General features: G+C 44.9%; 3 protein-coding genes and 1 long non-coding RNA gene across 16 annotated transcripts in view; 2 read left to right on the top strand and 2 right to left on the bottom strand.

Annotated features, from left to right (window-relative positions):
- The window catches only part of FAM107A (family with sequence similarity 107 member A), a 20,030-nt gene extending 13,841 nt beyond the window's left edge, over positions 1-6,189 (top strand). For all 5 annotated transcript variants that reach the window (XM_012789375.3, XM_012789376.3, XM_012789379.3 and 2 more), the window contains 3 exons: positions 981-1,155; positions 2,872-3,028; positions 3,512-6,189. In XM_012789375.3, coding sequence (XP_012644829.2) covers positions 981-1,155; positions 2,872-3,028; positions 3,512-3,619 — 440 coding nt within the window. In that variant the 3' untranslated portion in view covers positions 3,620-6,189. The remainder of the gene's footprint in view (positions 1-980; positions 1,156-2,871; positions 3,029-3,511) is intronic.
- A 16,516-nt stretch (positions 6,190-22,705) lies between these two features.
- Positions 22,706-55,138, top strand: ACOX2 (acyl-CoA oxidase 2). 6 transcript variants are annotated; one of them, XM_020280405.2, is made up of 15 exons: positions 22,708-22,780; positions 24,536-24,718; positions 25,139-25,295; positions 25,516-25,667; positions 26,074-26,181; positions 27,470-27,589; positions 27,911-28,026; positions 28,698-28,870; positions 30,833-30,995; positions 33,431-33,621; positions 35,258-35,437; positions 37,396-37,501; positions 41,967-42,184; positions 50,727-50,859; positions 54,982-55,138. In XM_020280405.2, the coding sequence occupies exons 2-15, from the start codon at positions 24,559-24,561 to the stop codon at positions 55,042-55,044; spliced, it is 2,040 nt and encodes a 679-aa protein (XP_020135994.2). In that variant the 5' UTR covers positions 22,708-22,780; positions 24,536-24,558; the 3' UTR covers positions 55,045-55,138. The 6 variants fall into 6 exon arrangements, with proteins under 6 accessions (XP_075865236.1, XP_075865237.1, XP_020135996.2 ...); XM_012789365.3 differs by having other exon boundaries at positions 22,719-22,780; positions 24,540-24,718; XM_076009121.1 differs by lacking the exon at positions 50,727-50,859 and having other exon boundaries at positions 22,706-22,780.
- LOC105884924 (uncharacterized) lies at positions 46,550-50,795 on the bottom strand. The gene is made up of 3 exons (XR_001160420.3): positions 50,705-50,795; positions 50,367-50,418; positions 46,550-47,682 (listed from the first exon to the last, which is right to left on the bottom strand). It is a non-coding gene; the product is annotated as an uncharacterized LOC105884924 (long non-coding RNA).
- A 1,888-nt stretch (positions 55,139-57,026) lies between the features above and the next one.
- On the bottom strand, positions 57,027-67,567 carry KCTD6 (potassium channel tetramerization domain containing 6). 4 transcript variants are annotated; one of them, XM_012789368.3, is made up of 4 exons: positions 63,666-64,964; positions 63,302-63,352; positions 60,325-60,395; positions 57,027-58,331 (listed from the first exon to the last, which is right to left on the bottom strand). In XM_012789368.3, exons 3-4 carry the CDS (start codon positions 60,349-60,351, stop codon positions 57,645-57,647), a joined length of 714 nt encoding a protein of 237 aa, XP_012644822.1. In that variant the 5' UTR covers positions 60,352-60,395; positions 63,302-63,352; positions 63,666-64,964; the 3' UTR covers positions 57,027-57,644. The 4 variants fall into 4 exon arrangements, with proteins under 4 accessions (XP_012644822.1, XP_012644825.1, XP_075865241.1 ...); XM_012789371.2 differs by lacking the exons at positions 63,302-63,352; positions 63,666-64,964 and adding an exon at positions 67,455-67,567; XM_076009126.1 differs by having other exon boundaries at positions 60,325-63,352.
- Between the last annotated feature and the right edge of the window lie 3,041 nt (positions 67,568-70,608).

Genomic DNA, 70,608 nt, shown 5'->3' with positions numbered 1-70,608 from the left:
CCAAAACCTCAAAATCAATTACCAACAAATATGTATCAAGTGCCTGCTACATACCAGGCCAGACACTGCCAGTGCCTGGCATATAGTAGGGGTGTACTTCCGAAAAGCTGGACTCATGAGCAGTCCGAGCTAGTGTCTAAATTTTCACTGTAATTACTATAAACAGCTAAAAGCCAGGCAGTATCTATCCCCTTGAGACTTTTTTTCAAGAAGTCTTCTCTCTCTCTCTCTCTCTCTCTCTCTCTCCCCCCCCCTCGGGCATTTCAAGGATAAGAAAGCAGTCTGTAGAGGAGGAAGCCCTTCTGCCTGAATTTTAAGTAAAATGACAAATTTCAAACTGCCAGATTAGAAATGAGGCCATTGAGTTGCCACACACTGGCACAGAAGATGACAACCATCCCTTTGTAATGAGGGATGCAGCAGTCTCTAGATTGCACACTCTCCCCTTTGACGTGGAGAAAGTGCAAAGCTGGACGCTTCCACGAGAGGATATGGGAGCATGGACAGGGAATTAGACAATAAAGGGTGATGTTTCTTTTATCAGTGCGTGTATCCAAATTATCTTTAACAAGTGCATAGTACTCTTTTTAAGTATTTTTTCTTTTTCTGGTACAAGCTCACTGAAAAACAGAAACTCAAACACAATTCCTTTTATGGTGGGAGAAATTAGTTTTTGCAAAGTCAAGCCAAAAATGTACACATATGTCCACCCATATTCAGTGACCCAGTAGCACTTCTATGCCCCAGACACTTTACAAACACCATCTCTAATCCTTACAACCCTGTACATACATTTGATTATTGTCTCCATTTTACAGATGAAGAAACTATGCTGGGAAAGTCATGCAGCTTGCCCAGGGCTGCACAGTAGCAGGTGCCATGGGCCATCTGACATGAAAAGCCCTGCCCTCCAACTGTGCCCTGGGGATGGGTGGGACTGTAGGCCCAGCTCTGACCAACGCCTCTGCCCCCCTCTACAGCCGCCATGTACTCAGAAATCCAGAGGGAGCGGGCGGACATCGGGGGGCTGATGGCCCGGCCAGAATACAGAGAGTGGAACCCGGAGCTCATCAAGCCCAAGAAGCTGCTGAACCCTGTGAAGGCCTCCCGGAGCCACCAGGAGCTGCACCGGGAGCTGCTCATGAACCACAGAAGGTGGGGACACGGCCTGCTGGCACGCGGGGAGGCGGCCCTGCTGGAAAGCCTGGCTGTTCTCCTGGGCTCCTGGAGGCTGAAGAGGGCTGAGGGTGCCCCACATGGTCACCAGCAAAAAGTGTGAAGGTCCAGTCCCCAGCAGGCCCTAAAAAGCCCCATTCTCCCACTCAGACACCCACTCCATGCCTTGTGCTGGGCACCGTGCCAGACCAGGGGGTAAAAGTAGGAATGGAACTCAGTTCCTGTCCTCATGGAGAGGGTCGGACACATAATGAGGTAGTAAGATTGGTGCTTTGATGGCGATATAAATGGGCCTGAGACCCCACAGGAGAAAGCTGGGAGCCACCCAAACTGACTTCACAGGAGAGGTGACACTTCAGCCAAGACCTGGAGGGGGACAGGCCAGGAAGTGGGTGTCAGGTTGCAGAGGGAACAGCACGTGCAAAAGGACCAGAAACACAAGTTGCTCAGTGTGGCTGGGGTGGAGATGTGAGGTGCAGGCGGGGGGAGAAGCACGCACTGCGGACGGGCCAAAGCAGGGGAGGCACAAGTCCGCTCAGTGCTGCAGAAAGGCCCCTCTGGCTGAGGAAGGGCTCACAACGGGCAGCAGGAGGTGAGAATGTTGCAGATGCCTGGGATGGTTGTTGGCTCTTCCGTGGCAGTGACCTGGGTATGCAATGAGAGATAAACTGGTGGGGCATCTAGAAGGTGGCAGGGGTGGGACCCGGCAACTGATGGGATGTGAAGCAGGGGAGAGGAAGGCTGAGCCTCCCCACCATGCACCTGGTTACACAGCCCTGCTAACCAGTACCAGGGTGAAGGCGGCCTGGCTCCCTCTGCTGGCCGGTTCTGGTATTAAAACCGGGTGCGATTTCCCTTCTTGTTTTCAGTTGTGTGACCAAAGCAGGTACCCTTTTGTACACAGGGTTGTTTTTGGTTTTGTTTTCACTTAGTATTATAATAGCTTTTTGTCTGATTGCCTTTTAGAATCATGCCTTTTAATATCAAAAAAATCACCACAATAAAACAAAACTTAAAGACAAACCAGGGGAAATATTTGCAATATAAATTATATTTTTAAAATATATATATTCAGAAAAAATTGAGATATTCAGATCTCTTAAAAATCCACAAGGAAAAGATATATAAAAAGTAGGTACTGTTAATTCACAAAAGAAGAAATGCAAATGGCTGGCAAACATATCAAAAGTTGTTCCATGTGACTGATAATCAAACAAATAGAAACCAGATATTATTTCTTGCCTACCAGATTCTCAAATATAAAAAGATTGGCTGGTGATGGGGGAGAAATAGATGCTCTTGTGCTCATTGACGGAAGTATAAGTCGGATAACCTTTCTAAGAAGCAGATAGATATATGCACCCAAAATTTTTTTAAAGAGCCTAACCCAGCAATTCTACATTTAGAAACTTATCCTAAGAAAATAACCAGAAATAACATATTTAATAAAACCCGGTCTCTGCAGTCAGGTAGCCCTGGGCTCACATCCTCATTGGACCGCTTTGTGGCTATGTGGCTCTGACTTAGACTGGGAGCCTCAGTTCCCATCTCTGTAGAGTGGGACCACAATAGTCCCAGCTCCAGGGCTGCTGGCAGGACTGCTAGAGATAACGGTGGAGGCTGGTGTCACCACAGGGTGCAGCTGGGACTGGGGGGCGGGGCGGCGAGGGTCTCCTGACAGCCCCCCCACCCCAGGGGCCTGGGTGTGGACAGCAAGCCGGAGCTGCAGCGTGTCCTGGAGCACCGTCGGCGGAACCAGCTCCTCAAGAAGAAAAAGGAAGAGATGGAGGCCAAGAGGCTGCAGTGCCCCTTCGAGCAGGAGCTGCTGAGGCGACAGCAGCGGCTGAATCAGGTGGGTGAAAGGCATCCAGCCCAGGCTGAGTCTCCTCCACGGCTGTATCGTGGCCCAGAGGTTTTGTTTTCTGCATGTGGCTGCAGCCACAAGAGGGAGGAGGGTCAGCAGAAGGAGCATTGGACCAAGGGTCCACCACTGCCCTGCTCTGCCATTCACTCTGCTGTGTGACTTTGGACAAGTGGCTTCCCCTCTCTGAACCTCAGCTTCTTCATTGGCCCAGCATGCAGCATGCTGATCTTGATTCCATCATAACTGCCTGCGAGTCAGGTGGCACTCCCATTTCAGAGGGGAGCCAGTGGCACCAGGCTTCACAAGGAGAACTCAGTCTCATATTGTGTGCCCCAGCTGCCAGGTTGGTGGCAAAGCCCATCCCCAGGGGCGTTCTTTCCCCACTAAGAGAATCCTTGGTCCAAACCCCGTGGTCCTGAGAATGGGAATCGCCCAGCCCACCGACTTCACACCTCTGCTTCTCTCCTTCAGCTGGAAAAGCCACCGGAAAAGGAAGAGGACCACACCCCTGAGTTTATCAAAGTCAGGGAAAACCTGCGGAGGACCGCCACGCCGACCAGCCAAGAGAGGGCGCTGTAGGGGTAGGGCTGGCCGCTGGGCCTCGCTGCGCCCGCCCAGCCCGCCCTCCTCCAGCCCCTCCGCACCAGGCAGCCCTGGGCCCGGCCTGGGGGCACCTGTCACATTCCCACCCACTCCCATAACAACGTGCCGCCCCAAAGGCCCCGCTTCTGTAAGTGCCGAGGCTTTTCCTTCCAGCACCCAGCCCTCCTGCTCCGCGAGGAAGCCGCCGCAGAAAAGCCGTCCCAGGGCGCCCCTCCCAAGGGGGTTCTGAGCCCGGCAGGGGAGGGTTTTCTGGCAGAATTGGGAAGGAGGGACAGGTGGCCCTCTGGCTTGACAGACCCTCCATCCTGCCCAGGCCCCCCCACCAGGAACCTCCCAGGCCCCCCAGGGTCCTGCTTCTCAGAGCAGCAGGGCTCCTGGGTCTCAGAGAAGTCTCTCCCTCCCTCCCCCATCTGTGGTGTCACCTGCAGCCAGCAGAGCTTAACTTCAAGGACACCTGCCCCAAAAGCCCCTGAGGGTCAGTTGGGCGGGCAGCCCCCAGGCATGAGAGGTGGGAAGGGTGCTGACAGGCGTATTAGGGTTTGCCAGACTTTCCCCCACACTCCTGCTTTGCTTTTCTCCCCTGCACAGCCCTCCCTGTCCAGGCCTTGTAACACTTGTAGCCAGGGCTGCAGCATTCCTGTGTCCAGAAGTCTGCAGCAGTGCTTTGCAAACTATTTTTCATACAAATCCCTGGGGATCCAGTTAAAACTCAACTTCTAATTCAGTAGATTTGGGGTGAGGGCTGAGAGTCTGCATTTCTGACAAGCTGAGGCCCGCGCTGTGAGCAGCAGGGCTGGAGCAGGCAGGGATAGTGCATATCCCTGGTATTTCAGGGAAATACCATCCCTGAAGCCATCACTGTCCCCAACTCCTGTGATCTCTGCCCTGGAAGTTCCCACCGCAGACACCTGGTCCCCGCCCTCCTCTGTAGCCCCAAGCACCCTTCATTCATTTTCCACCCCACCCGCGAGGACTCCCATCCAGGAAGACTTCAGCCTAACAAATCCTGTTGGTTGTGTGATAGTCATTTCTACCAGAGATGTATAGAATTGCCAATCTGCATTTCTTACCAGTGTCACCACACTGTTAATGATGCAATTCTAGCCAAAAAAAGAAAAAACAATGTAACCTTTTCCTACAGCCTTAGAGAACACAAATATACAATGATTTCCAGTAGATTTCTGGAAATATAAATAGTGGTTAGAAAACCCCATTACCACCTTTAAGGACTGGCCCCTTTGAGTCACTGTTTCAAGCCTCTGTTACCTGAGGCCTGCCCCCTCCCTGGCCGAGGCCTGCCCTCTCCCTGGCTGAGGCCTGCCCTCTCCCTGGCTGAGGCCTGCCCCCTCCCTGGCTGAGGCCTGCCCCCTCCCTGGCTGAGGCCTGCCCTCTCCCTGGCTGAGGCCTGCCCCCTCCCTGGCTGAGGCCTGCCCTCTCCCTGGCCCAGCTTTGATGAATTCACCCATCTTTCTTCCTCAAAAAGTCCTTCCTTTTGAGGGTCAAATATTTTAAACTTTTGCTCCTATCCCATTTTTAAAGATTTAGAGAATAAACCCAGCCTGTTTCTTTCCCCCTGAAGACTAAAAGCATTACCTCTGGCTTCATAAGCCCATCATGCAGGTGACAGCAGTGCTATAAAACCATCTTCTTTCACTCCCCCAAAACTGCCGGAAAGAGCTGCCACCGCGCTGCTCTTTGATTTCCTGGGAGCAAAGGTGGGACCCACAGAAGAAAGGGCTCTTCCTGGTCTGACTCCTAACTGGGTGGTTTGGGTGACTGAAGATGTCCTTGTGTTGTGTGTGGTGCCAGTACAGGGTGTGAATGCAGCCCGTCAGCCTGTGTGTGTGTGTGTGAGCATCGACCGAGCTCTCAGTGGCTCCTGGCCATCCTGACTGGTGCCGTCTTGGCAAGAACGTGGTAGTGCTGTGTTAGGTGCCTGCCAGGTGTGGGCTATGCGAAAGGTGCACAACAGAGAAGCAGGACAGAGGCCTCAGGTGGAGGAGGACTCTCCAAGGGCACGTTGGGGTCTCACCCAGTGGTCCCCAGAGGTTCTCCATGGAGACAACAAGTCATGGAGAAGAAGCCCCAGTAGTAGGAACTTCAAATACCATTCCACCCAGGGGGACCATGGCAGATGCCCTTGGTTCACTCTCCAGTGGTCAGTCCCAGCTCCATCTCTCTAGCTGCCTCCCACTGTGGAGGCCATCTGTCCAGATTCTTTCTGTTCTGCCTCCTCTCTAGCTTGGGATGACCATGTGACCAGGTATGGCCAATGAAATTGAAGAGGAAGTCTACAGGGGCTTCTAGGAAAGCTTATGCTTTTCTGATAAAAGACATCAACATGGCTAAGACCTCTCTGCCCCTCCTTTCTTCCTGCCTCGATTGAGGATGTGATGCCTGGAGCTATTGCAGCCATCTTACGATTTTGAGAAAAAGGCCAAGAGAGTCACAGTGACATTGACCCTATCGTTATTGGACCAAGCCCATGCCAGCAGCCATCCTTCTCCAGAATTCCTGTAAATAAAAATAAATCCCTCTTTGTTTAAGCCATTGTTGGTCTCTGTTACTTGTACCCAAAAGCATTCCTAACTAACACAGAAGGCCAGCCCAGCCTGCCCAGAAGTGTCTGCAGGCCATGCTAAAAATGCAGATTCCTCTTTCTCATCAGAAACCCATTGGATCAGTGCATAGCAACAGAGAAAGCCTTACTTGCCTCTTCCTCCTCAGCGTCCACCCTGACCCAGAGGTGTCAGTTTGGTCAGAGCCTCCTGGGCCTCACTGGCCCTGTGCCCGCAGGGCCCGCTGGAGCGCTCTGGCTCTGCCGCACACACCACGGTGGTGTCAGGAGAGTCAGGGCGTCCCTGGAGGCCAACGGTCAGGCCATCACCCAGTCCTAGAGGCCTTGGAGAGAGACCTGAGCAGGGAGCCCAGACCGCAAGTGTGGCTTTCTCTGAGGCCACACCCTCTGACACGCTGCCGGCGGCAAGTCCTGGTTTGGGTTTGGAGAACATCCTCTTCAACAGCAAACCAGCGCTGACCTGGGAAAGAGGGATGGAACATCCTTCTTCCTCCCTCTTTTAATAACATCTTGACAGGTGGCCCAGCATGGCTGTTAAGAGTTAAGGCTACAAAGGCAGAGAGACTTCAGATTCCGGCGGCAGATGGGAGGATTCAGCTCTGCCACCTCCCAGCTGGGTGACCCTGATGTTAAGACAAGATACTTAACATCTCTGAGTTCCTCATCTTTCAAATGGAGGTTCCAATAGTGCCAGGCTCACAGGTTGTTGAGAGTACTGAGTTAACAAGTGTTTGGTGCAGGCACATGGCCAGCACTCAGTAAAAGTTACTCATTATTGTCTTCCCTTTCCTTGGTGGTTTCACTCCTCATCTCTCTCAGTGACCTGACCCTTCCAAGTCCTATCCCACTCATTTATTTCTCTCAGTCCCTAGGCTGGTCTGACATCCATCCCTCCCCATGGCTGGCCCACCTCAAGACCCCCTACTCTTCTCTTAGTCCTTTTTTTGGGGGAAGTGCCACTGCACACCTTCTTACACCAGCTCTGCCCCCACGTTATCTAATCATTTTACTGCTATTTTAAAACGACTCATGAGAAGGTCTCTTCTGCTTTTCTCTATTGACCCAAGACCCAGGGAAGCCAAGAGTGTGGGTGTGGCAAGTCTTCATCGTCTGGTTCTCCTCTCCCCTGCGTGTGACAGTGGGAATGGCCTGAAGAAGGGTAAAATGTTTTACAAGTTGTCTCTTTAAAACTCACCCCCACTCTTTTTGGGAATTAAAACCTACATCCCTGCCAGAGGCCAAAGGGCAGGGAGTGTCCTTTTTATTCATACCACGGGAGATGGCTCAACAGAATCACCTGGGCAGAGGTCATGCGATCGTCTTCACTGGAGATGGGATGGCCCAGAGCCATCAGTCACAGTTGAACAGCAATAGCCTGGAGCTGAGAACGCTCCCTTTAAAGGCCTGTGTTTCTGCTTATAGGGAAGACGAGGGCACCTTAAGATGAGAGTCTCCTCCTCATTTTCCAGCAAGTGAATAAACCTCTCTTTCCTTTTCCTCAAACCACTTTTCCTTGTTCTTCTGATGTAGCCTCAGGAACAAATGCCAAACTTTCGGTGACAGAATTTGGCATTCCTCGGTGGGCCCAGGTGGCATTCCTCAGCGCCCCAGCGGAATGGCACCCTGCAACTGCTGGAGGCAGCAGGAAGCAGCCCCAGGTCAAGCCACGGGTAGGAGCATTGCCTTTTCAGATAAGAGAGTGAGGGACCATCAGCTGCCAAAGCCTGATTAGCTCCAGGAAATGCCTGGGTCTCTCTTCTCCAGATTAGACGCAGCTCCAACCAGCTTTAACTTTGTTCAGGAAAAGAAAATGGATTTGGGAAGTGTCTGGATGCCTTGGCCATTTGTTTAAGTTCCTTGGCATGTGCGCTGAGACCCTTGATTCCACCCATTTGGGAGGTTTCTGGACCTGCCTGCTTTGTGGCAGGACATTTTGTTTGGATTTGTTGGAGGCACCATTTGGGGGTGGAAGTCATAGTTGAGTGGAACTAGGGAACCTGGTTTGGAATTGGAGCTCATTTGTATGGTTCCCAGGGAACCTGGGGAATTCATTGGATTAGGAGATGTTGGTTCTCATTTGAGAATTTGGTTCCCATTGTTTGGAAGGCCTTGGCATTTGAGATTGTATTGGGGATCCCCTATATTGTCTTTGCTTGTTATTTGTGAGTTTGTTTCAACTGGGGAACCTGGAGATTCATTCCTCATTGGATTGGGATATGGTTCTCGTTTGAGAGAATTTGGTTCTCGTTTGTCAGTTTCCCATTTGTTTGATAAGGCCTTGGCATTAAGCTGACTTGCGTTGGGGACACCTGTGTTGTCTACTTGTCATGTTGTGCTCATTACTGATTCTCAACATGGGAGGCTCCGCTTCTATTCCATCTGGAAGCCCCTTGGGGAGAATCCTGGCTGAATGGCCAACTTACAGCTGTAAATCTATGTCTAAAGAGAATGGTGTTATTATAATCCAATGTATGTGCTAGAGATTGAGGAGAAGTGGCTGTTGAATGAAACCTTAAATTATTATACTACCTTAAAATTGGAATTATTTTGTCAAAGGTCAGGTAAATGGGACAAGATCTCATGCCTACAATCTTTCATGCAATTGGATAATAAAGAGGCTGAAAGGCCAGGTGATAGCATTGGAGAGGGATTAACCTAGTTGGATCTCATAAGCCCTTTACCCACTGCCCAGTCCACCACAGGCCTTTGTGATAAATTGTTTTAATTAAATTGTCGGATTTGCCTGAACACCAGTTATGGGTCAGCTGCTAGGCACTGGCCAAGGTGAGGCACTGCAAGGAACTGCAGCCCGGGGACAGGCCCTGTGCAAGGGGGAACATCTGCAACCTGCCTGCCTCCAGCACATGCACACGCAATACAGCAGGGAGGTGCCCGTGCTTGCCGAGCTCCCGGGGATGGCCACAAGCCTGCTGCAGCCGGGGTGATCCACAGGAAAGCACTGCAGGTCCACCCATGCTCATGCTTGCGCTGATGGAGCCCCTGCAGCCTGCAGCTGGCCTGGGAAGCAGGCCCTGCATGGAGCCCACCCAGAGCAACTGCCACTGCCACCATCTTGGCACCATGAGAGAGGCTGGGGCGGGTGGCACTGGAACTAATTCTTCAGTCTTATGCCCACTAAGTATGACTTGGGAGTGGAATGGTCCTTCCTTCTAAGACCTGTCAGGGAACTCAATTTGGCCAGAGGGCTCCTAGCTGGGGCAGGGCAACATTGGCAATATCAGACAGGGGGCTTGAATGTGCAAGGACAGCTGACAGGATCCATTGCTACAGTTAAAAAGAAAAGGGTGGGAAAAGTCACCCTATGTTGATGTACAGTGTGCTTTTTGTAAAAAGGAAGGACATTGGAAAGAGTACTGCCAAAGATTGCAAAGGGCTCCAGGTAATAATAAACACCCAGGATAGCAAATGGTTTTTTCAAGGACAGGACTTAGATAACCAAGGAGGGTCCTGGGCCCCCTGCCCAGTGGCTCCAATTCAAATACCCCCATAGGATCCCTGGGCGAAATTAACAGTGGGGACAGTTAATGCTGGTGAAGGACACAGGAGACTGCCATTGTATGCATTTGAATGGCAGGATCCTGGGACTAGAGTGGTCTCACAGCACAGCTGGACTGTGCTGCCTCATGAGTTTAAAAGGGCTCTCCTGCCCTATTGATGGAAGCTTAGTGGGGACTTGTGGAACCTGCAATTGGACAGATTTGCAAACAGCAGGACACTTATCTGGGATTCCAAATTAGCAAGGGAAACTGCAGCAACTGCATAGGTTCCTAGGAATGGCAGGGTTCTGTCACATCTGGATCCCAAAATTTGGACTAACAGCGAAGCTTTCATATGGGGCCCTTAAAGGGGCAGATGTGCAGCCTCTGCTCTGGGCCACAGACTGTAAAAATGCCTTTGAAAACCTAAAGCAGAGTCTGTGACTGTCCCAACTTTGGGGTTGCTTGACTTGCCAAAATAATTTAATTATATATTCATGAAAGACAAGGAATGAGTACAGGTGCTGGGAGACACCCCACCGCCAGAGGCGTACTAGTCAACGCCCCTGAACGTATTGTGAGGGGTGGCCTCCTTGCCTCTGGGCAGTAGCAGCCACTTGTGAGCTGTTACTAAAGACTGTGTCTACTCTGAATCCTGCCACCCTGCTACCAGCCAAGCCTTTGCAGCATGACTGTTTAGAAGTTCTGGTTGCTGTCTATTCTCACAGGATGAATCTGTCAGATCGGCTGATGCCATAGCAAAATCGGATCTTTTCACCACAAGGAACAAAAAGAAATCAGGCCACTGAAGGTGATCTGTTCCTCAGGGCCTTGATACCCTGGCTAGATTTAGAGCCTCTTTAAAACTGAAGACTGGGATGGCACAGCTAAATGGAGACAGAATTCTCATGGACTTGTTCTCCTATCCGAAGCTTTGGTTTGACCTCTGATGAGGCACCTACATGAATGCATTAGGGGCATGATGCCTTAATGGATTTGACGGGAACTCATTTAAGAGGACCCTGTTTCAATTATTGGCAATTTCACTCAAATGCCTAAACTTGTATTAGTAGACACCTTTTTCAGGGAGTGTAGAGACTTATCCTAACCAAACAGAGAGAGCATCTGAAGTTACCAGAATTCTTCTGAAGGAACTCTCTCCAAGATGGGTTCCTACCAAGAACTGTTCACCTGGGACAGGGACTCTGCTGAGTTCCTGCACATGTATACCAGCATAGAACAGGAATAGGCTTTGGAGGATGAAGGGATGATGGGCATCAGCAGTCCAGGGAGAGATGCCAAGCCGGTGGAGAATGTCATGCTGGTCATGGACGCTGTAGGCAGGCAGCTACAGAGGCAGCTCAGCAGCTCCTTCTCCTACAGTGAAGATGTCAGCAGGCACCACAGCAGCATGGCAAAGCTGCAGAAAGCCAGGGCCAACAAGGAGGAGAGCTGGAAGCTGATGGAGGCAGACAAGGCTCAGACAAGAAAGGTCAAGCTGTTCATGTCCTGGGACTACATGAAGGCCATCAGACTGTTTGTTTCCCTCCTGAGCATCTTCCTCTTCTTGTGTTAACATGTTGCTACCCTGGCTTCTAACTATTGGCTCAGTCTCTGGACCAATGGCCCCATTGGCAACATGGAGGAGCACACTAAAGTCCAGGAGCACACTAAAGTCCATCTGAGCATCCACGGAGCCCTGGGCATTTTGAAAAGTATCACCATGTTTGACACCATGGCAGTGTCCATTGGGGGTGGCTGTTTATTTCCCACTCTCTGTACCTGGATCTGCTGCACAGTGTCCTCCAGTCACCCACAAGCTTCTTTGAGCAGACCCCCCCAGTGGGAACCTGGTAAACCACTTTTCCAAGGAACAAGACACAGTGAACTAAATGATGCCCAGGTCATCAAGATGTTCATAGACTTTTTTCCTCCCTACAGAGTGATAATGGACCCTTCTTTGTAGCAGAGGTAACCCAGCAAGTAAGCAAAGCCCTACATCTAGAATGGAAATTGCATGAAACCCATCTAAAGTGGGAAAAGGTGTTGCTGATTGCCCTCTTCTGGATAAGGGTAACCCCTAGAAGCAGGCTTAAGTTAAGCCCCTAAGAAATAGCTTATGGGAGACCTTTCCTAGCACCCCGAGGTAAGCATGGTAATATAACCATGAGTAAAGAAAGCACAGTAAATCAATATATCAAATGAGTGAATCAGATTCTAACCACCATGCATGAGTTTGCCTCTTTCAGGTCCCCACCCCACTTGTAAGCAGAGAAGTGGAAGGGACTCTATGAAGTGATTCTAATAACTCACACCTCCTTGAAATTGTCAGGAGTGAAACCTTGGGTCCATCATAACAGAGTAATGAGATGTCCTGTGGAAGAAAAAGTCCCAAGACCCCAGTGGATGGGCCAGCCTTTAGGCAATCTAAATATCTGTTTAACCAGGAGAAAAAATGAAAATGTTGATATTTTTACTAGACTTTCCTTGGTTATTTTATCTGTCTATAGTATGGAGGGACAACTTCTTAGTAAGGATTTCTCAGGCTATCACCACTTCTACTGATTTGTCTCACTTCTGAGTTTGTCATCCTACACCATGTTCAATGCAAGTATTCCTGCATATGATCTCTCAATTTGCAGAAGCCAACCTCTCAGATCACCAACAGATGTGACCAATAGCTCCATACTCAGAGATTCCATGGTTCTTTCTTGCCCAGCTCTGTATCAGACATTATGTCCGAGGCAACAGTAAGGACCCACAGTCCTACTGGTGTCTTAGATACTAAGTGGGGTAAAATCTCTTTTATCAGGTATCCTCCTCCATTTCACCTTATCAATCCTTACAGCTGTAATTATTGCTTATGACTTTTTTCACCTGGTAATCTGTTGCATTCTCTGTTTTTATAATCTGCCAATGTTTTGCAATGGCATAAATAAGCATAAAACTTCCATCTAAAACATCACCCCAATTCAGCGGGAAGTATATCCCTATGTCACCACTCCCCCATAGATTTTAAAGTGTAAAATCTATAGTGGGAAATATGTAACAGAAGGTACAGCTTGAAAAAGGGTAAAATGTTTTACGAGTTTGTCTCTTTACAACTCATCTCCTACATTTTTTTGAGAATTAAAACCTACATCCCTGCCACAGGCCAGTAATCAGAAGGGCAAGGGAGTGTCCTTTGTTCTTTATACCATAAGAGATGGCTCAACAGAATTGTGTGGGTGGAGGTCACGAGATAGTCTTTGCTGGAGATGGGATGGATCAGAACCATTACTGTAGTTAAACAGCAATAGCCTGAAGCTGAAAACCTTCCCTTTAAAAGCTCTGTATTTCTGTTTATAGGGAGGATGATGGCACTTTAAGATGAGAGTCTTCATCCTCCTCATTTGTCAGCAAATTAATAAACATTCCTTTCCTTCTCCTCAAACCACTTGTCCTTGTTCTTCTGATGCAGCCTTGGGGACAGGTGCTGAACTTTTGGTAACATGAGGAGTTGGAACAATCCACTTCCAAGTCCCCTTGCCCTTAGACAGAGTCCAGTGACTAGTTTTGGTCAATTAAATAGGAGAAGTGTGATGAGGGTCTCTTCTGTACTGAGGCAATGAGAAGCTTCAGGGGATCCTCAAATCTCTCTTGTCCCCTTAGCAGCAAGTGCAGAGGCTTAGAGTTAAGATGGATAAGGCACAAAATCAAAGCTGTCTGGCTCATTAAGTCACCACATAGAGGACAGTTGTCCTGGATTGTTATTATGCAAGCAGTAGAATTGGCATAAGGGAGAAATAAATTTGTGTTTAGCCACTCAGGTTTGGAGGTGCTTCATTACTTCAGCACAGTCTAGCTCATTCTGCCTCATGAAGTAATATAAGCTAAAGTGACAAAAGTCTATGGAATTTCAATCTTGTAGTGACATAGCTAGAAAAAAGGATAATATTAAACAAAATGTTTTAAACAATAAATGACATGAATGTTAATGTAACTCAAAATGTGGTATATTTAAAGAAAATTAAGAAAAAATTAATAGGAATAAAAAACACTGTAGGGGGGAAACGGAAACAAATGTGTTCCTCTAGACTGGAAAGATGAATGGATATTGTGGAATCTGTCTATTAGTCCAGGGAAATTTTAGTCTTCACTAGATTTTAAGGCCCCAAGAAATATCCATAGACTTTGACAGACAGTGAAATTGTATTAGTCAAGACTCTTTGGGTGTCAAATGACAGAAATACAACTCAAACTGATTTTAAGAAAAAAATGGAATTTATATGTATAAAATCAAGCCTCAGGTGTGGCTGCATCCAGAGTCTCATGGCATTGGTTCTCATTTATTCTTTCTCTCTGTCTCTCTGTCTCTCCCCCACTGTCTCTCCATGTAGGGGGTGAGATGACTCCCAGTAGTCCCTGATGCATCCAACTGAGCAAGCACAGCAGAAAGAGTTTATCCCAACTAGGAACCATTTGGGGGTGGGCAGTCAGAGAGGAGGGTCTCTCTTATTGGCTCAACTTGGATCATGTGTTTATTCCTGAACCAATCACTTCGGACCAAGGAGTTGAGATACTATGAATGGCCATGCTTGGGCCATATGTCCATCCATCTGTCCCTAGGGAGGTAGAAAGAAATGTCACCCAAAGCATGTGGCATCTTCACAAGAAAAAAGGATTTGCTTACCAGAATAAGGGAGTATAATTGATGAGCAGGTAAAAATAGTAGATGTCCACTACAGAAATTCATCTGGAAGAGTGAGCAGGTAATGATGCCAAAAGATAAAAAATTTTAGAAATTACAGTGAGAGAAAGAGACAGATAGGTATGTGCACATAAATTATGGGCTCAACTCTATGAAATTTTAAAATTTCAAACCATATAACAATAGAATATCTATAAAACCACATGATATCAAGGCAGAAATAATGAACCACTGGCACAGAATTGATATTTCCAAAACAGAATCAAGCAAATGTAAGGAGTTAATATATGAAATGCTAAGAGCAAGATAATACTCTTCAATATTTATTCATTTATTCAGCAAATGAATTTGTTCTACAAAAAAATTAAATGTTTCTTTAAAAGAATAACAATATTAAGAAAGAACTAATTTAGACCTATACTTTACACTATACACAGAAAACATTCCAAGCGAAAATGAAATATGGGCCACCATCAAGTGAACCATTATACATGTATTATAGGTTCCCAGAGGAGCAAAGGAAAGGAAAAGAGAATAAAGCTTGGTTTTAAAAAATAATGACACAAAACTTTCCAAATCTGGGGAAAGATATAAATATCAGGTATGGGAAGCTCAAAGTTCTTCAATTGGGTTTAATTCAAATAAGATATACCAAGACACATTATAATCAAACTGTTAAAAATCAAAGACAGGGCTAGGTGTGGTGGCTCACACCTGTAATCCTAGCACTCTGGGAGGCCAAGGCAGGTGGATCATTTGAGCTCAGGAGTTTGAGACCAGCCTGAGCAAGAGTGAGACCTCATCTCTACTGAAAATAGAAAAGAAATTAGATGGACAACTAAAATATATATATATATATAAAATGAGCCGAGCATGGTGGCACATGCCTGTAATCCCAGCTACTTGGGAGGCTGAGGCAGAAGGATTGCTTGAGCCTAGGAGTTTGAGGTTGCCGTGAGCTAGGCTGATGCCACGGCACTCTAGCCTGGGCAACAGAGTGAGTCTCAAAAAAAAAAAAAAAAAAAAATCAAAGGACAAAAAGAAGATCCTGAAAACAGCTAGAGAATAAGAGCATATCACATATAAGGGAACTCCAATACAACTATCAGTAGATTTCTCAGCAAAAACAAGAAAAGAGTGGGATGATATATTCAAAGTGCTGAAGGAAAAAAAACTGCCAACCAAGAATACAAAAAGCTGCCCTTCAGAAATGAAGGTGAGATAAAGACTTTCCCAGACAAACAAAAGCTGAAGGGGTCCATCACCACTAGATCTGCCCTAAAACAAATGAAGAGAGTTCTTCAACCTGAAAGAAAAAGACTTTCATATGTTTTCACATTAGTAACATGAAAATATATGAAAGTATAAAACTCACTGCTAAAAGTAAGTACATAGTCCGAATTCAGAATACTCCAATACCGTAATGGTGGTGTCTAAGTCACTTATATCTTTAGTATGAAGGTTAAAAGACAAAATTATTAAAAAATAATTATAACTACTATAACATGTTAAGGGATACACAATATAAAAAGATGCAAGTCATGACATCAAAAACATAAAATAGAGTGATGTCACTAAAATGGTGGAGTAGAACCAATCTGACTTTACTCTCCTCCACAGAAAACCAAAAACAGATGTCCAGCATCAAGATTATAATCAGCAACAACCCAGAACTCAAATCTGAGGCTGAGACAATCCCTGCGACCATAGAGAAGTGAAAAACTCCGAGCAGATGGTAAGAAAAATGGACTTCTTTATCCAAAATGCACTTCCCTAAATCTTCCAGGAACTGCATGTGCAAAATTCCTCCCTGATTCATGGTTTCTACACTGGAAAAAGTGAGACCAAGGAGGCTTCCCATCATCCTGGGTTCCCTTCCAAGAAAATCATTCCTGCCTCAACCAACAGGAAGCAGTGCAAGTCCCTATAGGAAGAAAAACCCTGAGGCAGCTAAAGACAAAGAGGAGAAGTGGGACTAAAAACCCCAGGTCAGGAAACTCTGTTCTTTATCTCAGCCAAAGGAGATACCAAATTAGAGTGGCTGCTGAGCAACACCACACTATAGGAGACATGCTTCATGGGCCTCTAGGCACAAACCCCTAGCCAGCCTTCCCTCACAGTCAGGGTATCCCCTTTGGACACCTCCATCCAGGATGAGCAGTGCTCTGAACATTTGTGAGAGCTGAGGCAAACCTGGGTTTAAGGCACCATCTAATGCTGAAAAAAGGCAGGGATCTAGGATTAGGGGACACACAGTAACTGCAAAGAACTTATAAGCAAATATAGTCTAGAAAGACCAAAACAATAGAGACAGAGAAAACTGTAACAAATAACTGTTCCTTCAGTTTGGGTCCATAGACATATGTTCACAAGAAAAAACAACAAATGGAAAAATGACCTCCCAAATGTAGACGGCAATATGTGAGTGCTCAGATCAAGAATTAAAAAAAACCAATTCTAAGAAAACTCAACAGACTATAAAATAACACAGAGAAGCAATTAAGAAATTTAACATAGAAGTTTAACAAAGAGATTGAAATGTGGACGGAAAAAATACAAGCCCTGAAATATTTGAAAAAAGTTTATTCTGAGCCAAATTTGAGGACCATGACCCAGAGCCACTCTCAAGAAGCCTTGAGCAAGTGAGCTCCCTGTGGCTGGGTTACAGTTCAGTTTTATACATTTTCAGAGAGACAAAGATTACAGGCAAAGTCACAAATCAATACATGAGAGGCATACATTGGTTTGGCCCCAAAAGGCGGGACATCTCAAAGGGGGGGGGGGCTTACAGGTTATAGGTGGGTTTAAAGATGGCAATTGGCTGAGAGAGTTAGATTTTATCTAGAAAACCAGAACGGATATGCTTACTTTAAGATAAGGGTGTGAGCACTCTGGGAGGTCCAGAAAGGAGGACATTTTAAATTTACAATAGGCGCCTGCTAGGATGCTTTAAGATGTTTTAAATTTATGAATAGGCATCTGCTAGGATGCTTGAGTTAAGACAGGGGCTTCTTATCTTTTAGGTGATGTTAATGCCATACCAGAATCAGGTTGGGAAGTAATCCACCGCTTCATTTGATTAACAAAAGCCGCTTAGTGGGAATTTACCATTTGTCAGCCGTACCCAGCTGGCCTCCTTAGGAAAGAGTTTTTAGCAAAAGAAAAAGATCAGAGTTCAGTCCTCAGAAATAATCATTTTTTAAAAATCACAGAAATCCTGGAACTGAGAAATACATTTGCTGAACTGAAAAATGCATTAGAGGTTCTCTGAACCAAGCAGAAGACAGAATCAGTAAACTCAAAAACAGTCTATTGGAAATACACAGAAGAGAAAAAAGAAAAAAAAAACTTCTGTATAGTAAAGAAAACAATCATCAAAGTGAAGATACAACCTACGGAATGGGAGAAAAGTTTTGCAAACTACCCATCTGACAATGGATTAACAACCAGAATACAGAAGGAACTCAAACAACTCAATAATAATAAAATAAATAATCTGATTTTTAAATGGGCAAGAAATCTTGATAGACATTCCTCAAGAGAAGACATACAAATGGCCAACAGGTATATGAAAAAATGTCCAACATCACTAATCATCAGGGAAATGCAAATCAAAACCACAATAAGATATCATCTCACCTCAGTTAATGGCTTTCAACAAAAAAGACAAAAAATAATAAATGTGAGCAAGAATGTGGTGAAAGAAGAATGCTTATAGATTGTTGGTGGGAATGTAAATTAGTACAGCTACTATGGAAAACAGTATGGAATTTCCTCAAAAAACTAAAAGTAGAACTTCCATATGATTCAGGAATCTCACTGTTTGATGTATATCCAAAAGAAAGGAAATTAGTCTATTGAAGAAATGTTGGCACTGCCACGTTCATTGCAGCACTATTCACAATAGTGAATAGAATAGACATGGAATCAACATAAATGTCCATCAATGGATGAATGGATAAAGAAAATGTGGTTCATATACACAATGGAGTAATATTCAGACACAAAAGGAATGAAATCCTGTCATTTGCAGCAACATGGATGCAAATAGAGGTCATTATATTAAATGAAATAAACCAGGCACAGAAAGACAAACACAGCATATTCTCACTCATTTGTGGAGCTAAAACAATGGATTTCATGGGGATAGAGAGGTGATTTGTGGTTAACAGAGGCTGGGAAGGTGGGGATGAAGAGATGTTGGTTAATGGGTACAAAAATACAGTTAGAAGAAATGAGATCTAGTACAGTCGGGAGACTATAGGTAAGCAATAATGTATTGTATAGTTCAAAATAGCTAGAAAAGGAGAATTGGAATGTTCCCAACATTAAGAAAAGATAAATATTTGAGGTGATGGACATCCCAATTACCTTGATTTGAGTGTTATACACATTGTATGCATGTATCAAAATATCACATGAATCCCCCAAAATATGTGCAAATATTATGTATCAATAAACATTTCTTAAATAAAAATAATTTTTTAAAAAACAAAATGTTGAGGGAGTAGTAAAAGTGCAGAGTTCTTTTCTGTGATTGAAGTTAAACCATCAGCTTAAAATAGCTGGTTACAAGATATTTTATGTAAGCCTTAGGTACGGAATTGGGAGAGACACACGAAGCCTCATGTGTAGCAAAATGCTGTTTATTTTGAGCCTCCAGGTGCAGATGGGTGGAGGCGAAAAAGCATCCACATGGAGGGAGAGGAAAGCCTTGGGTTTTATAGAGGGTTTTTGGGGTAAGTGGGCCAGAACAGCTGCTTGTAATAAATTCTTTTTCAAACAACTGGCTCCTAGAACCCCTGCCCCGGAAGCCTTGTGATGACCACAAACAAAAACCTATAGTAAATACACAGAAGATGAAAAGAAATCAAAGCACATCACTACAGAAAATTATCTAATCACAAAGGAAGACAGCAAGAGAGGAAGAAAGAAACAAAGGATCTGCAAAACAACCATATAACAAAACTCAGCAGTGTTTTAAACCCTGCCTATTCCAAAGAAAGGACTGGCCCTTGACAGCTCCCAGGAGATAACCTCTGAGCTCTTGAAACATCTCGCCTGAAAAGAATGTCTTTGTATACGCAGAGCCTTGGGCCATGCCAGGCAGTTTACCAATAATGTGATTTATAGTAGGTCCTTGGGCTGGGCTGTGTCAGTTTGCCCTCTGGAGGGGCTGGAGACTGAATAACTAAGGTCACTACACCAGCATCCCATGCCTCTAAGACAAACTACAACAACTCTGGAGCTTCCCTAGTTGTCAGTACTTCATACGCATTGTGACACATCATTGCTGGGAGAATTAAACGCTGCCTGTACAACAACTGGGAGAAGACAAATGGAAGCTCAGCGTGCTGTCTTCTGGACACCACACTAAGCACCTTTGTCTTTGGTTGATTGATAGGTATCCTTTCACTGTATAATAAACTGTAAGCATGAGTATAACTGTAGGGAAGTAGTTGAGGCAGGCCCATGAGGAGATCAGCTGCTTCTCCCTGTGGAGCCAAGTCCCTAAGATAGGGGTTGCCACAGAGAATAAGGAAATTGATAGGAAATAGAACAAAAGAATACACAGAGACTAAGGTACAGTTTATAGTTTTATATAAAAAGTTCAGATATAGCAGCAGGGTTACTCAAGAGACTGGGCATATCCCCATGAACGACCAGCAATACAGTTAGATTATACAGGTTTTTATAATCACAGACATCAATTACCAGTTGTCAGGGTGACAGATTTGCATATCAGGGAATGCAGTTGCTAGCGGATACAGATAGTGGGTTGGGGTCAAAAGTCCTCTCAAAGGGCTTCTATTCTATCTAGGTGAACAAACAGGTACAAAGTCTTTCAGGGGCTGACTTCTAAGTTCTAATAGGTAGTTGTCAATTAGCAAAGGTATAACAAAAGAGGTATAGTGTCTCTATATTTCTTTGATTAGTTATGGGGGACTTAAAGGTAGACAGACAGGAGAGAGCAGGAAGCCCATCTCTATAAAACAGGTTGTTTATAACCACCGGGGCGCTTCTCTGGGCAAAGTGCACTCAATGTCTCCGGCTCCCATCCTGTGGGCCATATTTGCCTTGTCTTGTCTTTCAAGACACAGGGAAGCTCACAGATTTTGAGATACTGGAAAGCCTTTCTGGAAAACATCCCCACTGGAGATTTGAGAGCTCTCCCATGATAGCAGCCTCTAATAAGTGAACCATTGAATTCACACATTCCTTCAGGGCAAACCCCTGCAAACTCCTGTTTCTGCCTTTAATATAGCAATATAGAGCAATACAATAAAATAATGGTCTTATGAGCCACATCTCATTAATTCCTCAATCATATTTTCCTGACATATGACAGTTCCTGCATTCTGTGAGTCTTTCTAGCAAATCATTGACCCTGAAATTGATCTTGGGTAACCTCTGACACATTAGGAAATAGTATTGTATCAATGTTAATTTCTTGGTTTCAAAGTTGTACCATATAAGATATTAACATCAGAGGAAGCTGAGTGAAGGGTATACAAGAACTTTGCAACTTTTTGAAAGTTGAAAGTTATTTCAAAATAAGAAGTTAAAAAAACAAGGAGATGTGATGATAATTGTTAAAGCAAGGTGTTAGGTACATGTGGGTTCATTATATTTTTTTTCTCTACTTTTGTACAGGTTTGAAATTTTGCATAATTAAAAAAAACCTTTTTAAGCTATAGGATTCAATAGTTCAGTGCAACAAATCAAAATCATCACATCCAAAACACATAGAGCAGGGTCAGGCCCAAAGTTGGTGAAGAAACATTTTTTTTTTTTTTTTTTTGAGACAGAGTCTCGCTTTGTTGCCCAGGCTAGAGTGAGTGCCGTGGCGTCAGCCTAGCTCACAGCAACCTCAAACTCCTGGGCTCAAGCAATCCTCCTGCCTCAGCCTCCCAGGTAGCTGGGACTACAGGCATTCGCCACCATGCCCGGCTAATTTTTTGTATATATATTAGTTGGCCAATTAATTTCTTTCTATTTATAGTAGAGACGGGGTCTCGCTGTTGCTCAGGCTGGTTTCGAACTCCTGACCTCGAGCAATCCGCCCGCCTCGGCCTCCCAGAGAGCTAGGATTACAGGCGTGAGCCACCGCGCCCGGCCGGTGAAGAAACATTTTAAACATGGAGAATTTATTAAGATGTGGAAACTCGGGCAGAGAGAAAGTAAATAATTGCCCATGGTTAGTGAGAACAAAACTCCTTGGCAGAGGCCAGATTGGAAGCCAGAACTTTCAGTTCCAAACAGTGGGGTCAAGGCCACCTTGCTTGAAACCACCACCCTGCGTAGCCACTGTCCACAGCAACGGGGACTGCCAGGGTCCAGCCCCCCCCCATCTGAGCAGGACCTGCTAGGTGATAAGCCTCCAGGCTGTGCTACCACCTGTGTGTGCAGGAAGAGGTCCTGCCTCTTCCTGCAGACACAGGCTAGCCACCACCTTGGGGATACAGTGGGGAACAGCAAGGCCCCTTAGTGAGCAAAGACCCCATATCACAGATGGGGAGGCCTAGGCTCAGGAGGGAGGACACCTGCCCAGAGTCACCATTTCTCAGAAATCCTGCCAGGACAGGAGCCTCAGTCTCCTATTGGCCTGTGGATGTCTCCTCATTTCTTTCCCAGTCGTGCACAAGAGCCAGTCTTTGTTCTCAGAACCTGGTTGAAACCCCAGCTCTGTAATCTATTTACACTTATTAAAAGTGCAAACCTGAGCAAAGTGACACCCCCCACCCCAGCTTGTTTCCTTACCTGTAAGGGGGGGCAGGCTGCATCCTACTTCCCAAGGCTGTTGTGCACGGAGGTGAGGGAGCCTTTAGGCCTCTCATCCCACTCTACGTGGCTTCCCTCTGGGCCCCACACAGCCCGCAGCCTGACACACGGCCGTGCCCCACACATTTGTCCAGGGAATGTCAGGGGATGCTAAGCATAAGGAAAATCAAATTGTAAAGCAGAGACATGGGGAGAGAGGAAAATCATTCACCTTACAGAGCAATCCTTTTGCACAAAGACCACCTGATTTAAGTTCATGTGATGTTAACAGCTTGAGTCCCTGAAGGGCACAGGATGGAAGACCAGGAAAGGTGGCAAAGACAAGGACTTCACTTTGGAAACACAAATACAAGGAGTCTCAAAGGAAGCTCTGGCTTTGAGACGGAAGGGCTTCATCCTCATAGCAGTCCTCCCAGGGCAGCCCGGCACAGCGCAGCACGTGAGCTCGCCTGGTGGTGGGTGGCCCTTGGACTTCCACGTCCCAGGCCCCCGGTGGGAGGAGCGAAAGGCTGGGCACCCAGCCTGCCAGAGGCTTAGGTCTGCAGCCAGAGAGAGGCTGGCGGGGCCTGCAGTGCCAGCACAGGACAGAGGTGAGTCAGGAGAGCCATGCCCTGGGCAGGGAGGGACTGGGAGACCCCTGGGGACAGGCCGCCCAGGAATGGCCCCCAGCAGGGCTACTGACTGAGCACTGCTTCCTTCACTAGGCACCCAGTGAGCCAGGCCCTACACTAAGACTTAGGGCCACAGCATGGCTGAGACAGACAGAGGTCCCATCCCACTTCCAGTTTCTGTTTTAGTATGGGGGAGGCAGCAGTAAACAAAAATATAATAAATGAGTAAATTATCTCGGATCTTAGAAGGTGATTCATTAAAAGAAGTACAGCAACGTGAAGGAGACTGGGAATGCCTGGGGAGGGGCCTGGGATTTTAAAGAAGGTGGTCACTGAGAGGTGAGGTGACACTGAAGTGGGACACAGGGAGCGAAGGTGACATCTGAGGAAAGGGTGTTCTGAGGAGGCAGGGAGGCCTGGGGTGTTAGGGACTGTCAAGGAGGCAGGAGCAGGTGCAGTGGAGAGAGCAAGGGGGAGGGAAGAGGGGCAAGGAGAGAAGGTGGCGAGGTGGGGCCTGCAGGGCCCAGGGGCAGAGGGCGGTTCCTTGCCAGCATCACGCAGCACTGGCCTGCACAAGAATGCCACTTCTACATGTCTGCATGACCTCACAAAGTCTCCTCCCTCCCCAAGACCCATGTCCTCTTTATAAAATGGTAAGAACCATGGTGCATCGAGGGTTGAGGTGAGGAAAAAGGAAATCAAAAGAGTGGCAGATGGCCCAGAGGAGTGACAGCATGCTTCCTGCGAGCTAGAAACGCAGAGTGGGCTCCAGGTGCTCACTGCCTTGGGGGAGCGACATGCCAGTAAATATGTCCTTATCATTAATAGCACCCAGCGGGGGCAGTAAAGGGTGCGGAGTTCTCCTGGGATGCTGCCGTCAGGAGAGTGTCATGGAGGAGGGGTCCCTGGAAGCTGGGGCTCACTAGGAACACGGGGGCACTGAGCCGTGGCCAGAGAGAACTGCAGGGCGAAGGGTAGGAGGAGGGTGATCCCGGGATGGGGGGTGAGCTGACACGGGAGAGGGGCAGGTGGGCTCCGCCCCACAAACAGTGGGCACCAAGGAGACATCCCAAGCAGGGGAGGAAAACATGACCTGCAGTTCAAGAGTTCACTCTGGCAGCTGGGAGAACAGATAAGAGGGACGTGGAAGCCAGGCAAGAGATGACAGTGGCCTGAGTAGTAGCCAAGGAGATGGGCAGGAGCAGACAGATCTGAGACTGAAGCAGAAGGATGGATGGCACCTAGGGGCTGCCTCGCTGTGGCTGAGGAATTGCCAGGACAGAGGCTGCTCTGCCCTGGGGTCCAGGGGAACTCTTCCCAGACAGGGAGCAGGCTCCTTCCCTCAGCTATATGGCACCCCACAGGGCTCACGGAACCACAGTGGGGCTGCAGTGTGGACAAAGAATGTGCTTTGTGGTCAGACTCTTGGCCACCTCCAGCTGTGTGGCTCGAGGCCACTCGCTTAACCTTGCTGAGATTATTTCTTCATGTGTCACCTTCGTTGATCTGCATGAGGCTTTCCCCGGGCAGCGCGTGAGCAATGCCTGCAAACAGCGTCTGGCCCACAGCCGGTGCCACAGAGAGCGCAGCAGTGAAGCGGCACTCGGGCTTTTCCCCACCCAGCGGCCCCTGGCTGACACCTAGCCGGGCAGCGCCTCCACACACGGGCTCTTTGCACCGCCCGATGCTCAGAACAGCCCTTCGGAGCAGCCAGCCAAGAAGTGTCTCTCTCAGTTAGCAGGCAGATCCAGGCCAGGATGGGCAGCCCGATGCGCCGAGTGTCGCAGGAGGACACCTGGAGCGGGCAAGTGCATCCCGACATAGCCAGCGAGAGGCACGTGCAGTCCTTTGATGTGGAACGGCTCACCAACATCCTTGACAGAGGTGCCCAGAACACCGCGCGCCGGAGGAAAGTTGGTAAGGGGAGGCTGAGGAATAGAGCATCTGTTTTATGCCCCATGCTTTTCTTGGAGGGGAGTCCTTCATTAGCAGTCCTGCCTTCAAATAAACTTTGCCCTTGAAATTCCACTGTTAGAGATTCATTCCTTTGGACCGTAAAGGCACTCTTAACATGCCATTGTTCCCTGAGCTCATCTGAGGGACAGAGGAAACTGAGGCAGCAGAAGACCTGTATGCTGGTCTTAAAATTCTACCTTTGCATAGCTTTGTAACCTCAGGCAAGTCATTTTCCCACTCTGATCCTCAGTTGTCTTACCTGTAAAATGACAATAATGTCTGACTTCCTTTCCAGGTCCATGAAGCAAGTGAGTGGGAAGATTTGAAGGTCCCAGAAATCTCACCCAGGTCCCTAAGCCCTCTGTTCTCTGTCCCCTGCAGAGAGCATCATCCACAGTGACCCAGAGTTTAGCTGTAAGGATAATTATTTCATGACCCATAATGAGCGTTACGAGGCTGCTGTGAAGAAGGCATTCCACACCCAGATGCTAACACAGAGCCTGGGCTGGTCAGAAGAGGAATTAGTCTACGTTTACAGGTGCTGACTCCTGGGGCAGCCCCGCTATAGAGGAATCTACCTGGGATCACCTGGAACCTTCCTCCCACCCCAGGCCCATGAGTCTTTTTCCCCAACAAAGGCAGTGCTGGCTGGGAAAGGAGGATGCCAGGCCCCCTCTCTCCAGTGCTCTACCCAGGCTAGGGGTACCTGGGCCCCTGTCTGCTATAGGCTACTCAACCACAACATCTCTCCTCCACAGAGCGCTTTCTGGAGACACAGTGTTAGGTGTGCACACAGGCTTCCTGAAAGCCCTCAGGAGCCTGGGCTCAGAGGAACAGATTGCCAAATGGGAGCCACTCTGCAAAACGTGCCGGATCATCGCAACATATGCCCAGACAGAGCTGGGACATGGTGAGTGCCGGCTGTCGCATGCAGTGTGTAGGTGTGTACTGCACAGCGCCAGAAGGGCCCATTCACATGTCAGTAGTCGTAGATTTATATATTTAATAGGAAAATTTCCAGTAGATGGCTGTCAAGGGTCTTTTCCTAATTTGTACAAATATTGTATGAGTTACCAGTGGGGCAAGTCATTCCTTCTGGAAACATCGGCATCCATCCCTTGTCATGGAGTGGCTACCGTGGATTGTGTGCCCCGCACACAGCCCTGCATGAATGGGGAGGAATGCCTGCAAGTGCAGCTGGGAGCTGACCCTTACTCCACGCCGGGCTGGTGCCTGGTTCCAGGGCCACCTAGAAGCTGCTTCCCAGGTAAGAACCCATCTAGGCCCAATGTCTAACTTCCCTACTTGATCCCAAGGGACATATCTTCAGGGCCTGGAGACTGAAGCTACCTATGATGCGACCACCCAGGAGTTTGTGATACACAGCCCCACGATAACTGCCACCAAATGGTGGCCTGGGAACCGTGAGTATCCTCCATCCCCTGCCTTGTCTCTCCCCAAGTAGAACAAAGTTGGAGGGCAGAATGGCACTAGCTTTGTCATTCAACAGACCTCGGATTGATTTCCTGTTCTAGGATGGTGGCCTTGAGCAAGTCATTTCCCCTCCCTGACCCTCAGGTTCTCACTGTAAAATAGTGAGTGGCTGGGAGGTCCCCAAGGGAACTTCGAAGTAGAGGACAAAACACAGCCAAATTTGGGGGGATGAGGGACAAGGCCACACACACACACACACACACACACACTGCCTCCGCACAGACACACATGCATGTACGCACACAACACTTGGCCTAGTCCCAGGCCCTCCCCACGACCCTCTTATCTCCGGAGCTAGTGACGCAGCTGCTGTCAGCCAGCGGGCCGGCCCGTGCCCACACCGCCAGTGAGGAAGGCACCCTCCCGCCCGCGCCCCACACACCCAGACAGGCTCGCTCTGCCACCAGCGCCTCCAGAGCCCTGCCCTACACCGCGCCTCCCCTGGTGGCCCCAGGTGGCGGCCACACCAAGCGTCCCAGAGGCTGAGTGATTTTTTTTCCAAGCCCCAAGGAGGGGTCCTTCCTCTGACTTGAGAGTTCACCTCTGAGGACTCATCTGTGGCGCTTGCAAACCCAGACGGTGGAATGCCTTGTGTGGAAAAAATTAAATAAAACAAATGTGAGGAGTCCAGCTAGAGCAGGGGAGAGAGGGGGCGGTAAGATACAGAAGCGGGTGACTGAGAGAGACAGAGAGGCAAGAGAAATGAGAGGGAGAGAGAGAGAGAGAGAGAGAAGAGAGAAATGAATCACCACTGTCAAAACTACAGAGAAAAGAAACCAGCCTTCAAGATCAGGCAGACCAGGGTTCAAATCCCAGCTCTGCCCCCTCCAGGCCGGTGACCTTCAGGGTGCCACTCCACTCTCTGAGTCTCAGTTTCCTTATCGGGAAAGTGGGACTCCTCGCTCCTGCCCTGTAAGAGCTGGAACGCACAGGGTCTGGCGCCAACTGGATTGTGATAAGTGCTAATTACCTGCATCCGTTACCATGAGGTTGATGACAGAGATTCATTAGTAGTTTGGGGGGCCAGAATCTCACTCATTTCAGTTGCCTTTGCCAAATCACTGCTAGGTCTGTTTGATTCTTTGAGGACAGTCCCCCGTCTCTGTGGCCAGTGACTTTTCAAGGCCCCATCAGTGACCCCAGCCCCAGGAGGCTGGCTTGGCAGACAGCGACGCACAGGTCGTCCTGTGATGGACCTCGCGTCTCTCTGCCCCTCAGTGGGACGGTCGGCTACGCATGCCCTGGTCCTGGCCCAGTTGACCTGCTCAGGAGCCCGGCGGGGCATGCACGCTTTCATTGTGCCCATCCGGAGCCTTCAGGACCACACCCCGCTGCCAGGTAAGCCCGTGCTGCTCCCTCAAGGACTCCTGCCCGGAGGAGACCTCCCAGGCTCCCTGTCTTGGGGCCTCAGAGGTCCACGGGAGAAGCTGAGGCACATCTCTCCCTTGGGCAGGGAGGGGTCCAGTTGGGCAGACTTGGTGCTAACTGGCTGGTGACCTTGAGCAAGAATCAGAATCTTCCTGACCTCAGCTTGCTCACCTGCAAAACAGGTGTGATAACACCAGCATCACAGGCTGCTGCGAGCTGGAATGCATGTGTGACACCTGGCACATAGATCATAGTGCTCAACTGATGGGTCTTCTCATCTCCATCTCCTAGGAATCACCGTTGGGGACATCGGGCCCAAGATGAACTTTGACGAATTGGACAATGGCTTCCCGCGACTGGACCATGTGCGAGTCCCAAGGGAGAACATGCTGAATCGCTTTGCTCAGGTCAGGAGCCTGGGGAGGCTGGGGACCCGTACTGCCTGGAGAAGGGACCTGTGTTCTGTGCAGACTGCTGCTGGCTCAGGGTCCTCCTCCATAGAGCCGAGTTTGGGCCACAAACCCCCACCCAAAGAGGTTCTGGTGTCCCATAGATTGGGGTCAAACCCCAGCTTAGGAGCACTGTTATCCTGGGCAAGTCATTTCATGTCTCTGAGCCTGAGACTTCTCATGTGTAAGTGCTCACAACATGGGATGGCAGAGCAATCGTGGGGCGTGGGGTTGGCAAGGCAATCCCAGGAGAGGGACGGGGCTGAGGTGATACGCATAGCATTTACCCACAGTGAGGCCTGGATACAACTAGTCACTGAGCAGATGCCAGCCAGAGTGCTGGCAGAGTTCTGAAGGTCCCAATACTGCCAGGCATTATCCCTTTAGTTGTGGATGATGAGGAGGTCTGGGGTGTCCCAGGAGGGGAGCTATGAACCAGGGCGCTTGGGGAACTGGCTAGTGAGCAGCGGGCACAGAAGTCTGGTGCTCTGACATCCCGCTGACAGCCACGTGGGCTCCAGGTGAGGCTGAGGGCGTGGCACCCACCAGCTGTGCAGGCCCACAGTTCTGGAGGCGGGGCAGGATGGGGGACTTGGCTCAGACCCTGAACCCATCCTTGTCCCACATAGGTCTTGTCAGACGGCACCTACATCAAGCGTGGGACAGAACAGAGCAACTACCTTTTCATGGTGGTGACGCGGGTGGAAATTCTGCTGGGAGAGATCCTCCCCCCGCTGCAGAAGGCCTGCGTCATCGCCATGCGCTACTCGGTCATACGCCGCCAATCCCGGCTCCGGCCCAGGCAAGGGGCGCCCAGAGGCTGAGCACAGCAGACCTGGTTACCTCTCAGTCCCTCCGTGCCCGCCCCCTGACACCACTGGGGTGCTGGAAGCAGGCATTTCCTCCCCCCCCCCACACTCCCCTCGGTGTCTGGCCCTATCGGGCTCTGTGTGATTGTGCCTTTGACCCTGTCTGAGTCCAACTCGCTCTGTACAGCTGCAGCGGAAAGAGTGAGTCTGGGTCAGCCAGGCTGTGACTGGCTGAGTTGGCTTTGTCAGGTCGTGTCTGGCAAAGCCCAACCATCGTATCAGACTGTACGTGGCAGAACTCATTCTGTCTGGCTTGACTTTGAGCATCTTCTGTGGTATGTCTAAGTCTGGGTGCCTTTTGTTGTGCTTGGTTGTGTCTGGCTACCACTCCCTCCACTCCCCGGCACAGAATAGCAAGGACCAACCGTAGCCTGTTTTAACCTATGCACATGCATGTGCACCCACACACACACAGAGTTTCCAAATATAGGACACTCAGCTAAATTTGAATTCAGGTAAACATTCCTGCCTTGCCCATGGCTCTTCTCAGTGCCTGCGACCATGTCCAGCACACAGGGGCCATGCGGTAACTGTGGATTGAAAGACGGTGTGATTATGAGAAGCCCCCACAGAGGGCAGGAACCTGGGGGCTCCTCTCGGGCAGCAGCTCCTTATCCAACACCTTATTCCAGGTAAACAACGAATGATGCTTTAGAATAAACATGTCCCAGTGGACACCCTCACACCCCTGCAGGATGCAGCAAACTGGAGTGAGAATAGGATTAGAGGGTCACAGCATGACCTAATTTGTAGTTCTGACAGTTCTCATCCCAGCTCTGATGACTGACCCTGGGCAAATCCTTTGCCCTCTCTGGGTCCCAGTTTTCTAACCTGTAAAGGGTAAGATCAGCGGGACTGGAACTTGAGAACATCCAGCCCGAGAGCCTGCGCTTCTCATGCCAGGGGGCTCGAGGGCCCGGAATGAGGCTGATGCAAGATGGACTCAAGGCTGGAAGCCAGGTAAGCCTGCTGCCTGGCTCAGCCACCTCACCTCGTTGTCCCTCAGCTTCCTCATCTACAAAATGGGTGTGGCAGGAGCAGCCTTTCAGGGTGGCATTGAGGGTGAAATGCAATAAGATGTACTGGGCCCTTGGCCCGGGGCCCTTCCTCTGGCAAACCTACACACCATCAAGCTGGGCTTCAGGATCCAGATGAGAGAGTCTTTCTGGAGGACAGGGCTGCGGGGAAGAAGGTGCTGCTCCTGTGTCCTGCTCGCAGCCCATTGCCTAGGTTGCAGAAGTGTTCCCAGGACAGTTACAAGAAGGACGTGTTGGATAAGGAGCTGCTGCCCCAGAGAGGAGCCCCCAGGTTCCTGCCCTCTGTGGGGGCTTCTCATAATCACACCGTCTTTCAATCCAGTTACCACATGGCCCCTGTGTGCTGGACACGGTCACAGGCACTGAGAATAGCCATGGGCAAGGCAGAGACCCAGTCCCTTCCCTGGGGTTCCACCAGGCCCGAGCTCACGTCCTAAGAGTTATTGTTGAGGCTTGACATATTTCTGAGTACATGGGCAGTGAAAGGTCACAGGGTCAAGTCATCAGAGGTGCAGGGCCACCACTCTTCACCTGAAATCCTTGGGACCAGATGTGTTGGAATTCAAAACTTTTCAGATATTAGGGTAATACAGTGTGTATGCTGGAATTCTGTAAACCTCCCTCCATGGGGGGCAGTGCCCATAGCAAAGATGTTGATATTTCTGCCATGAAACATGTGAATTGTCATGTTAGATGGGCTTTTAAGAGGTTATTAATAGCCTCATGTCATCTCAGGTCAAGTTTTGCAAAGAGTTTTACAGAACTGTCCGTCTTTAAGGCTTCTATGGTGTTGGGGATATGGGAGGATGGACATGGCAAGTAGTGATCTTCTAAATCTTCAGCTTCTTTTCCCCTCAGTGACCCAGAAGCAAAAATCCTGGACTACCAGACACAGCAGCACAAACTCTTTCCTCAGCTGGCCATGAGTTACGCCTTCCATTTCCTGGCCATCAGCATCTTGGAATTCTTCCAGCGCTCCTACAATGCCATTCTGGACAGAGACTTCAGCCTCCTGCCTGAGGTACCTGCTGTCTGCTGAGGGCAGGCGCTGGGGCGGTGGCTGAGGTTGCCCTAGTCACTGAGAAGCAGCCACGGCCCTGCTCCCTTGGGCCCTTCCCACCCCCCAGCCCCCTAACACCCCAGGGTGTCTGGGTGACAGACAAATTTACTCATACCTGGCCCCCAGAGAGCGCTACACAAATGTCACAGGAAATAATCTATAGAGAACACAGGTCCACAATCCCTGATGTACATCTGAAACCCCAAAAGTCCTGAAAACTGAAAGTTGTTTGATACTCATTTGCTGGCACCATTTGACCTGAACTGACCTGATTTATACCACAGAGTGTGAAGACATTTTGTAGCAGGATTATTAATCCTGCTTAGTGTTTAATCACTAAGGCTGCCCCAAACCCCACTGGGGATATCATATATAATATACCTTAAATGCCCACTTTACCTTTCTAAAATTTGAAAACTATTCTGATTCCTAAATATATCTGGCCCAGGGGTTTAAGGATAAAACACTATGGAATTACATATATGCTCAGATTCAGTCTGTCCAGGCACTGTGCTTTGTAAGCATTGCTTCATTAATCCTTCCAACTGTAGAGTAGGCACCATTTATATCCCCATTTTACAGATGAGGAAACAGAGGCACAGAGAGGTAAAGGGCCATGACCTTTCTCTCAAGGACCTGAAAGTTTGAAAGATGGGTAGAGGCTTTTGAGAACCAAAAACTCAAATCAGACCTGTTGCCTGGCAGCTCCTCTGTTGGGACCAATATAACAAAATACCATAAACTGGTAGCTTATAAACAATAGAAATTTATTTCTTACAATTCTGGAAGCTGGAAAGTCCAAGATCAAAGCACCAGCAGATTTGGTGTCTTGTGGAGTGAGAGTAGTTGAGGCAGGTCCGTGAGCTGCTTCTCCCCACAGAGGCAAGTCCCTAAGATAGGGGTCGCCACAGAGGATAAGGAAATTGATAGGAAACAGAGAGAATAAAAGAATGCACAGAGACTAAGGTACAGTTTATAGTTGTGTGTGTATATATATATATATGTATATATATATATGAGATATAACACAATGGGAAGTTCCTAGGGGACCAGCGGATCTCCATAACCGCCAGCAATATGGTTAGATTCATACAGGTTTTTATAATCATAGACATCAATTACCAGTTGTCAGGGTAACAGATTTGCATATCAGAGAATGCAGTTGCTACGGATACAGATAGTGGGTTGGGGTCAAAAGTCCTTTTAAGGGGCTTCTATTCTATCCAGGTGAACAAACAGGTACAAAGTCTTTCAGGGGCTGACTTCTAAGTTCTAAGAGGTAGTTAATTGTCAATTAACAGAAGTAAAACAAAAGAGGTATAGTGACTCTGTATTTCTTTGATTAGTTATGATAGACTTAAAGGTAGACAGACAGGAGAGAGCAGGAAGCCCATCTCTATAAAACAGGTTGTTTATAACCACCGGGGCGCATCTCTGTGCAAAGTGCATCATCTCATTGTCTCCAGCTCCCATCCTGTGGGCCATATTTGCCTTGTCTTGTCTTTCAAGACACAGGGAAGCTCACAGATTTTGAGATACCAGAAAGCCTTCCTGGAAAATATCCCCACCAGAGATTTGAGAGCTCTCCCATGATGGCAGCCTCTAATAAGTGAACCATTGAGTCCACACATTCCTTCAGGGCAAAACCCTGCAAACTCCTGTTTCTATTTTTAATATAGTACTATTAGGTTATACAATAAAATAATGGTCTTATGAGCCACATCTCATTAATTCCTCAATCATATTTTTCCAACAGTGTCTGGTGACAGCTTGTGCCCTGGTTCATAGATGGCACCTTCTCACTGTGTCCTCATATGGCAGAAGGGATGAGGAGTCTGTCTCAGGCCTCTTTCATAAGGGCACTAATCCCAAGCATGAGGGCTGCTCCACCCTCATGGCCCAATCTCCTCCCAAAGGCCCCCACCACCTCCTAATACCACTTGGAGGTCAAGATTTCAACATATGAATTTTGGGCAGACACATTCAGACCACAGAACCTTCCTACAACCCAGGGAGTGGGTTGACAGTGGACACCCATCCTCACAGGCCAGCTTTCCAAGACCTCTGCTTGCCAGCAAAATCCACAACTCCTGGAGGATGGTGCACCCAATCCAGGTAGCACCCTATTCCCAAGATCCTGGAGACACTGGCCAGGCTACGTCTTCCTTTATTCTTATTGCCCCTACAGCAACACTGCCTAATTGTGTTACTTTGGGAGAGTCACATGACCTCTCTGAGTCTCAGCCTTCTCATTCATAAAGTTGTGAGCTCAGGAAACACTTCTTCCCTCACAGAGCTGTGCTTAGCATGCAGTAAATGCTCGGTAAGTGGGAAGCGAGGCTGTCACCGATGGCGAAGAGCCCTCACACTGCCCGGTCCTCTTCCTGTCCTCACAGCTCCACGCACTGAGCTCAGGCACAAAGGCCATGATGGCGGACTTCTGCATCCAAGGGGCCGAGACATGCCGCAGGGCCTGTGGCGGACATGGATACTCAAAGCTGAGTGGCCTGCCATCACTGGTCACCAGAGTGTCAGCCGCCTCCTCCTACGAGGGTGAGAACACCGTGCTCTACCTGCAGGTGGCCAGGTAAGGCCCAGACTGGCCCAGGCTTCTGCCCAAGCCCTCGGGACATGCCACATTCCTGCTTGGGACAAGGCTTCTGGCTGATGCCCACAAAGGGAGCAGACTTTGGGAAGCAGCGTTTGGGGATGTCCAGTTCCCACAGAATGTCTGTAATCTACCAGCTTCCCCTCAGATCACTGCTGCTCCCGCCAGGCCACCACCCTCTCACCTAGACAACGACCTCAGGCTCCTCCCTGGTCTCTTGCTGCTACCCTGCACCACTTCTCCCCAGGCAGCCAAAGGGATCTTTTACAAAGCCTAGAGAAGATCACATCTTTTTCTTGCTTAAAATTCTTTAGTGGTTTCCCACTGTTCATAGAAAATGTCACTGTCTATACTGTGGCCTGCAAGGTCCTTATGGCCTGACGCCTGCCTCCCTGCCCACCCTGCTCTCCCAACCTCTGCTCACTTCTGCCAGCCACACACTTCTTTCCCACTACGGGGACTTTGCACTTGCTTCCTTCCTACTCAACACTGCCTTGTTTCCTTTACAACAGTTTTTATCACCTATAATTGTCTTGTTTTTGTTCTTGTTTTTTTGTTTACCTTTTCAGCTCTGCTTCCTAGCTAGATCAGGAATTCCCTGAGGACAGGGCCCACAGCTGCCTTGCTCACCACAGCATCCCCCAGGCTTGGCACGGAGCCTGCACACACAGGCTCCAACCTGAGGCAGGAAGTGATGGCCGAGTCGGCCTCTTCCACACAAGCGGTTTCTCTTCACCCCTTTTACATCTGTGGGGTCTCAAGAGCCTCTCACACTCACCTACTCGCAAGTGACTAAACATGGCAAATAATTCTCTGTGTAGGGAGAAAGGAGTTCATTGGCAAATATGACATATAACATTTACTGGATTTTAAAAAAATATATGACATTTATTGGGTCTTTTCCAAATTACAAAAGGAATGCAATAGCATATGTTAGGTACTTGGTACCCAGCACTGTGCCAAGTACTTCACAAATGTTATCTCATTCAGTTTTTACAACCCTTCTATCAGGTGAGAATTATCAGGTGAGAATTATCATCCCCATCTAGAGATGGACACTTAGAGTGATAAAGCGATTTCTATAGTATCACACAGGTCTCCAGGAAGCTGCGTGGGAATCTGGGGTTGTCTGAGCCCAGATTCTATAACCACTAGGTTATCAGAAGCCAGCATCTAAGAGTCACCTATAATGCGCCTACTTGTGTTAGCATTCTTGCATCTACCCTTTTTCAGCTAAGAAAATTTAATTTCCACATAGTCACTGTATAAGTCATCATAAATCCCCAAATCAGAAGATCTGACACAAAATATTCTGTTTGCTCAGATCTCAAAAGAGTTTATGTTTGGGGTCTTAGAGTGCCTGCCCCAGCTCCATGGCTGTTTCACTGTCGGCATGCTCATGCAGGGGGATGGCATGAGGGGCTCTGGAGCAAGGGGTACCCCTGAGGAGGACACTGGGCTGTGGCCTGGGTGGTGCTAGCTCTCCCAGGTGAAGCCTGAAGCTAGGATAAGCATGCCTGTATGTGGGAGTGAGGGGTGCTGGGCTGTCCCACAGAGCACCCCCACCTCTCACCTGCCTGTACCCTCTACCCCCACTCCTACCCCCATCCCCCAGGTTTCTGGTGAAAAGCTACCTGCAGGCTCACATGTCCCCTGGATCCACATCACAGAGGTTTCTTCCTTCATCTGTCGCATATCTTACCGCACCTGATCTGTCCAGGTGCCCAGCCCAGAGGGCAGCCGACTTCCTCTGCCCAGAGCTCTATACCACAGCCTGGGCTCATGTGGCAACCAGGTAAGCCAGTGCTAAGAAATCTTCCATCCCACCTGGGGGCAAGCTTCTTCCCACACTAGGACCTGTGAGATTTATTGGATGGACATTCATGTATGCACTTCTAAAAACCACCCACCCCTAGCCTCCCCAGTCCTCTCAGCTCCTGCCACCCATCAGCCATGGACCACCATCATGTCCCCATCCTGATCACAGCAGTAGAAGGACATCACCTCTCTAGCCAGAGAAAGGAACTTTAGAAATCCTTAGGTTCCTGTGGTGATTTACAATTCGACAATTAAATACTACAAATATATCAATATGCAAATGCTAATAAAGCACTATTCATATGTTCGAAATATCCTATAATCTAAAAGTAATTTTCAAAAATATGACTACATCAAGGGTTTATTTCCAGGGTCTCATAGGCTCCAGGAAACACAGACAAAACCAAGGACTCATCTATTCTGTCATTCAACAAATATTGTCAGGCAAATCGAGCAGGCTATGTCAGGAATGACCAAATATGCTAGGGGCTGGGGATGAAGACAGGTCCAGGCCAAGCACAGACACCACCAAGGAAAAGACAAAAGGTTTTCCTATCTAAAAAGGAAGTCTTCTGAACCCTGACCCAAATTAAAACACCAAAAACAAACTGAAATAACAAAACAAAAATATTTTCTGTATAAAATAAGAGGTTTTATATCCCAATCTTGTGATCCCAGAGATGTTTGATAGTTATTTCAAGATCAAAAGCAACTTGAGATGTTCATTTATTTATTGATTACAAAAATATTTATTAAGTGGTCACAACATGCCAGGCACTCCTCTTGGCACTAGGGAGTCTATCAGTAAGCCAGTCAGATAAACCCCAGGCCTCAGAGAGTGAGCACTTTGGCTGGGAGAGTTGCAGAAGGAAAAATAACATGGCTCAGGGTAATTAAAATGCCATGATATTTCTCTTTGCTTGGAATTTGCTGTGACATCTGCTTATCTATTCCCTGGTGACGCAAAACAAATATTACCCCATAAACAGTTTGTTTTTCATACAAATTCCAAGGGTCATGGGTGGATGGGCAGGGAATAGAAAATAAAAGGGGATTTGAGGTTAATAAAATGGCAAATGACTAATTTAGTGGTTTGGAGGACAAAGGTTTTCATTTTTGTTTTTAGGTCCCTTGAGTAGGACTTGGAGCAGGCGGGTGACCAACAGGCCTCACTAGCCTTTGGAGAAAAAGCATTCTCCTTGCTCAGGCCATAGGCAGTCAGTCAACAGAATGGCCAGAAAAGAGTGGCATCAGGATAGAATCTTCATTGGAAAGAGGGGACAGCTCCTGGCCTATGGCCTTGAGGCTTCACAACATGGTGGTTAAGAACAAATCCAGGCCAGGTGTGGTGGCTCATGCCTGTAATCCTAGCACTCTGGGAGGCCGAGGTGGGAGGATCCCTTGAGCTCAGGAGTTCAAGACCAGCCTGAGCAAGGGTGAGACCTCCATCTCTGCTACAAAAAGAAAAAATTAGCCGGGCATGGTGGTGCATGCCTGTAGTCGCAGCTACTCGGGAGGCTGAGGCAGGAGGATTCCTTAAGCCAAGGAGTTTGAGGTTGCTGTGAGCTAGGTTCATGCCATGGTACTCTACCCAGGGCAACAGAGTGAGACTGTCTCAAGTAAATAAACTAATAAATTAAAAAAAAAATTCCTATCATTTAAAAAAAAATTAAAATAGATTAACAAATAAAAAAAGGAGAACAAGTCCAAATTCTGACCCTGGACAAGTTAGTTAACCTCTCTTGGACTCCCCACTGCAAATTGGTAATGCCTTCCCTTAAAAGGGTAAAAGAGATAATGAGTATCAGGCATTTAGTTTTATGACACATAAGTGGTCAATAAACAGAAATTATGTCTATTTTTGAAGGACCCCAGGCAGCCCATCAGTTATGTTTTCCACTCAGTCAGCTGAACCTTTTTTTCTTTGATCTCCAGGCTCATAAAGGATTCAGTATATCATTTACAGACCCGGACGCAATCCGGGCAGGACCAGCACGAGGCCTGGAACCAGACCACTGTCACACACCTCCAGGCTGCTAAGGTGAGCTGTCTGTCAGCCGAAGCTGAAAGGGACCCTTTTTGTTTCCCAGGCAGGCTACTCTACTGGGAAAATCCAAGCTCTGCCATTATTCCCCAGCCCTGCTCAGTGGCCCCTGCCCTCATTCTACTTCTAAGGGTTTAGTCCAGGGTTATTTTTTTTTTTTTTTTTTTTTTTTTTTTTGAGACAGAGTCTCGCTTTGTTGCCCAGGCTAGAGTGAGTGCCGTGGCGTCAGCCTAGCTCACAGCAACCTCAAACTCCTGGGCTCGAGTGATCCTTCTGCCTCAGCCTCCCGGGTAGCTGGGACTACAGGCATGTGCCACCATGCCCGGCTAATTTTTTATATATATATATCAGTTGGCCAATTAATTTCTTTCTATTTATAGTAGAGATGGGGTCTTGCTCTTGCTCAGGCTGGTTTCGAACTCCTGACCTTGAGCAATCCGCCCGCCTCGGCCTCCCAAGAGCTAGGATTACAGGCGTGAGCCACAGCGCCCGGCCAAGTCCAGGGTTATTTTAATTAAAGGACTTAACTCCAAAGCAATCTTGCTGGCAGCTCTTAGGGGGAAAGGTAATGATGTAGTGTTACTGGATTTGCTTCAGGTTGTTCAAATATTTCCTCCCAGACAGAAAAGCAAGTAAAGTCTCCCCTTAGCCCCACAAGCAATTCTTGGATGTCTGATTCAATTTCCACTATGTTTTGTGTTTGCACATAATTTACCATCAGTTGGCAAATATTTGAGCACCCAGGCATGGGGCTGGGTGCTCAACAGTGAAGCCACTGCCCATACACAGCCACAATCAAGGAAGCACCACGACAGGGAAATATAGGCTACGATGGGACCCTAAAGCAGGTGCATCTCTGCCCACCTTGGGAGTCAGAAACGCTTAACAGAAGAAGTGGGAAACAGGCCAAGACTTAAAGGATGAGCTGAAATTAACCAAGGGTCATGGGTGGCAGCTTCGGAGAGGAAGGTTTCCAGGTAAAGGGAACAGCATGTACAAAAGGAGGAGGCAAAGAGAGGCACAATGCTTGGTTGGAAGTGCAAACACTTCCAAGGAGGACCTACAGGAAGAAGACTGAAACAAGGAGAGGAAGGAAGGGAGGGAGGAGAGGGAGGAGAGATAGACAAGGCCTGGGACCTTCTGTACCATTGTGAGAAGTTTGGGTTTTGTTTTCATTACATTGGGAAGACTGTGCCGAATTTGTATCAGGAGAGTGAAGTGATCAGAGTTTCATTCTAGAAGAATCATGCAGGCTACAGGGTGAGGGAAGGACCAGAGGCTAGAGGCCAGTTGGGAGAGAGCAGCAGTGGTCTGGGCCAGGAGCGAGGGCAGTCCTGATGACGAGCGTGGAGGAGGCCATAGACAGAAGTGGATAGGTGGAAGAGACAGGCCTCAAGAGAGTGACGGTGTGGGAAAGGGTAAGAATGACTCATGAGTTCTAGCTTAGGCAGTCTCTGGCCCTGCCAACAACCGGAAAACTACCCTCAGGCCACGGGCCCAGAAAATGGCATCCTTCAAACACGAGAGCCCTGAAGGAGTGCAAAGGCCCTCGGGGGTGGGCTGAGCTGTGCAGTCTGGGTGCGAGGACCACCTGCTGACTCACCACCTCCACCACACCCGCCAGTGCGGCTGTTAACTCTGCAACCCTCAGTTCTGATCACTCCTACACAGGGGCACCACCACCTGCTGTGCTCAATGTCCCATCAACACAAAGGATTAGCCAAGGCTTCCATCAAATTACCAAAAAAGGATCCACGGTTGCCCATTTGTCTGTCTTCCAAACCTATGCCTCGCCTTCAAAGGGCCCAGATGCTGCTTACCAGGGCTGCTTCATTGAATACACACAACCCTGTGAGGGAGACTAGCATCATCTCTATCTTAAGGGCATGGGAAGAGAACTCAGAGGAGTTAAGACCCAGAGGTAGGAAACAGCTGATCGAGATGCTGTCGTTCCCCATACACCTTGGAGGATGTGATGAGTGACTGAGGTGAGCCCCAAGCTCTGGGGGGTGCCAAGGGCAGGAAGCTCAGCCAGCCTGGGGGAGAAGAGCAAGTACTGGGGTGGTGGTAACCAAGCTGAGCCTCTGAGGTCATGATGGATAGGGCTTTCTATGCTTTTGTGGGGGTTATCTACTCTATAGAAAGCTCAAATTCTCACCTGGGTCCCCTCTGGAAACCGTATATGTACAAGTCGAGAATGACTGCAGTGTGGGAGGCAGCCCGTCGACAGAGGGGAAGACAAGGAGGAGCCACAGGCTAAGATCTGGCCCCAGCTGTGTGTGACCTCAGCAGCCCTTTCCCTCTCTGGGCTTTAACTCCCCTGTCCATAAAACAAAGGTGCATGGAAAAGCCCTTTTGGCTCTGACAGGCTCTGGTCCTGTAATCTCAGGCTCTGCCCAGCAGAGGTGGCAGTCCCCAGGACCACTGGAGCAAATGCTGGTACTCGCTGTAATCCAGCCTCAGTTTCCCATGGCTTTGGCAACACAGGGTAGCAGTTAGGAACACGGCCCAGTTAGGGTCCTATTGCCACTGCTTCCTAGTCATATGACCTTGAGCAAGAAATTCAATCTTTCAGAGCCTCCATCTCTTCATTCGCAAAATGGAGCTGATAACAGTACCTACTTTGTAGGATTGTGATGAAGATTAAATAAGTTAATACATGTAAAACTCAGGCACCTAGCACGTAAGTGTTATATATCCCACCCTCACCCCCAAATTAGACAGGAGCCAGGATTTAAACCAACACATATACAGAATAAAGTTCACCGTGTTCAAAGCATGGTGCCAAGGTTCTGCTCGGCCTTCCCCAAAGCATGTAGGTCGCCTTCTCTCTCCCTCTAGTCCCATCCTGCTTTCCAAGGCAGAGAGGCCCTTGGGTAGCTTTCCATCATCCACCCCTCAACCCAGACCCTTGAGCATCTGAGACTGTGGCCCTCGGAGTAGGACAGAGAAACACGGCTTAGGTAAAAGAAACGTGAGTCTCCAGTTCTGCCACGCTGAGCCCACTGTGAGCATCAAAGGCTGCCAGAGCCCGCAGAGGTGGCACAGCACATTTGCTCATGTTCCCCGACCTAACCCTGCAAGCCCGGCGTGGCTGTGAGCGCACCAGGTCTGCGCTGCAAAGTGGGGCTGTCAGTACCTGTGTGAGGCCCTGGGAAATGTTGGTTCTTTCCAAGTGAGAAACCTGATCAGGTCACTGCCCTGCTGAAGACTCCCTGGCCCCACAGAATAAAATCCCAACCAGGTCATTCACAGCCCTTCATCGACCTGGGTCCCAGGTACAGGTCCACCCTAACTCCCACAGTCCCTCCATCATCGCCGCATCACCCCAGCGCTTCAGCTTATAAACTGCTGGCAGCTTCCTGAAAGTACAGCCCTTTGCATACAAAGGTCCCCCTGCCTGAAATGACCTTTCCCCATCCCTTGTCCCTCTGGGTGAACTCTGCTGAGCCCCAAGACAGTCTAAGTCTTTCTACTTACAGTCACTACCAGCATCGTGGGCATCCCAGGGGAGTCATTATAAATGCATGGTCTCAGGCCTCACCGTGGAACCCACGTTTGAACAAGATCCCCAGGTGATCTGTGTGCACATAAAGATTTGAAAAACTCCACTCTCTCTCTTCCTGTCTCACCCTCCTAGAACTCACACATCCTACATGATAAGATATTAATAATTATGTGTACTTGTTGGGGAGGGGGAATATTCAAAATATTTAAAACCAATAAGACAGGGGCACCAACCAATGAAAAACTACTTTGGGCCTGGGGAAAGCAGGGCCCTGAAGGCCTCCTATTTGGTCAGGCATTGATCCTTTAGTGGCTAGGCTGTGGGGAGAAAGAGGGAGTCCCAGAAAAGGCGGCCATCTGGCAGGCGGAGGGGCTCTCACTGGGTTGATGGCAGTGGTCACTTACCAACAGGTACCAAGACATTATCTTAACAACCCACAGAGACAGACTGTTAGATATGGGCTGAATAACAGCACTGCTCACCTTAAGGAGCTCATGCTCTAGCTGGGATAAATCTCCATATATACTTTGAACCCTCCCTTTCTCATGCCATGGTGCACACACCTGTGCGCACACACACCACTGCCTTGAACGTGGCAGACAGTAGCTCCTTTCTTGAGAAAACTGGTGCTGCCTTCCACTGTCCCCAGGCCAGCCTCCAATATTCTTTCTTTCTACTTTCAACTCTACCTAAAGCTGCCCAAGCAAAATGAAGAAACCAAGGGCCAAGTTTCAAAGCCCTCCAGCACTCAACATACTCACACACATACACAAAAATACCATCAAAAAGGCTGTCAGACCCCAAGTGAGCTAGGAGAAAGGCGGCTGATTGTCAGCCTGCTGGGAAACACATGGCTGCAACGAGTTTATTCAAGCAGTTTTGCCAGGCTTCCAGGAAGACTTCTAGAGTCGGAAATCAGAAATCAGTGGCTAACGCTTCCGTGTGTCTCTGTAGGCACACTGCTACTATACCTCTGTGAAGAGTTTTAGTGAAGCTCTGCAGAAACTAGAAAATGAACCTGCAATTCAGCAGGTGCTCAAGCGTCTCTGTCACCTCCATGCCTTACATGGTATCCTGGTGAACTCAGGCGACTTTCTCCATGATGGCTTCCTGTCTGGGGTCCAAGTGGACATGGCGAGAACCGCCTACCTGGACTTGCTCCTCCTGATCCGGTAAGTGGTTGAGACTTCAAACTGTGTTGGCCTTCAGAGAATAACCCTAGACGCTGTTCACAGGTCACTTCAAACTCCAAACCCTTATTATTATGTGGAGTCTGAAAAATGCAGCAACAGCCCTGGAGAGGTTTACACCCTAGCATTATCACACCAACATAAAGCATTATGAACTAATAAAAGAAAAAAATGAAAAAAATAGAAATAAAAATGCTTAACAATAAAGTAGCTAATTCAATTGAATGCTTCAATATGGTCCAGGAAATAGGATCAATATCTAAGGAATATGAATAAAATGAAGCATGCTACATATGAATAATATGTGCTAATAATAAGAGTCTTAGTCACAGCTAACATTTAAGGAGCACTTACGTGCCAGGCACTGTGCTACAAGCATCATCTCATTTAAAATGAACACTGTTAATCTCCTTGTTTTACTGCAGAGGAAATTCAGGCTTATGGGAGTTAACTTGCCCAATGTCACACAATTAGCCAGAGGAGGAGCCAGGCACAATCTCAGGCCTATCTGACCCCTCAGCATGTGCTCTTAACCTGTATGTTAAGGTCCAGGTGGAGGTATTGTTTGCTTCAAACATATCCCTGTCTTTATTGAATGTGCTTAAGCAAATTCTTACCATGCTTAGTAAACTTACTTTAATTCTCCCTCAGCTTCAAGATGAAATTTTTTTTTAACTCAGTAATTCATATATTGGGTTGCAAAGCAATAAATAATACAAACAGTTTTTAAATGCAGCTTTAATGCAGTACCATTTAGGGCTATGAAATACTAATGCAATGTTTTCATCCTGTTATTCTATAATATAAATGATTGCTTTAAAAACATATCAAAACCAAAGCTCAACCTCACTAAGGTACTGGAAAAATTAGAAAGTAAAACAATACAAATTATTTGCCATATTCCATCTTATTCTATAAGATGAAAAATGGGCTAACTTAAGAAGATAACTTAAAAAAAATTTAAAAAAAAATTAAAAAAAATTAAAAAAATAAAAAAAAAAAAACAAAACAAAAAAAAAGAAGATAACTTTTTTAAGACTCACGGGCAGAAAATATAATGCCTATTATATGCGGGGGGGGGGGTCCTCCAATGGTTTTCATTATCGACAAGTCTAAGAGGAAAAAAAACGGAAAAAGATTTAAACATGTTCAAAAATAAGATTTTAAGACAGAGGTTTAAAAAAATACTAGACCAAATTCTTTATTTCTAACAATATATAATAAGTTACATACTATTCATGACTACACATAAGCACCTAACAGATATTTGGTAGTCAGTAAATGTTTGTTGAATTAAATCATCAAAAATTGTCAAAAATACATTTGATACAATTATGCCCCAGGTATTAAACTTTCCCTAATATAGAGAATCCAATGGTGAAAACCATTAAGAGCATAATTAATTACTGCACAGTTCAAGCCCAAGTGCATCATGGCCATTCTGAAACACTCAGCAATTAAAGGCACATGAAGAAGCCGGGCGCGGTGGCTCACGCCTGTAATCCTAGCACTCTGGGAGGCTGAGGCGGGCGGATTGCTCGAGGTCAGGAGTTCGAAACCAACCTGAGCAAGACCCCGTCTCTACTATAAATAGAAAGAAATTAATTGGCCAACTAATATATATATAAAATTAGCCGGGCATGGTGGCACATGCCTGTAGTCCCAGCTACTCGGGAGGCTGAGGCAGAAGGATTGCTTGAGCCCAGGAGTTTGAGGTTGCTGTGAGCTAGGCTGACGCCACGGCACTCACTCTAGCCTGGTCAACAAGCGAGACTCAAAAAAAAAAAAAAAAAAAAAAAAGGCACATGAAGAAAATAACGTGCTAGTCCTGGTTGGTAGTAAATATAAAAGATCACCTTAACATCCTATAAATACTTTTTTCTATTTGCAAACAGCATTTCTAAGTGCTTGCCTTGGCTCCAGAGACTTACAATTCAAGACAAGACAGACAGCACTTATGCAAGCTGCCAGCTTACACATGCATCAAACCCACAAATTGATTTACTTACATTATGGTTCCTAAGTAATCTTATTATTGCAGGGTAATTCGGTATGGAGCAGGTTCCATGCTTTTAACCGTTCTGTGTCACAGTTTCCTGCCTTGACTAGTCATTATCTCCCTCAGATTTCTGAGATGACAAATGAAGGACAATGCACTATTCTAAGTGACACTTAGAACTAGCTCTCTGTGTAATGTTACTTAACTGACCCAAATGGTTTTTAGTTAAGTAGTCATAAAATCTCACTTAGGAAACTTCCAGGTAAAGATGGCAGATTAAACATATGATTTACTTTTTTGTTCCTTCCTGAAACCCTACTAAAACATCAGCACAAGGACTCAAATGTTTTAAAAGGGATAAACCCACAGAGAGAAAGAGAACAGTGGAGGAAACATGGAAGTTGAAGAACAGATGGAGACTTAGCAAACAAGTTAACCAGAGAGCCCAGGAATTAGCAGCGCTATGCACCTCTACCCTGAGACTGAACGATGATTTGAAATGCCATTTCAGAAGGAACTGAATCCTCAGTTCCCCTCCTCCTCCGTGAGTGGTTTTAAGACTTTACTTGACCCTGCCCTGGTAGAATAAACAGGGAACATCACCTTCCTCCCTCAACCCTCTTCCCACTGGTTCTCAAAAAAATGGGAGCCAGACTAGTACCCTGCAGGAAGACAGTAATGATCCTTCTCTGGAGAATCTGACCAGCTCAAGCAGAAAGAGCAAAGGACACTGACACTTAAGTCCCCCAGTGATCTAATTCACCCCATGGTGCACCCCACATTAACAAGCACACCCAAAGGCTTCTCATTGGGTAGTGAATGCCCTGCTCTTAGCTATGATCAGAAACCTCAGGAAAGCTCCTAATATGAAAGATGGAGACCAAAACAAGCAAGGACAAGGCAACTCCAAGGATACAAGAGAATCCACAGGAAGAAGAAAACTTTTTAAAAAATCAGTAGAGTTCCTAAAGAGCTAAGAGTTCTTATTTTATGCCACCACAAAATAAGAATCAGAATATAATTATTTTAAAAGTAATATATACAGAACAAAAAAGAGCTCTTTGAAATTAAAAAATGATAACAAAAATGAAAAACTCAAAGACTGGAAGATAAAGTTGCAGAAATCCCACAGAAAGAAAGCAAAAAGACAGACAAAAAATAGAGAAAGTATTTTTTTTTTATTTCGGCATATTATGGGGGTACAGATTTTAAGGTTTCAATAAATGCCCATATCCCCTCCTCCCCCCACAAGTCTGAGTCTCCACCATGACCATCCCCCAGATGGTGCACATCTCACTAATTATATATGTATATACCCACCCCCCTCCCCCCTCCCACCTGCCCAATACCCTATTACTGTAGTACCTATGTGACCACTTAGGTGCTGTTCAGTTAATACCAATTTGCTGGTGAGTATATGTGGTGCTTGTTTTTCCATTCTTGGGAAACTTCACTTAATAGTATGGGTTCCAGCTCTAACCAGGAAAATATAAGATGTGCTATATCACCATTGTTTCTTAGAGCTGAATAGTACTCCATGGTATACATATACCACATTTTATTAATCCATTCTTGGATTGATGGGCACTTGGGCTGTTTCCACAGCCTTGCAATTATGAATTGTGCTGCTATAAACATTCGAGTGCAGGTGTCTTTTTTGTAGAGTGTCATTGGATCATTTGGGTAGATGCTCAGCAATGGGATTGCTGGATCAAATGGTAAATTCACTTGTATCGCTTTAAGGTATCTCCATATTGCTTTCCACAGAGGTTGAACTAGTTTGCAGTCCCACCAGCAGTGTAGGAGTGTTCCTCTCTCTCCGCAACCACGCCAGCATTTATTTTTGGAGATTTTTTGATAAAGGCCATTCTCACTGGGGTTAAGTGATATCTCATTGTAGTTTTGATTTGCATTTCCCTGATGATTAGGAATGTTGAGCATTTTTTCATATGTTTGTTGGCCATTCTTCTGTCTTCTTTAGAAAAGTTTCTGTTCAAGTCCTTTGCCCACTTTTTAATGGGGTTATTTGATTTTTTCTTCCTGATTTTCGTGAGTTCTAAGTATATTCTAGTTATCAGTCCCTTATCAGATGCATAGGATGCAAAAATTTTCTCCCATTCTGTAGGTTGTCTGTTTACTTTCATGACTATTTCTTTGGCTGTGCAGAAGCTTTTTAGTTTGATCATGTCCCATTTATTTATTTTTGTTGCTGCTGTGATTGCCTTTGGGGACTTCTTCATACACTCTTTGCCTAGGCCGATATCTAGGAGAGTGTTTCCAACTTTTTCCTCTAGAATTCTAATAGTTTCATACCTTAGGTTTAAGTCTGTTATCCAGCGTGAGTTGATTTTTGTGAGAGGTGAAAGGTGTGGGTCCTGTTTTAGCCTTCTACAGGTGGCTATCCAGTTTTCCCAGTACCATTTATTGAAAAGGGATTCTTTTCCCCAGCATATGTTTTTGTCTGCTTTGTCAAAGATTAGATGGCTATATGAGGATGGTTTTATATCAGGATTCTCACATCTGTTCCACTGGTCCATATTCCTATTTTTGTGCCAATACCATATTGATTTAATTACTACAGCTTTGTAGTATAGTTTGATATCTGGCATATTAACGCCTCCCATTTTGTTTTTGTTGCCTAGAATTGCTCTTGATATTTGGGGTCTTCTTTGGTTCCATATGAAGCGTAAAATTATTTTTTCTATGTCTGTGAAGAATGCTGATGGGATTTTAATAGGTATTGCATTGAATCTGTAGATCAGTTTGGGCAGTATAGACATTTTGATGATGTTGAGTCTGCCGATCCACGAGCATGGTATGGATGTCCATCTGTTTACATCCTCTGCTATTTCCTTCCTCAGTGTTTCATAGTTCTCCCTGTAGAGGTCTTTTACGTCCTTGGTTAAGTATATTCCTAGGTACTTTAATTTCTTTGTTGCTATTGTGAAGGGAATTGAGTCTTTGATTTGGTTCTCAATTAGATTGTTGTTGGCGTATATGAATGCCTCTGATTTCTGTGTATTGATTTTGTATCCTGAGACTTTACTAAATTCATTGATCAGTTCCAGGAGTTTCTTGGTTGAATCTTTGGGGGTTTTCTAGATATAATATCATATCATCAGCAAACAGTGAAAGTTTGATCTCTTCTGCCCCTATTTGGATACCTTTAATTCCATTTTCCTGTCTGACTGCTGTAGCCAAGACTTCCAGCACTACGTTGAACAGAAGTGGAGATAGTAGGCAGCCTTGTCTGGTTCCAGTTCTAAGTGGAAATGATTTCAATTTTTCCCCATTCAGTATGATGTTGGCTATGGGTCTGTCATATATGGCTTGTATCATTTTTAGGTATGTCCCTTCTATGCCTATTTTCTTAAGTGTTCGCATCATGAAAGGGTGTTGAATTTTGTCAAAAGATTTTTCTTAGAGAAAGTATTTTTTAGAAGAGGACCAGTCCTAGCTGTCCATTATCTCAATAACCGGTCTAGAAAGAAAAGGCAGAGAAAAGAGAAGGGAGTAAATCTTTAATAAAATAATTCACGAAAACATCCTTCAAATGAAGGATATGAGTTCAGACTGGACAGGGCCACAAATGTCTACAGACTAGAGGAGAGGAGACAGACAGACATGCACACAAAATAATACATACTATGGGAAATGGTAATAAGTGCTATGAGGAAAAGGATAGCAGGAAGAGGAGAGAGGAAAGCTGGGGGTGGGGGTCCTACAGTTTAAACAGGTCAGGGAAGGCCTCCCTGGGAGAGTGACATTTGAGGAAAAACCTGCAGGAAGGTGGGGAGAAGCTATGTGGCTGCTGGGAAAAGAGTATTCCAGGCAGAGCGTTAAGTGCAGTCATGCCTCACTTATGGGGATACACTCTGAGAAATGCATCGTGAGGTGATTTCAGCACTATGCGAATATCATAAGGTATACTTACTCAAACTAGATGGTACAGCCCACTACACACCTAGGCTGTATGGTATAGCTACTGCTACTAGGATACAACCCTGTATAGCATGTACTGTACTGTTGCCTATACTGGAGGCAACTGGAGTACAAATTGCTAGGCAATGGGATTTTCAGGTCCATCATAATCTTATGGGACCACCATCACATACACAGTCCATCACTGACTGAAATGCTATTATGTGGTACATGACTGTACAACCGTTGGAAGCCAGGGTGTGCTTGGCACATCCATCTAGAGAACAGAGAAGAGGCCACAGAAGCAGGAATGGCTTCTGTGAGTGAGGTAGAGAATGAAAGCAGAGGTCAGAGAGTTAAGGGAATACAGGGAGGGGCAAGAGAAGGTAGGGTGGGTCACTGCAAAGACTGAAATGAAGACTTTGGCTTTGGAGGGTTTTAAGCATAGGATAGACACAACCTGAACAAATCTGATCTATGTTTTTAATGGCTCGCTCCAGCTGCCATATCAATAATTAAGAGTGAAAAGGGGGGAGATCAGTGGGAGGCTAGCACAGTAATCCAGGTGAGAGGCGATAGTGGACTGGACCAGGGATAGCACTGGAGATGGCAGGAAGTGGTCAAAGTTTGTATATCTTTTGAAGGTAGAACAGGATTTGCTGACAGATTAGATGTGGGGCAAGAAAGAAGAAAGGAATCAAGGCTTTTAGCCAGGTCAGAAGTGCCATTTACCATAAATGGAGAAAACTACAGGAGGGCCAGGTTTGGGTGGGATAGACAGGAAGAGGTTTAGTCTAGCAGATTAGTAGTTTGGTTTTGGACACATTACGTTTGAAGAGCCTGTTAGAAATCCGAGTACAGATGTTGGTAGCAGGTGACACTGGAGGGATGTATTTAGAAGTCACTGGTGCATGGCTGATATTTAAAGCCATGAGAGGGTTGCTGTTACATGGAGTGAGTGCATGAAGACAAAAGGTCCAAGTACTAAGTCTTGAGACCCTCCAAAGACAACACGACCTTGACAAGAGGTATTTCAGTGGAATAGGGGGAGTAAAAACCTGAATGGGTCCAGTTCAGAGAGAATGGGAAAACTGGAAGTAGTAAGCACAGATGGGCATAACACTTTCAAGAAGTTTTGTCATAAAGGGGAGCCATGATGCTAGAGGGAAAAATCAAGTCAAAGCCTTTAAGATGGGAAAAATGACAGCATTTTGGTGTACTGATGGAAATGATCCAGGAGAGAGGGAAATTTTGACATTGTAGGGGAAAGGTGAAGAATTTCTGAAACATTGCTCCCTAGTAGGCAAGAGGAAAGGGCATCATCTGGTAGACAAGGAGGGACTGACTGGCGTAATCTGGGCACCTAGAGAGTTGACCTGTACTAAGAAGAAAGAAGGCCCTGGATGTATAAATGCAGGGGTGGGAACTTAGGGAAATTCTCTTACTGTGTCCTATTTGACTTTATCAGTCAAATAGGACACAAAATCACCAGGTAAGAGAGACAAAGCAGGTGGGTAGTATAGATTTGAGGATTAAAGAGAAGATGTGAAATAATCACCTAAGAGAAGTAAGTGAACTAGAGCAATGTAACATGACTGCTGAGCTGCAATCGAGGCCCACTAGAACCCTTGCTGCATCAGTCAGGACTGGTTTTTCCAGCCACATATAGCTACAAAGGTGGTAGCATGAAGTCAGTGGAAAGTTGGAGATAAGGAAGGATGGGTTTTGCTAAACTAGTATGCCAAAGCAAGAAAAATTACTTAATATTTTTGAGGGAGTAAATATAAAAGACCATGAAATTTCAGCTAGATAAGGAAGAAAGTGAGACTACAAGGGGCAGAGGGACATTAAATAGGTAATAAGGTTTGTAATGATGATGACAGGTCATCAAGGAAGGATTAAATTGGGTGCAGTATCCCAGTCACCTCAAATACTTTGACAACACATAGTCATCATAATGTCAACACTGAATATTGGTGTGGCCAAAATTTTAACTATACTGAGAGGCAGAAAGGCCTAAGGGAGGAAGCATGGGGGTGGGGGAAGGTAGGAGTAAAGAGAGGGAGGCTGGGCACATTGGATCACATCTGTAATCTCAGTACTTTGGGAGGCCAAGGCAGGAGGACTGCTTGAGGCTAGGAGTTCAAGACCAGCCTGGACAACACAGTGAGACCCCCCCATCTCTACAAAAAAGAAAATAATTTAAAAATTAAAAAGAGAGTAGTGCTAAAAATAAATCCTTACCTTTTGTAATGAAGAGTCTACAGATAATATCTAAAATTGAACCATCAAGAAGCTGCAATATAAACAAGCTATTTAGACATTCAGGCAAATACCCAAGTATCAGCTACAAGATTGAAACTGATTGCTTCTGGGGAGAAGATGGAAGTAAGAGACAGAGATATGCTGCTTTTTAAATAACAAACCTTAAGAAACTCTGACTCTTTATACCACACTTATATAACGGATTAAAAATTAAAAACTAAAATCTGAATTGTTCAGAAAGCAAATGATGTAACTCCTTATGAGGTGTTCACCATCCCAAATTCATTAGGTTCATAAGAGCAATCAGAAATACTCACGAACTCTTGTTTCCTCTCTCAGGAAGGATGCCATCCTGTTAACTGATGCTTTTGACTTCACTGATCAGTGTTTAAATTCAGCACTTGGCTGTTATGATGGAAATGTCTATGAACGTCTGTTCCAGTGGGCTCAGAAGTCACCAACCAATACTCAGGTAGCTGAGTGGACACATTATGAATTATGTAAAAGAGCAGAGAACAAGCAGTGAATATACATCCATGGTTTCCCATTTTAATTGATTCCCATTAGGCTGGAAATCACTTGGCATCACATGTCTGTTTTAAAAACTTTTAGAGAACAAGGCCAAGCATGGTAGCTCACACCTACAGTCCTAGCACTCTGAAAGGCCGAGGCAGGGGGATCCCTTGAGCTCAGGAGTTCAAGACCAGCCTGACCTGTCTCTACGAAAAAAATAGAAAAATTAGCTAGGTACGCTGGCATGTGCCTGTAGTCCCAGTTTTTTGGGTGTCAGAGGCAAGAGGATAGCTTGAGCTCAGGAGTTTGACGTTGCTGTGAACTATGATGATGCCACTGCACTCTAGCCAGGCTGACAGTGAGACTCTGTCTCCAAAAAAAAAAAAAAAAATTTTAGAGGCCGGGCGCTGTGGCTCACGCCTGTAATCCTAGCTCTTGGGAGGCCGAGGCGGGCGGATTGCTCAAGGTCAGGAGTTCAAAACCAGCCTGAGCAAGAGCGAGACCCCGTCTCTACTATAAATAGAAAGAAATTAATTGGCCAACTGACATATATATAAAAAAAAATTAGCCGGGCATGGTGGCGCATGCCTGTAGTCCCAGCTACCCGGGAGGCTGAGGCAGAAGGATCACTCGAGCCCAGGAGTTTGAGGTTGCTGTGAGCTAGGACGCCACGGCACTCACTCTAGCCTGGGCAACAAAGCGAGACTCTGTCTCAAAAAAAAAAAAAAAAAAAAAAAAATTTTAGAGAACACCTAAAAGAAACCAAGAGTGGGGGTGTGGCCTGGCAGGAACTGCAAGTCTAGAAACTTGGGCTATAGTCAGCAAAATGCAGTGCTGGGAACTGGGTAAAGGGAATTAGGAGGAAGGCCCAAGCTTGAAATCGTGGTTGGACATACCCAAGGGCATGCACACAGAGTGGCAAACTGGCTTATAAGTAACAAAAATAAGGAGATACGGCCGGGCGCGGTGGCTCACGCCTGTAATCCTAGCACTTTGGGAGGCCGAGGCGGGCGGATCGCTCAAGGTCAGGAGTTCGAAACCAGCCTGAGCGAGACCCCATCTCTACCAAAAATAGAAAGAAATTAATTGACCAACTAAAAATATATATACAAAAAATTAGCCGGGCATGGTGGCGCATGCCTGTAGTCCCAGCTACTCGGGAGGCTGAGGCAGTAGGATCGCTGAGCCCAGGAGTTTGAGGTTGCTGTGAGCTAGGCTGACGCCACGGCACTCACTCTAGCCTGGGCAACAAAGTGAGACTCTTGTCTCAAAAAAAAAAATAAATAAATAAAAAATAAGGAGATACATCACTGTGGTGACTTAACCATCTTATTTTCAGCCTTTTAACTGTTCTGTGTAGATAAAAGTGGGTATTTATAGGGGATAGGATGCTTGGGAGATGTCTCTCTTGGACCTGACTGGCTGTGAGAGATCCCTCCCTCCTCTTCACTCTAAGGAACACAATCCTAGGTGCAAAAGAGGCTGCTGCACTGACATCAGTGCCCCAGAAAGCCATATAAATGACAATTTACAAGGGCTATGGCAAGAAGACCCCCAGCTGTCCTAAGAGAGAACACCAAACTTGTACATCATTGACAGTGAGAAGAGGGAGGGACTCATAAACCCCAACAGCCTACAGCCAGCCAAGGTCCCAGGCTCTTGGCTATTGGCCTCTTTGGGAAAAACTATGAATATCAATGAATATATTAACTGTAGTGAAGAAATAAGCCCTGTTTTAGAATTTGGGGAACCAGTATTTAATAGATGTGACACAGATGATCAAAACACAGAATCTATAGGTACACAACAGATTATTTTAAGTTGTATAATGCCAACATGTTACTCAGATGGTGAAGCTTTCTTCTTTACCTCTTCGGTCCAATTTCAGAAAAGGTGTCTTAACACCTCATCAAATTGGCAATTCTCAGGCTTTGATTCACACTTAGCATGGTGTTAGACTTGCTCTTAACAATTTGTAGCCTGCCATACCTCACAGCTTAATTTAACGTGATTATCTAAAGTTATAACACAACCAGTTACCCTCAAGATGGTTGTCAGATAGAAGGCCAATCCATTTTGGCCATTCCCTGTCCCCGGGAAGGTATCCTTTTAACACAAGGAAATAGAAACAACTTACCTAAAAAAAGTGTATGTTTACTGCTTAGTAGTTAACCTACATCCACTATGTTACTTTTTCTAATGATTGGATCTATTTCTAACATTTAAATCCTACAACAAAAATACAGCAGTCCTCCCACTCCAGACTAGCTCCCACAGTCTAAAGTTGAATGCTTGCCCTTTGGTGCTCCAGAGAAAAGCTTGCCTTGCAGTACCACCTGTCAGGAAACACTGACTATGTAGCTCAAACCTATTTTACTGGCAACAAAGGAAACATTCCAGTTCTCCTGATTCTTCATCTTGACTGAAGAATATAGGGGGCTTTCCTTGTTTTTCACTTTCTTTTTAATGTTTACTTTAAAAGAATTTAATCTGGATCCTATCTAAGAGTGAAAGGCATGAGTGACCCACAGCATCCACACATTTGGAAACACGTTGATACACTTTATCCTGCCCACTTCCATCTCTTTCCACTTGGCTGTGAACAACGATGAGGTCTTCACCTTCTTAACTCCAGGATCTATCAGAGTAGTCACTCCATGTTTCCATAAACAAACAGGGTTTTATAACCTACATAGTGAAACAAAGGAACCTGCTGCATACACAATGCCATGGACTCTTGTCATCCTAGCTTGTATTATCTCGCTAAAAAGGTGACAAGTAAAGTACTGTGGCCCTTCATGCATAAGCTCATATGCAATTAGAAATGTGAAGTTACAAATAACCTTGGAGAACCGTTTCCAGTTAGTTAAAATAACACTCAGCTGACCACATGATCTAACGATACATTTCTGGCTCCTTTTGGAGACCTCCCAAATAGCATTTCAAAGTGCATTTTTCTAATCTGTTATAGATAACCTTGAAGCTGCAATAAGAGAGATTTTTTTCCTCATTTGCACTAGTAGAGAAAGGCACACTACAGGTATCTCAAACAAATTAAAAGAGCAGCTATGCTGAAACATGCTCTGTAGACACAAAAGCATAAACAAGAATATATTTCACTAGCATTTTTCTTTGGATAGAAAGAAAAGAATATATTTCACTAAGAAAAATGCTAAAGTAAGTTAAACACCTTAGAATCACAGGAGCATTTCTCTGTCGGGGGCAGGTGGTGGTGAGCTTTATCCTCAGAGAGTGATGTACTCTCTCTTGGTTTACTCTAGCCATGTCTGCTTTTTGGCTTTTTTCCTGCTTTGAATGCTATTTCAAGCCAGTTTCTTCAAAATGAACTGCAAAATACTGTTCCCCTCCCCACCTGAACTCATATCTAAGTGATTCCCTAGAGATGCAAGCAGTGGAGGGAATCACTGGTGATAATTTCAAAACAAGAATCCTATTTTCCCTCAATTATTCTAATGTAAAAATTTGTCCAAGTAGTAGATTCATTCAATCATTCAACAAATATTTACTGAGCACATTGCCAGAAACTGCCCTAGGTACTGTGGATACAGTACAGAACAAGAGTCATAGACCTAGTGTTCAAGTAGCTTACAATTTTAGCATAGACAGGCAAAAAAAAGTAATTATTATAAAAGATGAGGCTAGAGCTATGAAAGACAGAATCAAACCACTGCATTAGAGAATAACAGAGATAAGCTACTCTGACCTAGAATGTTGCTTACCTGATTCTACTGTCTTGTTCCTTGCTTTATGGGTTAATGTTCCTTTTGAAGAGCCTCAAAGAATCAAGCCTTCTATCTGTATTAAATTCCAAAAGCAAATGATAAGCAGTGTTTTTAATTGGCCACCTGCATCCACAACTTAAAATCTACATGAGAAAAGGATGCCCTTTGGAAAAAATGTTTCTCCGTATGTTCATACAAAATGTATTTAAAAAATAATTTTAAAAATTAAGCATCTTATGTAATGTTCCTTTTTTGAAGCTAAAGACTTATTTTGAAAGTAAGTCATTAATCCTGGCAGAAATATCCTGTTTTAATAATGCATTTCTTTTTACAAACAGGGGAACCCTGCCTATGAGAAATATATAAGACCATTATTACAAAGTTGGAGATCCAAGCTATGAAATAACTAACAGTATTCAAGAAGCAAGCAGCACCACTATGTGATCATGGTACTATGGCATATATATAAAATTAAAATTTAAAATTATGCATTTATTTTAGAGTTATCTTTTAGATACAGTCTGAAGTAATATCTGTGAAATAATATCTGTGGTTTACTCCTAAATAATCCATAGGAAAAAGCAGGAATGAATAGTTGTTGGTCAGTGGGTAGGTACATGGGTGTTCACTATTCTACTTTTGAATATGTTTGAAATTTCCCACAATGAAAAATAGTTACCACTATCCATTTGTAGCATCTATTTTGTTAACTATCAGGATTTTGCTTTAGATCTAAAAAGCCAGTAGACTAATTCATTAACACTTGTTTTCAGCACACATTTACCCTCAGGTTTAAAAGTGTGCATACACAATCCTCCACAGTGCCTACACTTGGTGTAATCTAAATAAACTAGAGCCCTAAGAATGCAATTAAGTATCAACTTTTAAAAATCAACTCTTCCACAGTAAAAATGATTTAAAATTTCAGAAAAACAGACATAACTGTCTCAAACTACCCAAAATCATCAAGCTACATTTTTCACATCATTTTCAATTATCCAGCTAGATAAAACACTTAAAATTAAATGTCACTAGACAAATTAAATTACAAAAAAATCTCCACTGGCTACTTTTCCTAATTTACTCATATAATCATTGAGTTGTTAATAATTAGTGAATCTGAGAAAATTTACCAAAAGCAAACTTATCTCCAGTAAACTGGGCAAGGAAGAGATCCCATAAGTTCTTAACTTTTAACTAGTATTATTTCCTTTTTCCACACCTGTTTTCAACCCAATCATTTTACTTCATATTGGCCTCAGCTTGCTCAACCACACACAACTGGTTGGGGTTTTGTTTTGTTTTGTTTTTGTTTTTTCAGGTAACCATCAATCAATTTTAAATAGGAGAGAATATTTTTTAAAAGATAACCTGTACTACTACATTGACTCACTGAAACCACAGCAGCCTGTCAATAACATTAAGGGGTTTTAGTTTGAAGATGGTGAGAACAGGGTAATTATAGGCTTCTGGATATTGGCCATTTGTCAAATCTTAAAATAAATTTTCAGAGAGACATGGGCAAAAATGGACATGTTAGTGTTCTCTTCATTGAGAAAGAGAATCTCAGAATCTTCTCACAGAGAGAAGGGAAAAAGGCGTCATCTGCCTGCCCCAGGGAATACAGCCTTAGAGCTCCACTCTCCCCTTGTAAAACAGTGAAGAAACTTCATGACCTTTCTTTTATAAGGTGTTCTAGCAAACTAGGAAGTCTCACTATAATTAAAATAATCCTTCCTGTGAGTAACTTTCAAGAAATAGAATCAAATGAACTATACAAAATAAGAATACAGTGAAATAACTAAAATTATGTATTTCCCCAACTGCTTCCAGACCCTGCATTCACTGGAGCTTGTTTCTTCTCCTCAGAAATAAACTTAACTTTGATAACACAATACATTTGTGGGTTACCACAATAAAGTGGCTACGGAGTCATTTTGTCCCTGTGTTCTTAGCACAAAGCTGAAATAAGTCATATTCAGAACTATGACAATTGAAAAATGTATAATCTTCAACATAAGTCCTATTTGAAAAAATTTGTCAAACTGCATGTTCACTGTTCAAATATGCAGACAAAATTCATTTAGACAAAATTAATAATTCTATACATCTTTGTTTCAATAACACAATAGAGTTTTTATAAACTGCAACCTAAGGTTTCACCAAGTCTTCCCAAATCAAATATAAATGTGCTATATGCAGTAAATATTGGGACATAAAATAAACAATGCATACTTTAGAAAAAGAATATAATTTTCCCCCTTAAGTTATAATAATCATCAATAAATACATACTTAATTTTCATATTTCATTTATTAGGTGTTTTTTTTTTTTTCTGGTCAACAGTACACTTGGGAATTATACTGCACCAGGCATAAGAAGATTTCTACCACAGGGACATTTTGTATTCAGAATCCAATATAAATATTTCTAGTTAGACATTTCCATGGCTACAGATGATATTTGGTTCCTTGATTTATATGCATAGAAAGAAACAGTTGCCATAACTGTAAAAAGCAGTACTTAATAAGTACTTTTAAGTGATTGGAACAGTTTTCCTTTAATATTACAATACTACTTATTGTTTTGGAAACTAGGTCACACTACATGATGCTTTGATTTTTCTCAAAGGCATCATGAGTACTCTGTTTATTCTTTCATTCCTATATTTTTAGCCTTCTAGACCATTTTATCAGAAATCATTTTAGCACTGTAATAAAAAAAGCTCTGTTAAGGATTATATACCATAATGATTTTCAGACTTCTTTTTATAAAAAAGGTATCTGGAGACTCTGAACAGGCACATGCATACTCAGGGTGAAGGGAACAAAACATGGAGGAGTCTGCTAAAGCACAAAACTTCCTTCTGGGCCTCACTGCCTTCAAATAAATACAAATATTTAAAAGAAAAAAAATCTCACACTGTGATTTAAAAAAAAAAAATCAGTCTCTTCCATTTCCTGGAGAGTCAGTTTCCAGAAACCTCTCTCCGGGTTGGAAATCAGTCATCTGTCTTCCGGGCAAGTCTACAGAAAGTCCAGTTGTGCTCCACTGTGTTCTCGTTGGCCCGCTCACTCATGTGATGCACTCGGGTGTTGCGGATCGTGAAACCTTGTTTTGTAATGTATTCCATCAGGTGGACCCTAAGAGAAACTTCCTGGTGATAATCACAGGGTCCAAAAGTAAAGGAAACCTGACAGTCCCTGGTGTCCATCATGTGTTTATTCCACTTGGTAAAATAATTTGAGATGCCTTCTAGCAAGGAATGGACCTTGGTGGTGATGGTTAATTGGGTTATAATGACAGCCACTGGATTGGAGTACTTAGAAAGCTTCCGAGTACTAGATAGTTCCACAACTTCTTCAAAAGTATCCATAGGATACAAAGGCTTAGGGTCATTGAGACACTGAATCAACGGCTCAATCTGGTAAAAATCTGCTTCCTTCCGAAGCAGATCAAATTCCTTAAAATCCAGGGGTAAAGTCAACTCTGAAGTTCTTAAGAAGTTGAGGACATATCGGAAAAGAGGTCCATCTCGATCAATGAAGTAATTGCCTTGAGGGTCTCGAGCTGTGGGGAAGTCCCCCCCAAACATAGCTCCAAGCATGGAATCCGGGTAACGCGTCAATGTGGTGAGAGAGGTTGTATACAAGTGTCCACCTACATTTAACGTGACTGGGTCAGTCATCTGCAATGTTTAAAAAAATGATCAGTCATCTGAAAATTTTTAAATCCTACCTTTGACAAATTAAGAAAATTAATGATACTGAGCAAAGCACAAGATATCTTCAGGCTATAATGCATTTAGTAATCCTATAATGCAAAATGGCTTTACTTTCAGTGATAAACATAACCAGATGAAGGGATCTAACATTTGCTTTCAATAGAAAAAAAGGATAAATCCAATTCTTTAAAGACTCTGAGAATGCAGGGCATGACTTCCAGAGCTATATAGTTTCAGGTCAGAGAAGATTATGGGAAGGAAAAAGCTAAGCTAAAATATACCCCTAAGTTTTTTCTGATTTTTTAAAAAAAAGGCTTTCATTTTTCTTAACTCAATTTAACATAGGATAGAATAAAAATGATCTGATAATGTAAAGACATCTACTTTCAATATTTCTTTGAGTTTTTTCCCCTCATAAAAGGGGAATGAATCATGAAGTTTATTTTAAAGATAAAAATTTGTACAGGGGCCGGGCGCGGTGGCTCACGCCTGTAATCCTAGCTCTCTGGGAGGCCGAGGCGGGCGGATTGCTCGAGGTCAGGAGTTCGAAACCAGCCTGAGCAAAAGCGAGACCCCGTCTCTACTATAAATAGAAAGAAATTAATTGGCCAACTAATATATACAAAAAAAAAAATTAGCCGGGCATGGTGGCACATGCCTGTAGTCCCAGCTACTTGGGAGGCTGAGGCAGGAGGATCCCTTGAGCCCAGGAGTTTGAGGTTGCTGTGAGCTAGGCTGACGCCACGGCACTCACTCTAGCCTGGGCAACAAAGCGAGACTCTGTCTCAAAAAAAAAAAAAAAAAAAAAATTTGTACAGAACTAATCTTGATAATCTTTTCATGGAAATTATAGTTTTAAACACTAAGTTAAAATATATATAGTTTAGTCAATACAACCTAGCTACAAAAGCGTCACATACTCAAAGGCTAACAGCAGCTTTAAAATTTCATAATCTGATAGTATATTCACTTTTGCAACATTAATATTGCAATCTAGCCTTTAATTTTGATAAACAAGCTTCTCTAACATACTTTCACTATTAGAAATCATATTTAAGAAGAAATAAAGACAGAGTTCAGATACAAGACAAGTAAAATATTTTCTTACCAAAGGAATAGAAAAATAGGGAGACACATGCACACATGAGAAGTGCAAGTGGGAAAAGAGGTACCTTCTCAATCATTAATCTCCCTAACTAAAAGAAAATGTCCTCCGTATCATTACTCACCACATCCTTCTAGTAGTCACCATTCCATCAAGGAAATATTTTAAGAGCAATATACTTTTAAAACCAAAAAATAATGTTGTCTCTCAAATAAGTGATTTAAAAAAAAAAGTACTTGGAGAGTCCATATTGAGTTTGCTCCCATAAAAACACCAAACCCTAAGGAGTTTGAGACCAACCTGAGCAAGAGCAAGACCATGTCTCTACTAAAAATAGAAAAAATTAGCCGGGCATGGTGGCACATGCCCATAGTCCCAGCTACTTGGAACGCTGAGGCAGGAGGATGGCTTAAGCCCAGGAGTTTGAGGTTGCTGTGAGCTTTGATGACACCACTGCACTCACTCTAGCCTGGGGAGCAGAGCAAGATTCTACCTCAAAACAAAAACAAAAAAACACCAAACCAGCCCAGGTTGGTGGGTCACACCTATAATCCCAGAATTTTGGGAGGCCAAGGCAGGAGGATGGCTTGAGACCAGGAGTTTGAGACCAGCAATATAGTAAGACTCCTTCTCTACAAAAAAATTTTTTTTAAAAAATTAAAAAATAAAAACACCAAACCAACCAAAAACATCCAAAAAATACATCTAAAGTATTAATAATTAAAAGAGGGGAGAGTTGTACAAATTCATAATATTCATTCTTATACATTACACCTAAGAATACATAAGGGAAAACAAGACACACAAAAATTATTTGCCAGCCTTCAAAATGCATATGCAAGAACCACTTACCATATAGCCCCAGTCTCCATTATCCATCTGCTCCAGCGCTGTGTCTCCAAGAGCCCAGGTTCCCAGGAAAACTTTGGGAAGAAAAAAATCAGACATATGATAGTACGTATAACTACAAAAATAGAGAAAAAAGGTTTTTTCCACACCACAGAGCAGTCCAAACAGCAGAAAAACTACTCATTTTGCTCAACTAAAACCTAACACAGGGCAAAGATCTGGGGAAGAAAGCACACCGCTCAGGGCCTTCTATGTATCCTCTATCCTTATCACAAGGAGCCCATCTGGAACTAAGACAAGATTTTTATAGAGAAAGAACTATTCTGTACTTAAAAAGGAGGAAGAGCCTAGGAATTAAACCAGTCATTCAATTTCTACCTATCTGAATCTTCACAGGGTATAACTAAAAAAGAAAAGGAAACGAAAGGAAAAGGAAAGAAAAAACTACCTCTCTTCTTTGAAAATCCAATTTTTAGAATTTCTATAGGAGAACATTCTGATTAACTCTACAACCTTATCCTGGCACAAACCCTTAGTGGGCTACAACGTACACTACTCTGGTGATGGGCACACTAAAAGCCCTGACTTCAGCATTATTCAATTCATCCATGGAACAAAAACATCTGTACACCCTTAATATATTGAAATTTTAAAATAATTAATAAAATGCATCATTGGAAAACTCCAAATAACAAAAAATTAAAATTAAAAAGGGAGAAACGAAAAACTCCTTTTCATCAGCATTTCAGCTATACAAATTAATCATCTCAGTAAAAGCATCAAAAATCATAAACCTCCAGAGAGACCAGTATCCCTTACAAGAGAAATACATCAGCATGGTATTTATTTTATAATACAAAAAACTAATCATGATATAGTTTCATAATGATGTATTTCTCTTTGTACAAGTAAAACAAATAGAAAACAATTTAAATGCTAAACTGTTAGAGCACAATTTGGGGCAAAAAAAACCTTATCAATCTGGCCGAGAGTGGACTAGCCAGCACTCATGGACAGCCAGCATTAAGACACTGAGAAAAACTCAGGTACTAGTGATGCCAATGTGAATTTATTTTTATCTACAATTCAAAAGCACTTAAACAGTTTCCCAGCTACTGAATTGCCTTAGTCAGTTCCCTCTCACACACGTCTTTCCCCAAATCAACCTGCAAAGCAAACTGCAGAGCAAATTTCAAAAGCTCTGGCAAGAGATGGTAAGAAACATGGACTTATCCGTATTCATCCAGGAAAAGCACTTGCTTTTTTATGTGGTCTTTGAACAGATCCACTTTTCCCACTTTTAGAGGAATCTGGCACACAATTCCCAGAACAAGCCCTGGCTACAGAAGATCACAAAGGCTCTTTCTCAAAAGGTCACTCAGGCATGTAGAGAACATTTGCATAGCACAGCATGGGCTGAAATCAGAGCCTGAAGCATCTATTTCTCTACCTTGCAAATTCTTCAAAGCAAACAGGCTAAAATGTGGACCCAGAGACACGCACTCAGTTTTTATTCTTTACACTCTGCAGTTGGATATAGATAGGCCTCCACATGCTATAGGCTGAGAAATGGAACAAATGTCAAATTCAGGGCTATTATGACATTTCATTCCTCTGACTTGCTTCACAAATAGTATCTGAAGTAAACAGAACCAAGAAATGGTGCTGCCAATTTGTCTTGCCAGCATCTGATTCATAACTGATAACAATAGATTAATAACTGAGCAATTTAAAGGGACAGTCATCCAAAAGTTCTGGTAAGAGGCTCATCTTTGGCATTTTTCCATCACCCAAAATATGCATTCCTGACAGCCTCAATAATCATTTATTCCACCAACATTACTGAAACTCAACTATGGGGTGGGGAGGAACCTATGTGCAAAGGGGATACACAGAAATAGGAAAGGAACAATTTTGCCCTCACGGAGCTTTCACTCTATGAAGGAAGGCAACATGTGACAACTTAAGTACAGAACAGAATTCTGAAGCACCATATAATAGATGGACCAGCAGAGGCCTGCAGGAGGAGAAAATCAAGATTTCAAATGGGAAAATGGAGGACTTTTGAGAAAAGCTCATTCAGTTGAACCCTGAGATAAAATTTAGACAACCTGAAAAGAAAGGGATTCTAGAAATAATTTAAACAGACAGAGATATGAAAGCTTTTCTACTGCCCACCTTCACAGTATTTCTGATAACAGTAACCCAAGCATATCTTACTATTAATTTTTTAGAGATGCAAAATAGAAAAACAGGGCAGATTAAGTGACTAGTTCAAGACCCCACAACTGAGAAGTAACTAAATAAGAATTTTAGTTTTCTGATTTCTAGTCTAGATCTTTCCATAGTCCTCTCTTTTTTTTTTAATATATATATTAGTTGGCCAATTAATTTCTTTCTCTTTATAGTAGAGACGGGGGTCTCGCTGTTGCTCAGGCTGGTTTCGAACTCCTGACCTCGAGCAATCCGCCTGCCTCGGCCTCCCAGAGAGCTAGGATTACAGGCGTGAGCCACCACGCCCGGCCATAGTCCTCTCTTAAGATAGAAATTTAAAGAACAGAACCCAAGAAATAAGAAATTGAAAAGGATTACCTTTAGACTCCCTATAGCCATCTATTAATCCTATCCACCCAGTGGGGATTTACTTACAAATCAGCCTAGCTAAGCAGTCATAATGGGTTTGTAGAAATTCTCTTGAGGCTAAAAAAAAAAAAAAAAAAAAAGTGGACAAAAAAGGCAGGAACCTATTCACTACTGTAAATAATGGCTGCTATGCTCTGTCTTCAGTGACAAAAGAAAAGTGCAGTCCATGAATATCCAAATGGTGAAATGAGAAACGGAAGATCAAGGAAAAAAACAGACATTAATGTTATAGCTGTTATGTAAGGTCTGTCCACTATTAATCCTTTTTCTCCTTTTTTACTGCTAAATCAAAACAAGATAACTTCTTGAGCAGTCATAAAAAGAAAGTTAACAATACCTCTGAATCTGTTTCACAGCAAAAGCCAAGGTTCTGGTACAAAGATGAAACCTTTAGATTAATAATTTGGGAAAAAAATAATAACAATAATTTGGGAAAGCAATTATGGGAATCTATATAAACCCATGTTTCCTAAAAAGCACCCAAAAGCCTTACTATACTTGTGTATAAAATATACCAAAATAAACTGAAGCAAAGTCATTCCAATAACGATGACTAAACTGTCTTTAAAAAATCAAATTGTTCATTAAAGAGCTCAAAGGGAAAAAATAGTATTGATTAGTTTAGATTTTTATCTTTACTCCTAGCTTCTAAACATTCTCTGTGGAGAGGCAAAAAAAAAAAAAAGAAGGCAGGAAGATACCTGGCTATCCAATAGCTGGATCGTAATCAGCCTCTGAATTCTGACCTGATGACCATTAGGAATATCTGAGAGACAATGCAGATGAATGGAATAAAACATAATCCCAAAGAATTTCCAGAATAGTTTCAGTCTCTTCTACTAAATCGTTTTCCAGAGCTACTAACAATTAGAAAATGATTCATTTGCTTTTCATCTTTTCTCCCTTTTGGCACAGTGTCCTATGGAGGGCTTGATGAGAAGTTAAATGACCACAAGATAGGCAGCAGAAAGAAGATCTTGAAATGGGCATCAAATGGGCCTGTTTTACTTGATGAAGGCAAAGAAATATCTAACATTTCAGAATATTTGCCAGGAATGGAGATTATGAAGGTAACAATGTAAAAAGTTTTCCTTTACAGTGACTTTCCTTACTAAACATCATTTTTAAACAGTGTATACAACCAAGCACAAACAACTATAAAGTTCAAAGAAAGGTTTGTGGCCCTGTAAAATCCATTCACTTGAAAATGGTTCATATGAAAAGATCTTATCTTTGATGCAAATAAAATTCTTGTGGAAACAACACTAACCATCCCCCCAAGATATAAAACAGCACTGAAAATTCACCTATGTTTAAGCTTCAAAGGTTATTGCAACTCATGTATAAACTCTGACAGTGTACTGTTAGCAGATAACTAAGTTAAGGAAAACATATACTGAAGAATTTATAGAAGTCTTAAAAGAATTTACACATTTTCTAAAGTAGCAAACCTGAAGAATGCACAATTCAGTAAATTAACAACTTTAAAAACAACATACGAACCCCTAAATGCCACTCTTCTCACCACTGCAGAATTGCAATTACAGACTTAATGGCTATAATGAACTAATTTAACACAAACATTTCTGGTTTATCATTTCTGCTGCAGACTAAAAATTCCCCAGGGCGAAAGACATACTCCTATATAACCTGTACACTGCAATATAAACCTTCAACCCTATAACTACTGCCATCCCAGAGTTTCCAGGTAGCCCTTTAAAATGCTTTTCCGCCAACTGTGGTGGCAAGAGCAAGTCCCCATCTCTAATAAAAATAGAAAAATTAGCCAGGTATCGTGCAGCATGCCTGTAGTCCCAACTAACTATTCAGGAGGCTGAGGCAGAAGGATGGCTTGAACCCAGGAGTTTGAGTTTGCTGTGAGCTATGACACCACTGCACTTTACCCAGGGCACCAGAGCAAGACTCTGTCTCAAAAATAAAGAAATAATTTTTAAAAATATTTATAAATAAATATTTTATTTTTTATTATTTACTTTTATTATTTTATTTTATCATTTTATTATTTATATTATTATTTTATTGTTTTATTATTTATTTTTATTATTTATAAATTATCTATTTTATTATTTATTTATAAATAAAATTTTTAAAATATTTATAAATAAATAATTTTTAAAAATAAAATGAAATGCTTTTCTACTGAAACCTTTGGTCTGGCATTCAGAAAAGAAGACTCAATAAATTTCCTCCACCTACATTTATCTTCAAAATCGCCTTTATACTGAGTTTCTCTCTTTTTGAAACGTGGGAGTTTGAAAGTGAAATATCCTTTTATAGTAACTAGTTCAGTGACATCTAAAGGAGTCTTTTGGGCTAACATCCACATACAGGCCAGCACAGGTAGCCAGGCATACAAGGATAATGTGAGTATAGTGTTTAATTTCCCTTAACAATACCATTACAGAAATGGATTTTTTCCTAAAAGTAATTCTTTTGTCTCTCCTCTCTCAATCACGTGGTCTAGAAGAAAAGAAGCTACAGCTTGAAAGTGATCTTAACACTAAAGAGTTGACTGACAACTCTTTAGTGACTGACAACAGTTGACTGACAACTCTTTAGTGTAACAAAATTCCCCTTAAAATCATATAATACTAAAATGTTATAATCTTTAGTATTATAAAAGTCCTCAAAATAATAAAATTCCTCCTACCCTCAGTCTCCACAACATAAAACCTGATAATATCACCTTCTCAGAAGTAATTACACCATTTAGGCACAGCACAAAGGCAAAAACTGGCCCACAGGGTAACAGATCAGGACAAGGAAAGAGAAGGAAGGGGGCAGTGCTTGTATCCCAATTTTCAATTCTGCTCTGTTACTAATTATGAGACCCTGAGAAAATCATCCTTTATACCCAGCTTCTGCTTTGGGGAAATGGAGAAAATAAGTGAGATTATTAATATAAAATCATCTGTAAACTTGCAAGTATTATACAAATGTGAAAATAGGAGTGGCAGTAGCATAAACAAAATTTTTGTGGTACATTGAGAATACTGAGTGTGTAAACACAAGTAATTTAGAGCATCGGCAGGGAGACAGGGCAAACATGGAAAAGCAGCCCTCTTAATTAGCTTCCAATCACCCCAGAGTTCCAGAAGGGAGAACTCTATCCAGGTAAAGGGGTGTGTCCAGCTTTTACAGAGCCCACCAGACATCTGAGCTCTTAATCTCAGAAGGAACTTCTTTAAAGCATGACTCAGGATTATCTCCAAGTTAAAGCTGAATCCAAATAAATACAAGTATTACACTTTAAATTGTAGCAATGCTTTGGTTAAATGATTTATGAAAATCCAAATTACAAAACTTTGGAATGGCATCTATGACTATCCTGACCACCCATCCTTCATATCTAAGGCATTACACAAAATCTAGTATCAGTAATGACTGATGCTCTAGATTACCTGTTTACACGCTCTGGTTTCTCAACGTCTGACTGATGGTCATCGCTGATACTAGAGAGAATTCTCTCAACTACTAACCCTGATGACAAAAACATTATTTTCCTTTTCCTAGCTACACATTTGTTCATCTGAAAACATCTCAACCTTGGGCTCAGGCCTGTGCTAAATGCTGTTCCAAAGCTTCTTTCCTATCCCAGGATGATTCAAGTACTAGGGCATTTGTGACAGCGAAAAAATGAACACGCCAAAGGGATATGGAAGGGATACTCAGGCTACCCCAAACATTCTTAGCCAAACCAGGTCATCCTGGGTCACTTTGCCACCCAAATCTCTTCTATCACAAAGACCTAAAATTGAATTTATCAACGTGTTCTAAAACTGGTATACTTAAACAGAAACATAACTTCAGCAGAATATCCCAACAGGATCTCTGTCACGTTTCATTTCCCCATCCCACCCCTCGACACAGCTTGCACCAGTCAGCCCAGCAGGTGCTGCAGGGGCTCCCCATTACCACAGCCATTTATCACCGCTGACATCAAGCATTAAAAATGCCACGACATACACAAATCTAAGCATAAAGAACTCAGCTGCAATCTGAGAGCGTCTCTTCAAAGCAGAAAAATCCCAAAGGCAGCCCTGCCTTACGCTTTAAACTAGGGCAATTGGTGGCTAATAAGCACCACCCCCAAAAACAATCATTTTCGAGCAAACCCCGAGAGTCCCCGTTCCGGCCGCGCTTCGCCGCTGCCCCGCACGCGAAGCCCCCAGCCCGAGCCGGCCCGGCGCAGAGCGGGCGATGCTCCGGAACCCGGGCCCGCCGAAACCGCGCGCCGCCGGGCGGGCCCCGGAGCCCCCACCCAGGCCTGGCCGCGGGCACGCCGCCGCGGGCTCGTGCCAGCCCGGACTCGCGCCCCGGGCCCCCCGCGGTCCCCTCAGCGCGGTCCCCTCAGCGCGCCCACGCCCTGACCCTCCTCAGCCCCTCTGCCCGGCCGCTCGGCGCGGGCTCCTCCTCACGCCGGCCCTCCCGAGCCCCGGCCCCGCAAGCCCCGCGCCCGCCCCACTCACTGCGCGGCGGCGGCGGCCGGGCCGGGAGATGCCGGCGGCCGCAGAGCGCGAGCACGGGGACAAGCGAGCCCGCGCCCGGCGGTGGCGGCGGCGGCAGAGGGGACGACTCAGTACGCGCCCGGAGTTGCGGCTCCAGCAGCCCGGCGCGGGCGGCGCCTTCCCAGCAGACCCGCGGCGCCACGAGCGCGGGCGCCCCCTGACGGCGGCGCGGGCGGGAGGCCAGAGGGCCTGAAGCCGGAGGCGCTGCACCAGCGAAGCCTGAGCCTGCGGCCAGGCCGGCGCCACCGCAGCCCCGAGCCCGAGGCCCCGCCCCCGCGCCCCGCCCCCCGCAGCCTGGGGTCCGCCCTGCCAGGGCCGGCCGCTCGCAGTCCTCGGCACGCGTGTGTGCGCGGCTCCGTCTCCCCGTCATTCCCGGACGCGTGTGGGCCCCGCCGTGTGCCGGGCCTGCGGGGTGCAGCGGCCGCCAGGACGGAGGCGGGTCCTGTTGAGAGGAAAAGACACACAAGCCTCAAAGAAGCACTAACGGGCAAATTAACGACAAGTTATGATCATAAGTGTTGGCAGGGGCATGATTACAGGCCTTAAATGGAGAAGGGAAGGAGACAGGGCCGCCGGGCTGGGGCCAGAGCCCCCCTCGGCCTTGCCCTCTGCTGGGGAATGCTCCAGTAAGGGCTGTGAGGACGCCCCGGGGCCCCTCCCCGGCCTGGCGGGAGCTAGGCCCGAAGGCCCGAAGGCCCGCAGCGTGGGCAGCCAGGTGGGGAGAAGGACAGAGGTGACTTCAGCGGACAAAATGACCTGTGCAAAGGCTTTGAGGCCTGAAGGAGCTCGGCCCTAGATGAGACTGGCACAGGTATTGTCCCCACTTCACTATGAAGAAGCCAAGGCTGCAGAGAGTGGGCGGTTACCTGAAGCCTCCGTGGGTAGAGCAAATCCCATTCACTTCCTGCTGGCCTGAGCACTGTCCCCTTCCAGGTGGAACCAGTTACATGACTTTTGTTTTGCCATTTTCCTTCTCCACCGGAATTACCACTGGCCTTAGAAACTCGCTTGAGTTTCATGTCTGCATATGTGTGAGTTGGCTCTGAGGTGGAACTTATATCAGCATGATCGTCACAGTCATATTTGGTTTTTCTCCAAAAACTCAAATTGATAGGTTAAATAAATGGCATATGTTTCATCAACATAACTGAGTGCTACATTATCATATTCACAAAGGTGAGAATACAGGGAAATGTGTGTGAAAATAATCAGTAAACGAAATAGTATACATGCTGCAATCCTCATTTATTTTCAAGAACATAAATATGCATGACAAAGATTTTGAAGGACAACACCAAACCATCAGTGATAGCGTTCCAGATAATAGGATGGGAATGTTAATGACTTATTACATCTTATTTTATTTTATTTTTGAGACAGTCTCACTCTGTCACCCAGGCTAGAGTCCCCTGGCGTCAGCCTAGCTCACAGCAACCTCAAACTCCTGGGCTCAAGCAATCCTACTGCCTCAGCCTCCGGAATAGCTGGGACTACAGGCATGCGCCACCATGCCCGGCTAATTGCTTCTATATATTTTTAGTTGGCCAATTAATTTGTTGCTATTTTTAGTAGAGGCAGGGTCTTGCTCTTGCTCAGGCTGGTCTGGAACTCCTGACCTTGAGCAATCCACCTGCCTCAGCCTCCCAGAGTGCTAGGATTATAGGTGTGAACCACCACACCCAGCCCAACTTATTACATCTTAATGTTAGGAGTTTTCCATATTTTCTATAACACATAAGTATTAATTTTATAATCAGAAAAATACAATGATTCTTATTTTTTGCAAGAAGACAATACCAAAATTACCCAACACTCAGATGTACAGAATTTGGTGCCACTGAAAATCCAGAATTGCCTCTGACTTACTGGTGTCTTTCAAAGAGTCATTTCCCCTCTCAGGGTTTCTAGTTCCCCAAATAAAAACTGACAGCGATTAACTTTATCAGTAGTTTTAAATCTATTCCTTCATATCTCAAAGTTTTTGTAACTACTGGAAATTATATTTTCAAATTTATATTTTATAATGATAGATGGTTATTGAAATACAGTTGGTTTTTATATAATAATATTGTATTTAGCAAACTTGATGAACTCTTTTTTAGTTCTAATAAGTTTGTAGGTTCTCCTGAATTTGCTCTGTGAACAATCATAGAGTCTGCGAGTCATGACAGTTTGGTATCTTCCTGTCCAGTCTTTATCTCCTTTTCCTTGTTGTACTATGCTGACTAAATTCTCCTGCATAATGTTGACTAGCAGTTATGGTAGTGGGCATTTCTAGCTAGTTCTTGATTGCTTCTAATGCATCATCATTAAGTATGCTATTCATTGTGGATTTTTGATAGATACCCTTTATCAGGATAAGGAAGCACTATTTTGCTTTACTATGCATGGGTGCTGAATTTTATCAAATGTGAAAATTTCCCCCCTAATGTAATGAATTACAATCAAGGATTTTATGATATTAAACCATCCATGCATTCCTGGAATAAACTCACCTTGATGATGTACTGTTTCTTCAATATTCTGCTAGGTTCCATTTGCTAATATTTTATTTAGGATTTTTGCATCCATATTTATGACTGAGAAATGCCTACTATTTTCCTTTCTTATTCTCTCCTTGTCTGGTTTTGCTATCAAAGTTATATGAGCCGGGCCGGGCGCGGTGGCTCACGCCTGTAATCCTAGCTCTCTGGGAGGCCGAGGCGGGCGGATTGCTCGAGGTCAGGAGTTCGAAACCAGCCTGAGCAAGAGCGAGACCCCGTCTCTACTATAAAATAGAAAGAAATTAATTGGCCAACTAATATATATACAAAAAATTAGCCGGGCATGGTGGCGAATGCCTGTAGTACCAGCTACTCGGGAGGCTGAGGCAGGAGGATTGCTTGAGCCAGGAGTTTGAGGTTGCTATGAGCTAGGCTGACGCCATGGCACTCACTCTAGCCTGGGCAACAAAGCGAGACTCTGTCTCAAAAAAAAAAAAAAAAAAAAAAAAAAGTTATATGAGCCTCATAAAATAAAGAAGGAATAAATGTCTATTCATTAGACTGGGATGGTCTGTAGTTTGAGTGTTCTGTAAGATTCTCCTGCAAACCACCTGGATCTGTTGATTTGGATG

Source organism: Microcebus murinus, chromosome 1, assembly GCF_040939455.1.
Source record: "Microcebus murinus isolate Inina chromosome 1, M.murinus_Inina_mat1.0, whole genome shotgun sequence".
NCBI classification, from domain to species: Eukaryota; Metazoa; Chordata; class Mammalia; order Primates; family Cheirogaleidae; genus Microcebus; species Microcebus murinus.
Note: the sequence above shows the minus strand (reverse complement) of the source record. Positions and strands in the feature narration are given on the sequence as shown.

What these genes read in the sequence shown, in the direction of transcription:
- ACOX2 (XM_020280405.2), top strand. Translation starts at nt 24,559, where the DNA reads ATGGGCAGCCCGATGCGCCGAGTGTCGCAGGAGGACACCTGGAGCGGG. An exon ending in ACTTCAGCCTCCTGCCTGAG is followed by an intron (nt 30,996 to 33,430) that starts GTACCTGCTGTC and finishes CTGTCCTCACAG; the next exon opens with CTCCACGCACTGAGCTCAGG. An exon ending in TGGGCTCATGTGGCAACCAG is followed by an intron (nt 35,438 to 37,395) that starts GTAAGCCAGTGC and finishes TTTGATCTCCAG; the next exon opens with GCTCATAAAGGATTCAGTAT.
- KCTD6 (XM_076009126.1), bottom strand. Translation starts at nt 60,420, where the DNA reads ATGTCTGATTTTTTTCTTCCCAAAGTTTTCCTGGGAACCTGGGCTCTT. An exon ending in ATGGAGACTGGGGCTATATG is followed by an intron (nt 58,332 to 60,324) that starts GTAAGTGGTTCT and finishes TAAACATTGCAG; the next exon opens with ATGACTGACCCAGTCACGTT.